Genomic DNA, 62,436 nt, shown 5'->3' with positions numbered 1-62,436 from the left:
ATGAATTGGCAATACAATCTCATTCACACCAGTGTGAATGCCTCTAGAAGATTCCTGAGGTAGGGGGAAAGAAGATTCAGTGAATAACATATGAGTGGCCCTCACATGGGGGAGGCATTCTTAACATGCTTATGGGTTTGCCTATGACATGGCCCCATGATGACTTGCATGTGAGAAAAGTGAGTATATTTGATGATACAGTGGAACTTCTACAATTTCTTGTGCTTAAAAAGAAGTAATTTCTATCAGTGCTGGAATTCTTGAACTGCACTATCAGAGTTTTCATTAGAAATCAGAGAATGGGTTAAACTGGTGTTAAGGAAAATAACATGTTTCTTGCCGTTCAGTAAGACTGACACAGTTGGTTGTGAGCAGTGTTGCTGATGCAGTGCTAAAACCCTCATCCCCCTTCCTCCCCCAGTTTAACAAGGAAAAATGATTATTTTGAGGAATTTGAAGCATTCAGCTGCATAGATGTACATTTGTAATGTTTTCAATATGTAGGTGACTCAGCAAATGTAAATGGCCTGATATTGTCCAAGATGTCTTGAAATGAGATGGGAATGGAAAAAAAAAAGGGATCAAGTTGTTTCTATAATGTTGCTCATGGACAGAGAAAAATAGCTAGCAGAATGATAGTGACTTTGTTCAACCGTGAAGTAATTTAAGGTATGTATACCACAGAAAAGTGACTTAAATTTGGTGTCTAAGTAATATTTCTGAGACTACCTACTGCTTGCTTTGGCTTTTTAAGTAGATAATGTGGATGATGTCCTGTGGGGTTACAGGTAGGGTGTTGAATCCCTAAATATATTTAGATTGGGTTGATCCTGGCTGGATGCTTAACTCCAGAGCTTTTCCTGATTACTGGTATGGTTCCCCCTGTGTGCTGGAGAGCCATGGGGGAATGAGTGTGAGGAGAAAGGGGAAGCTTGTCTGCCCCCCTGTCAGCAGCAGCCATGGAGAAACTCTCCTCTTGCCAAACCAGCAAAGCAGCAGCAGCTGAGGAGTGGGAGATGCACACTGCGGGTGATGCCTTCTGTGCAGGGTGGCACAGTGACAGCAGAAATGCTGTGTCCTGCTCTGGGGAGACAGGAATTTGAGGTACTTCTCTCTGAAGAGATAGCTGAATGCTTAATTGAATTTGGTGGACTGGCTAATGCTGGAGTTGGCAGGAGATGCTGAAACCGAGCTCTGCCAAGGCTTCCAGAGCAGGGACATCAGTAGGTATATCAGTAGGTGGGTGTTCTGCACTGTGGTTGCTGAGCACTGATAAGCCACCAGCCAACTCTGAGTACAAAGAAGCTTATTTCTTAGGGAGAGGGTGATCAGACAACACCCTCTAGAATGTGTATGCAGTGACTAGTTCAGACAGTTTCCATCTCTTCTCTTGGGCATGCCTTGCCAGACAACAGGTTCCACTGAACTGGTCAGACACCTGAAACTAAGTGGCCCAGCATCAAGTGACTGGACACCTAGATCCTCCTTTGACTCAGTCCCACATCTAGAAATTGTGTAAAGCCACTGTCATATTTTTTCAGTTTCCAAAGGAAGTCTGATTACAAATAAGACATGATCTTGCAGCCCTTGAAAAGTACATATAATTTTGATGCCCTTCAGTCCTTAGGCTCTGCTTCAGTTGACTGATGCCTCTGACAGGTAATTTTGTGGTAGCTCACTCTAAGGATCTTTTTCATCTGAGCATGTAAAAGGACAACAGTGAACCACCCAAGGCTTTGCCAACCTTGCTAAGTCTTCCAATGTAGTAATGACCTCAGCTGTGTTTCAGAAACTAAAATGTCATGGGCTGTATTTGCTGTTTATTTTTTAACCCCATATGAGATGACATGCACTGCATATGCCTTTAAGACAATTTTATTGCAAAAGATATAGCAACTTAATGTTGATAAGCTCAAAATAGCTTGTATATGTTACAGAAGGAGTTCTGCTTTCTTCAAATATACCCCTTTGAACATTTATCTATATATGTAAGGTAACTTGTTTTTTTAATCAAACAGTATTTAGAGACTTTAGTAGGCAGCAAGTGATTTGATTGCTATGAAAAGTAAAGGTGAAGAGGAGTGTGTTCTATGATTGCATGGAAGGGTGTATTCAAAATTTTGAGACTTCCACTTAAGTTTACGGTGCTTATGAATAGGACTTCTATGTTTAGATGAGAGTTGGATTAAACCACTTTCACAGTTTGTGTGTTGGTGATTTCAAGATAGTCCCAAGAAGTAAATAAAAATGCACATTGAGAAACAAGCACCATAGTTGTTCTGTAAACTTAAGATAAACCATTTGAACAACAAACCCTGAAGTCTCCCTTATAAATGCTTAACAAAAGATAGCTGTGCAACTTTCCTGTGAAAAAGCATTTGAAAGCTTAATGTCATTGCTTAAACTTTAAGCTTTAGGAAGAAGTTATATCCCATATGCATATATCCCTTAGCACATCCTAAAGAGCATGTGTGCTCTAGCTGCTCCCAATGTCTCGGCCACCTCTGCACAAGTGAAGCATTGGGAAGTCTCTGCAGGGTACCAATCTTTGGTGCTGCAAGAGTACATTCAGTATGGAGAACAATATGTGGTAGTGAGCTGCTGCATTAAAAATTAAACCCACAGCATTAAGAGTAACTGTAAGTTAGAATTTAGGCCTTTTTCTCAGGCAGCCCCAAATCAAATCCCAAACAAACAGGTTTTTAGACAATAAATATGGTGTCTGAACTGAAGACCCCAGTAAATTCAGTTAATGGGTTTGAGTTTTGTCCAGGCCATGTAAAGTTCCCTGTTGACAGAGAAAGATGTGTTCAGCAGAAGGGTAGTGAGGAGCTGGGTCAGGAGATGGGGGATATCAGGAGTTGCTCAGCTCATGCCTCATCCCTAACTCTCTGTCCTTAATAATTTTTTTCAAGCCAAAAGTTATTGCTGTGAAGTGCAGCAGCAGAGATTAGTGGTAAAAACTCTGCATACAAATATATTTGTGGATGCTGACAGTGTCTTGGGCCTTCAGTCTGGCTAGAATGGTTGAATTGATGATACTCAGTTAAAGCTGGAACTTAATGTTTCTTCTAAGGGGAAGCGATGAACTTTCACTGTGTAAAACCACTGTTTCATCCAAGATTGGCTTTGATAACCTCTTGAGAGGACCCCAGCCTGGCTTATGTTACCCCACCAGGGGGATCAGGAAGAATCTGCTGTTTTCATTAATTTGTGTTATGCTTACTTAGTTGACAGGTTATTAGGTACTTCAGTCATATTTCCAAACATAATGATTTAAAAAAATAGTGCTACTTTTGCTGATAAAATGAGTTTCCCTTATGGCAATTCAATTAGAATTTATGTGGCTAATAAATATCTTGGCTCATGGTTATTAAAACTATAAATGCTGTTAAGAGGTTGATTTGCAAGTAATATGGCAAATTTGAGTTTTAATTTCTTTCCATTTCCTGTTAGTTCCACAAACCTGGCACAGCATGGCTTTGATTGCTGTAAGGAGTGTGAACACTCATGTTTTTATTGGCTCCTTTGATAACTTAGCTTAATGAATGTATTTTCTTTAATGATACTGGATGGAACATAACCAGCAACTGCTGCTTCCTAAATAGACTGGAGTTATTTTGGTCCTAGTAGTGTGTCCCTCCTTCTGCACTGACTAGTGACATGGGTAGTTCTTCACTTAAGAAACCACTGTGTTCTGACAGATCCAGGGCTGTAATAGGTAGATTTTGAAATCAGTCCATAAAAGAAAAGCTGGTCCTAAATTTGAGGGAGAGTATCTAAATGCTTGAAATTCTGCTTTTCCCAGTGTATAACACAGAACTTCAGATAATTCCCTCTTAAATCCTGTTAATGGCTCTTGAATAGCTCTCCTGACACTAGAGACTGCACTTCTGAGTGTTGGTCTAATGACAGAGTGGTGAGTCTTAAATGCTTTAGTGATTGTGAGCAGCTTAAACCCACAGTTTTTCTCAGAGTCTCCTGTGTCCTGGCAACACTCCTGTGGTCCTGCAGGCCTTGAACCATCCAAGAGTGAAGGAGGAAGCTGAGGGGAAAGACACGTCTCAGGTCAAGTAATTAATGCAGTGTTGTGGGAGACTAGATTCCAGTTCCTGCATGTTGGCTGCCTTGTGGATTTGGGGCTTTATTGTGGTTGTAGGGTTGTAAAGGAGGCAGACTTGTAGGGTCCTGGGGTTTGAACCTTTCCTCTCTCTTGCTTTCCAGTTTCTCAGGGTTTGGATAAATCCCAGTGCTTGAGTTGACGCTAGCTGAAGCTTAACTTACTGACAAGACAGCAGTGTGGACAGAATACCTGCTTTTAAGAAGGTACTCAAATTGTGTTCCCCCTCCGTCTGGTATTTGAGCCCTGATCTGTGTGTCATCTGGTGAGCAGTGCCATATGAGGTGTTTCTACCACAGCAGCTCAGCAGCTTGGCCACTCCCTGAAGGGACCTGGTCACTTCAGGGAGCAGGTGGCACTTTTAAGGAACTTGTGTGTGTCCAAAGGTGAGAATTGTGCAAGCTGGGGTTCTATGCTGGAAGCAGCTCTTCAAACAGCTGCAGTTATTTCCTCCATATTCACTGCCTCTTCTGCTGCCCATCTAAATCAGAGTTTCTGATGCCCACAACGAAAAAAAATCATTCATTAAGTCTACACAGAGCATTATCATGCATAGGGACAGAGCTGCAGTCAACCTTGCTGACTGGAAAATGCTGGAGGGAAACACCTCCAGTGTTTCTTGAACTGAGGACTGGCATTATTTCTGTGGCACTTGTCATGCCTTCAGCACAGCACCCAAAGGTCCTGCCTTGCTGGAGTCCATCAGTTCCTTGGCTGGGAATTAAACTCTGTGCAAATGTTTTGGATGAGCTGATTAACATAGTGGTAGAGGTTGTCAAAGTCATCCACAAAGAAGGAATGCTCCTTAGCAGGGTCTGATGCAATGGCTTCCAGTTCATCTGGGGCTGCCCAAGCAACTCCAACGGAGTAAGCGATGACTCCTGAAAAAAACCAAAAGTTTAGAAAAAGCACTAAAATTGTCATTGCAGTAAATCTAATTTAAGATCAATACTGCAAATGTAGTTTGAGATCTCCTAGACATTGCTGCATTTGAGATGATTTATAAGTTTGGGGTTTTTTTCTGAAGTTCCTTATTCAGCTATTAAACAGATGCTGATCTTGTTGGAGCTCAGTGGGAACCCAGAGAAAAGTACTACTCTTGCTTTGTAAGGTTTCATCCAGTGCCTTCAAATTATAGCAAACTGCATTTATCTGACCTGGATAAGTGCTGAGGCACGAGGGGAGAGCAGGCAGTGATAGAAGACCTTACCATTTTGGTGAGCTGCCATGGCTGGCATGCTGACATCGTCGTAAGACCTGCCATCTGTGATGACAATCATGATCTTCCTTTTGTTGGGTTTGGACTTGCTGAACAGCTGCTCTGAGGCGTAGCTGATGGCTGCTCCCGTGCTGGTGCCCCCACTCCAGTAGCTGATCCTTTTGATGGCATTTAGCACGTCCTGCTTCGTGCTATACTTGTCAAAGCTGAACTCCAGCCTCTGCTCGTAGGTGTACTGCACCGCCCCAATGCGTGTGTCGGTGTCCGAAATCTCGAACTCCTTGCTGATGTTGGCCACGAACTGCAGAACCGTGCGGAAGTTGCCGGTGCCGACGCTGCTGGAGCCGTCGATGACGAAGCCGATGTCGGCAGCGTTGAGGCACGTCTTGCTGCAAGCCAGCCTCTCGGTGTCACACACCCGCTTCACCAGGGGCTGCACCACCTTGTGCAGGCTGAACCAGCTGGGCACGTTGATGGAATAGAAACCGCTTGTCCTGCACACTGCCTGCGAGGCAACACAAGGATAAACGCAATGGAAACTCAGTCTGCCTGTTCCTGCTAGGGGATGTAGCTAAAGTGTAAATATAGGCTCCTGGAAAGAGCAGTGCTGGAGTCTGAAATGGCCTCTCCTGCAATCACCATCTGCTTCCCTGGGAAATGATGTCAGTGTAACATCACAGATACTTGTGTAATGTGACAGTTTTTCCTGCCTTTTTTTTTTTAACTGTGGGATGGAGCTGATATTATAGTAGTGAAAAACTGAATAAGCAAGTTTTGCCACCTGTCAGGCTTTTTTATGTGAGTCACACTGTTTTTGGGAAAAACATCCAAATCACAGAGCTGCTCTTAGCGTGGCTCCCATGGACATTACAGCGTGTTTGCCAGGTAGCAACTTCAGCTCCCTTCATTCAGGACAAGAAAGAAAGTTTTGCCTGCTGACAAACCCTACTACTTTGAAGTGAAACCTGGGGCGTAAGCTGAGGATAACTTGGTTCATACCTTTCTAAGCAAAGAAAAACCAGGCTCATTGTGTTGGCTCTGCCAAATAGTAAAAAAACCAAAAGCAAACCCATTAACTTTTATAAGTAAATACTCATAAGGGCCAGATCTGTGGGCAGCTTCTATAGGGTTAGTGGGAGTCAGGTGAGGGTGGGTAGGAAGTAGGGCTGACACAGAAGAGGACATGGGAAAAGTCAAGGGGTGGAGGAAGGGAAGGAGGGGAGTGATGCAAACAGGCTGGATCAAATTGCCTTTGGCTTTAGTGCTTCTTAAAGGCCAATTCCTCAGTTCTCTGGGTGAGAATATTTTGTTAAGCCAGGCTTTATCTATCAGCTTTGTGATGGTGAGTGTATCTGACTATTTTAAAAGACCAAGGCCCTGGTCTTGACTTGCATAAAGGCTAACAGCTCCAAGGGAGTTACAGGTCCCTCCAGTGTGGGTTCCTCATGGTGTCCTGCTCTCATTTGCTCTTCTTACTGTCTTACTTCTATTTTAGTGTTACGATGCAGCAGTATCAAGCCACCATTCCCTCCTTTCTGTTCTGAGCCCACTCTGCTCTCACTTCTGCTGTATCCCTGGCAGGTTTGCAGAGATTTGCTGTAGCTTTGTTCTTTAAAAAACATTAAATGCAAATTAGATACAATCCAATTATATGCTGACCAGAGACAGTGCAGCTCTTTGGAGCAGCTCTAAGACTCATGGGAGATTATTTCATGGCAGAGCAACCCAGCTCAGATGGGAATCTGTTTTCTGAAAATACCAGATAACTTAACCCTGTTTCTTAGGCCCAGCCTGGTCTGCCACTTGGCAGGTATCTCCTGCCCTAACTGGGTACCAGCTTGTTCTGAAGCACTGTTATCAGACAGCTAGTGTTGGTGCCAAATACAAATCAATCAAAGCTTGCATTCTCTTTTCTACATACGGCAGAGATTTACCCTTTTTCCAAGTCCTACCATGAAGTCCATAGCAGCAGAAACAAGTAACTGAAAAATAGCCTTCATCAACAGTGAAAAGAGAATGTTTGAGTTACCCAGTATAGCTGAAAAACTAGGATGTGGTTGTGTTGGGACTGTGCCAACCTTTGCTTGTGTGGGACCTGTTTGTAAATGCAACATTGACATTAGATTGACAGGGCTCCTCACCCTTTCCCTAGTGGGAGATGCACAGCAAGAGGTTTGTGTAAAAAACAATTCCAAATTGCTCAAGCTGTGATTGTACTTTGTCATTTTCCAAATACTGAGTATTTGGAAAGCCTCTTGTCTCAGTACAACTGCAGGTGTGTGCTAAGCTTTAGTCAGTGAAAAGCCATTTGCTTGATGATGTACCTCAAACCAGGACTTTACTGACTTCATTCCCTTTCTGACCTCAGCATTACTGCCTGTTTTTTGTACAGAAAAACTCAAGACAGTATGTACAAGGAGGAAAAGAAAGAACCATAAGTGATAAGAAGGAAAGGGAAATGCCCTGAATGAAGTAGGTTAGAAAGTTTAGTCAGACTCAGCCTGGTCAAATGCTCAGACTCAGTCCTGGTCAGACTCAGCCCACAAATTACCTTGTCCACAAAGTTCGGTTCAATAACGTTCTGCTTTTCACTTTGAGCAGCTGCTTCAACAGTGACAAAGAAAATGTTGATTCCTGATTCTCTGGCCAGCCTGGAGGCCTCTTCCACTCGGTCGGTCGGCCACCCATCCACCATCACTACAACCACGTTGGGTGCTCCACCTCGGTTTCCATTAGCATCCAGAAAGAAGTTTTTGTTAACAAATGAAAGTGCCTTCCCTGCAATAGAAGAGGAGTTGAGGAGTTACGGATCTGGAAGCACTCCATCTGATAATATCCCATGAAATAGCAGGCAGAGAGCTGACCCAAGTGTTGGAGGCTGCAGAGAGCTGGGGAAGGCAGCTCACACAGTGGCTGTGTGAGCAGGAAGGGAGACCACTGCTACTGGTGCCCGTGCTTCCCGAGCCCTCCTGCACTGAACCCCCTCTGTATGCCCCAGAGAGGCTGGGAGTGATGAGCTGGGTTATCAAGGGTTATCCCCAAAGCGTTGATGGGAACTGCTCGTATGTCATGTCAACTTGTGATGGATTTGCAGGGCCTGGGATCAACACATGCAGGTCATGGTGGGAGCAGTGCTCCCTCACCAGCCTGGTGCTAGCACTAAGCACTGTTTGGCCCCAGCCTCTGTGTCCTGTGAGGAGGTGTGGGCTTGCTATAGCCCAGGCTCTGAAGCCCCCCCTGAGTGGAGGAAGCGCAAGCAGCCCCATCACCTACCAACATTGGAAAGTCCCCCTTTCTGTTGAATTTTCTCAATGGCATTCCTTAGATCCTTGGAGTTGGCATAAGTTTTTAAGTTAAATTCTGTGGAAGGGTCATCACTAAAAGGAGAAATTAGAGCAAATGTCAGTGTTTTGCTTCACATACAACACAAAAGCCACAGGGCTGGTCTGTGCTACCTGGATCCTGAGTGCAAGCTGGAGTGAGGCCTTTAGCACGTATCAGCTTAGAGTGGTATTGTATTTGTTGGGAAATGTCCCGAGGAAGGCAGGAATGATGCATCTGACTCCATGTTCTCAGAAGGCTAATTTATTACTTTATGATACTATATTATATTAAAGAATACTATACTATACTAAGGAATACTGAAAGGATACTTACTGAATGCTAAAAAGATAATGATAAAAACTCGTGACTCTTTCCAGAGTCTCGACACAGCTTGGCCCTGATTGGCCAAAGAGTCAAAACAACTCACACCAGAATCCAATGAAACAATATCACCTGTGGGTAAACAATCTCCAAACACATTCCACATGTGAGCACAACACAGGAGAAGCAAATGAGATAAGAATTGTTTTCCTTTTCTCTGAGGCTTCTCAGCTTCCCAGGAGAAAAATGCTGGGCGAAGGGATTTTTTTTCAGAGAATGTGAATGCTACGGAGCTAGAGTGTGCAGTCATGTCCTGTGGCAATGGGAATGTCTGGGAGGCTCTTACCCATACTGAACAATGCCCATCAGAGGACCTGCACTGCCAATGCCAAGGGCTTGAGCCACGTTACCAAGGAACCGCTTCTGGAGCTGAAAGCGGCGTTTGCCAATGCTCCAGCTCCCATCCATTAGGAAGGACAAATCAACCTTGCAATCTGAGGAGAGATAAAGAAACACCAAAAATATTTTTAGTGCTTTCTGATTGCTGTGCTTCTTGCAAGCAGCAAAGGCCTAAAAACTCTGCATCCAGTGACTTATCCTGCTGTGTAAACTCTACAAAAAAGCCTTTTTCAAGGACAAGTCACAGTTGGCAGCTAAAGTCTGTCCTACTGGTTGGTAAACACAGTTCTTGGCATGACTCCGTCCCATAAAACATCTAAGCTTGTCTCTGACAAAAGGGCAAGAATCTTTTCACAGGAGTCAGTCTGGAAGCACTCCATTTTGGGGATGAGGGAGGTCAGCCCCACAGGAGCAGGCTGACTTGTATATCCTGTGCCCTCAGAGCCATGTCTGCTCTCAGCACGCTTTATTTGCAGCCCAGAGGTGATGGGAGTTTGTAAAACCAGCCATGGTGCTTGGATTTTGTGATCTGACCACCTGCAGAGCACAAACTAAGGGGATTTCCTTGGTGACACCCTTGTGGACTTGATTGATGTAATAGACATAACAGGAACAGTTACTGTGTTAATGTGCCTCAGAAGGGAGGGAAATTCCTGAAATGTGTGATGCCTGGGATGTGCCTCAGGGGAAGGACGCTGTGGGGTCTCTTCAAAGCGATTGCAGTCCAGGATTACGGACAACAATCCTGGCAGCTCTGCACTTCTGAATGAGAATTGTTCATCTGTTTCCTTCTGGGCTGGAGCTAACATCAAGGATGGTGATTTTGCTTGGGATGTTCAGACTGAGTGGGGGCTGTTCTTTTGCATGTTGTGGTAGCCTTGTACCCATGTGTGCTGCAGCAGCAGTGTGCTGTTGTGTGTTTCCTCTCTGGGCTGAAAGCAATGTTCTATAAAAGGTATGCCTGTACCCAAACAAACTCTTCCTTTTAATTACACAGATGAACCTCATCTTTGTGCTGCAAATGCTGTCTTCATCTCTGCCAACCTGCTTTCACATTTCTCTAAGTTGGTGGTGAAACATTCACCACTTTGGTCTGCGACCGGAGTGGGATCAAAATTTGGCTTAACTAGAGTGCTAATTAACATTTTCCCCCTCCAGCATCTGGGTCATCCCCATCTCTTGATTTCCCTCTGATGATGCCTCCTACCAATCAGACTGTTCAAACTACTGTGTTTTAATCATTAGGTAGCCCGAAGGCTACAAAGCACCAATTGTTCTTAGTGGCTTATGCAACTGCCTCCCATCTCATTACCTTCAATTTTTTCTTCCATAGCTGTCTCTTTTTTCTAATTCTAATAATGCTGAATTACAGGAGCGTGACTGAGAACCGTGTCCGCTCGCAGCAGATCGTGAGGCAAGGTCGGGAACCCACAACAAATACCTCAATTAACAGCCAAGTTTTCCTGAATTTCTTGTCCTTCAAAGGGAACTAGTTCATGAGATCTGTATGTGGGAAGTGGGCAGTTTGTTAGCCAGCAGGGTCTGGGGAGGCAAGGATTTACATACACTTACAGACAGACTTGGTTTCTGGGGAGGATTCCGATTCAGTGCTGGGACATGAGAGGGACACTGCAAGAGCACAGGCTAGGGTGCTTCACAGGGAGGTGAGCACGTTCTGATTTGCAGGGAGGAGAGATCTGAAACACGACTTTTATGGTCCTAGAGATATCAGTGGGTTGAAAATTTTGTTTCTGGTGTGACTAATTTCAGTTTAACTGCTGGAAACACAGCTGTCCTTGCTGGTGCCTCCACTGCACCAAGCTCTGCTTTTCTGCAGGGCAATGGGGTCTATAGGGCAGAGCCTTCCCTTTTTCTTCTTCTTTCACTTATTTCTGTATCAGTTTCAGGTGTATTTGACATCTTTGATAGGAAAATAATTCTTCAAATATTAAGAGGAATGCCTGGTAATATGTAGACATTTGGTTCAGTAGTTACTGTAAAGAGTCCAGACAGTGTTCAGCTGCCCAAGGATGAGCAGATGCCCAAGAGAGGACCCAGGCACTGTTGGAAGGGTGAACCTTCTCTTTGGGGTGGCTTCTAATGAAGAAGTGGCAGGCAACCCCATCTCTCCACTAAGAACTTGCTTTCTCTTTCTTGTGCTACTTTGGGCCTCAACTGAAGACGGAATAATGGGTAAATCTGACTTTTTAAAGGGCTGTAGAAGATTTCAGAGTAGAGGAACCTGCATTTTCTTCTCTGAACTTGGGTGGTCCTTGATGATCCCTCTGCATCCTCTCCCTCCTGGCTGTGGCAGGCGTTGGGTCCCTTTCTCAGGTGGTTTCCTTCCCTCCCACCCACTGCTGTGAGAAGGGTGCCTGCACACAGCATAGCCATGGGAGCCTGCTCTGCAGCACACTGGATTGCTGTCCTCTGCCACCAAAGCACCTGAGTGAAGAAGCTCTGCTGGCTGCCTGGAGCTGATACTGCCTGGGAAGAGGTGATAGGGAGGAGCCACCATCTCACTGCCCAGGTAAGCTAAATTTTGGCTGTTATTTCCTTCCCTGTAGAAGCAAAAGCTAGTTTTGTGTAAGAGGGGTCAGCAGAGAGTGCTCACTTTTTCTCTGCAAGGGAAAAATGTGCTCCTGGATTTTCTTAGGCTTTCTTGAAAACTTACCTTTTGCTATTTAATTTGAATGCATTCTGGCAATATGTAATTAATAATGTCACTTAATTATGAAGTTAATTCTAAAGTACATACTCTGATTCCCCTGGGAGATGGGTTCCAGTGGCTTTGGATTCAAGTCTTCCTTTGAAGTGAAGCCTAAACAGAGAAAGGAAAGGCTCTATCAGTATGTGCTTGGTAGCTGCCCTTGCTCTTTAAGGAAATGGGGAACAGGGTCACTGCAGAGACCCCCTGGCCTGCGGATTGATGTGGGAGGGAAATGGGGATGGGGAGGACATCCTTGGAGCTTACCTTTTTTCATCTACATCACTGTTGGGGTAAAACAAGAGCAGAGACATTTCTAGGAATGCCACCAAAATCTCTCCTAGCACCTACTTTGAGGTGTTCCCCTTTGGGAGTCAGTTCCCTAACTGCAAGGGCTTGGGAGCATCATGCACAAGTTGTGGCCTCCTCAAGAGCTGAGTGTGGCTGGTGGCCACGGTGTGGGATGGTGACTCCCAGCAATCTTCTCCTGAAAACCAGCACTGCCACCCCACTGGCTCACTGTGCCTTACAATGAGCTGCACAATGTCTGAAGAGGATAAGCCACAGATTTATCATGTTGTTTTCTGTCTGGAGAGGAAAGCACAGGCAGCAGCTGACTCCAGCTCATTACAGCTGGGGAAGCAATGCAAGCCACAGCTCCTCAGGTGCCCCCAGAAGCCTGGGTTATTTTGCAAAGCGCAAAAGAAACAGGGTAACAGAGCTATGGTTAAGTCAAGGGAAAGTCTCATGGGTCACCAGTGGATTCTAGTGAAGTATTTGGGTGGTAGCAGCCTTGAAAAGGTGAGTTGATGTCCTTGTGAAAGGTACTGACTCACAGGACACCATCAGGCTGGCTTTAGGTCTAAAAATGCTGAACTTCACTCATGCCTTGAATGTCTGTCAAGACTCTCCTACAGTCCAGCATCTCCCTTCCAAGCAAGGGCAAAGAACTGTGTCTTTTCAGTAAAGCATGACAAGATTAAGGGGATTTAGCTGGGATAATCCTCAAAAGAGACAGCAATGATCAGACGAGCTACAACTGAACACTCACCAAGAAAGCTGTTAGTCTAAAGAACAGTAGAACAGCTTAATATTTTTGTAAACTGCATGTTAGATTTTTAAAGAAAACTAGGAGGAAGACTTCCTTAAATCTTCATCACCAAGTAAGTTGAGGAAAGATTACTGACTTCAGAGACACAGTGAAAAGGTAATTTTAGAAAGTGTGAGCTCTATAAAGAAAAGTATGAGAAATTACTAGGTACCACAGAGTTTGTCTCTCCACAGCAGCAAGCCAAGCATGAGAGCATCAGTGTTTGTAAAGGGACATCAGGGAAGGTCACCACCTAAATATGATGTAAGATGTGACATACAAAGCTGGTTGCTGAAGGTATTAAGGAGCAAGCCATAATAAGGCAGAGTACTGTGAAGAAAATGGAGGGAAGTACCAGCTCCATCCCCCTCTGTAACCACTCCTATTTCTATTCCAGTTAAGTCTAAAATTTTACCTCTCATAATTGTCAAATACAACATTTTTGAGTCCTTCTAGCTGCATGCTGAAGCTGCACATAGTTTTGGGTCAGGGGCCATGTCTGTATTAAGTCTGAGTGTGCAGGACCTGGTGTAAAGCTGACCTGATTGGTACCTGGTCCCTGCTGGGAGGCTTCAGCACACGGCAGCATCCGTACCAGACAGGGGTGCTTTGGCTTCTCACTTTGGAATTCAGCTGCCAGTGTAGAAAGTTTCTGCTGCAGGGACCAAACAGAGCTGCTAACAGCTGCACCAAAGCAGTGATTTCCATCTGCTTTGCTTGTCCCCAGGCATCTGCTGTTGCCTGTTGCTAGAGCCAGGATGTGGAGCTGGCTGGAGCACTGGGCTTGGCCTTGTATGGGAGCCCACGGGGCTGCCTGTGAGTGAAGCAGGCAAAGAGCACAGAGAGTTGCCCTACTTTGTTTACAGCAAGAGTTGGTGATTGCTTTGTGTGCTTTGTTTGAGGATTTCCCTGCTATGTCTGGCCAGGTTAGGAGAGCCCCAGGGCTGGTGCTTCTTTTGTCACTGTGTATGTGGTGCCTGCAGACCCATGTGCAGCTTCCCTGTGCTCCTGCCCCAACTTTGGACAGGATACTTTCTGGACTGGGAATAGGAGCTCTCCACCCACCCTGGCACTGGCTCTTGTGACAGAAAAGCCTCTCCCACAGTTAGTGGAGCTGGCCCTCTTGTGCCAGGGCAGGCTGGATGCATTCAAAAGCAGGCTGGCAAGCCAGGCTCCGACCGACCTCATCTTTTACGGCTGGAGCTGTTGTCCAGCACTCTGCTGGCTCGTGCCTCTTGTCTTGCACACTGGGGATGAGCTCCCAGGCAGGGAACAGGGAAGAGTGCACCTGGTGTTGTGTGTTTGCCTATGGAAGCCCATTTGGATGGAGGAAACACCAGCAGGCAGAGGTAGAGTGGTGGTGCTAGGGCAGCACTGCCTGAGGCTGGCCACCTGTTCCTGACTGAGGAAAAATAATGTGGAACAGGGGTGACACCAAACAGTTCCATCCAGTGGTATCTGCTGCAGGAAACGTTTCTGACCTCTCTCAGGCCTGAAGTCTTGCTGACACAAACCAAACCTGCCTTTGAAGGAAGGCAAGTCTTATGCAAGTCTATGGTTAGTTTATCTGATGTGGAAGTTAAAGGCAACATGACTTGGTCATGCAAAGCCTCTCTTTGTCAACCACATGGATGAAAATGATTGTTTGGTTTTTTTTTTATCTTAAAATAGTCATCAGCCTGCCTTCCTGACTGTGTATATTCCAGTGCAGGCTTTAATTACACAGACACATAATAGTTTCTCAGCAACAGACCAAAGCCACACTTCATCCTGCAGCCTGCACACTGCATATCTTACATGTGTCAGCTTGGTATCCCATATGTGCATTCCCCCCCCAACCTTGCCTTATTTGCAGAACAGAAAGTAGGTGGATTTAACACTGTAGTGAAATTAGAAATTAACATGTGCCATCCATTTTAGCAACTAAATTGTATATGAAGAATAATTCATAGATAGCTATTTGCCTCATGCACTTATCTATCTATCCTGTAAGATCCATATTCTGTCCCCAGGCATACAGCTGACATTAGCTTTGTCAGCATGGAAAACTCATGTGTAGGCAGTGCTGCTTTTTTTCATTTTTATTTGCCAGTGCAATTATCAGGTCTTGAAGTTTGTGGGTCAGCTGTCTGGTTTGTGCATAGTGGAACAATAAGGTCACCCACCAAATACTCTTCCCCAACTAATTGGGGAGGTGGTCAGTCTCTATGGGCCTCCCTGTTCTGCCAGTCCAGTTTATTGTTGGTATTGCCATGGGAATTTCAACTCGCTGCATGGGCAGTCTACGCCATGCTAATTAGAGTTCCCTTCACTGATTGTCACAGCTGTCCATACTGATTAAACTTCCCATTCATATAAGTAAGACAGCAGTGATTACATCCACGCCAGAAACCACTCCTTTGAAGTGACAATCTGAATCCATCAGACTTTATCACACTAGTCTATGCTGGCTCTTCAGTTGCTGAGAAACTATTAATAAAACATCCCTTCCCCCATGCCCAACCTTTCATTGCATTTAATGCAATCTGTCATTTTCTGCCTCAAAATATCCCTCTGCACCCTGGCCCTCATGTTGTAGCTTTCCTTGAATAAGCACACTAGTGGCTTTGAAGTAAGAAGAATATTGAAGGGAATGGCCTTTACAAGGGCCACCAGCACAGCCCTCTCCAGCATCAAAACCCGTGGTAGGAAAGACCTCTTGTATTGGCGAGGCCCCTGGGAAGAGGCAGAGTGCCACGTCATGAATTGGTCTGGATCTTGTGCAGTCTGCTTTAATGTTCCCGAGGAAAGGGAGCTGTTAAATCTGCAGTTGGAAGCTGCTCCTGATTAAGGGTTGCACAAGTCTTGGTCTTGTTGCTACTACAGCCTGTTACAAATGTAGGGTTTTTTTTCCTTTACCAGCGCTCATAAAATATTCTTATCTCCATATTGTCATTTTTGAAGGATAAAATGTCAGAAAATTTCAACGATGTTCATTATTCTTTACGTTTGACACAAACCCTCCTTTTCTTATCTGAATGTCTTCCCTAAGTACATTGACATCCGGATAATCTGTCATGTTCTTCACTGATTGCAGCTCTAAGCTGTGATCTCAGCTGTGGCATTCCCAAAATACCTTCTCATTTACAAATGGATTTCAGTAGCTAGAATCCCTTTCCTGTAGTGCAGCTGCCAACTCTTTCCAGAGCTCCTCTCTTCCTTTAAGCAGAAATTCAAGAGTGACGAAAGCACAGAATAATCTGCTAAGATGTAAACAACATCCCTTATTTACAATTTAAAATGCTGTAATTACTTCTTAAAACGAGATTGTTATCTCCAGTGTCGTGGGCCTGATGAATAGATTTAGCTTTACCCATGTGTGATGGAAACCACTTATTCCCAGACTAGTTACTAGATGCTTTAAATATTTACCTGTGTCAAAAAGGCTCAGTCCAGGTTTCCATGAGTCTATTTCCATTGCTTTCACACATGAAAGAGAAAAAAAAACTTTTACTGCTAGTAGTGCAAATACTAGAGATCACACAGCTCTGAATCAATGTCGAGAGGTCAGTTTAGACAATTATTAAATACTTAACAACTGAGGAGCTGAGGAAATCAGTAAACCTGGGAGCTTTTACATGCACATTTCAAGCCATAATTAGGAGCCTTGTATCACTGCCCTCAGAGCACTAACCTTTTTTAAGGTTTTAAATACACCTCACTAGATCTGTTTTGATCTTGTTCCTCTAAATTGCATTGATACTGAGGCAGAGACCGCAGTATATTTTTTTTGTTAAAGTCATTTTTCACAGATTTTCACTGAAAATCTGTGAGGACCTCTCACCTACAGATTTCCCTATCCCTTCAGCCCACCAAAACACAAAGAAATTGTCTAAAAATTGCTTTCCACTTATTAGGAATAGATAACTTTATCAAAATTGCTGCCCTTATAAATAAACCCCAAAATGTCTTTGTTTTTGGAACCTGCTGACAGATGTTCCCAAAAGTGATGTTTTGCTCTGGGTTGCAGCCAGATGAATGCCCTTGCATCTGACTAGGACAGAAACAGTTCCTGGGAATCCCAGGAAGCAAAGATTTAACTCTATTGAAGACTCAATAAGCTGCACAGAGCTGGTATGCCCTTGACCGGAGCCAGTGGGTGAACTGCAATATAGGCTTCAACAAAGTTGTGCAGGAGCTTGCCAGTGTCCTCCAGCCTAGAGAGCAGTGAGCTTGTCCTTAGAATGCCTTTCCCATGAGGAGCTGTCAGCTTCTCTTTGGGAGGAAGACTTGTTGGATGAGTCTGATAGCTGAATAAGGTGTGTGGTCTCCCTTAGGGTAGGAATTACACTGCTAGGGTAATTTCCCTCCTTATGCTGAGCACTACTTAAACTTTTAGATCCCCATGAAGGATCTAAAAACTGAGGACAACAAAGGGCTAAGTCAATCATGAAGCACACAGAAGATTTTTTGTGATTTTGCTTAGGAGCAGAAATCGGGTAAAGGAAGGGCAGGCCTGGGTAATGGGAAAAGAAACAAGAGGAAAACCAGGAGGGATATTCTTATATTCTGACAGTGTTGTTTGCCAGTTTTATACATCCTTCAGCAGAGCCATGAGCAAACAGCACCAACAGGAGCTAGGGGTGATGGTTGCAGAGCACGGGACCCTACCCACAGAGAAGGGCTGATGCTCATTTGTTATCAAAGTGGCCAACATGTCTCCTGAATGCTGTCACTGAGAAGAACAAATGTGAATGAAACCAGTTTGTGAGTAGATAATCTCCAAAGGTGTGCTTCCCCCTCCCAGGCTGGAGGAGCACCCAGTGACTGTGGGAAAGGAAGATTCATATGAGGCTGCTTTTCATCCTGACCAGCTGAAAAGAAAAAGCAGACAAAGAGCAAATTATGAAGAAGACCCTGCACTTCTTGAGTCTTCTGTAGAAATATGGTGCTCTGTGAGCTGCAGTGGCAAACTTGTTTAAAGCAGTAGGAACTGTACGGCAAATGGGACCAGCTGAGGAGCTGCACAAAGATTTGCCCTCTTTTCTCTTCTTCATATGTAGGGATGTGAGCTGAAGGATCAGAACAATGGAATGTGGTCATCTCACGTGTCACAGGTTTGTTTCTGCTGCCACCTCATTGTCAGGGAGCACCCTCAGAAACCAGGCTTCTTTAACATCTGAAAAGCAGATGCTTTTCAGATAGACAGGCAGATGCTGAAAAAGACTGATTTCTATCAGTAGGAGCAATGGTGAGGTTTTTCTAGATTTACAATTAACAACTTCTTCAGCTCAGATGTCCACAGGTACTCTAGTCTGTCCAAATCCCTGTGGGTAGCTGTCTGATATTTCTTCAGCCAGTCTTCTCAGTTCACCCATTTAGAACTTTCTGTGGCAGTTTACTATCCTAATGACTAAGATAAGTACCAATAACACAAGATAAGTACCAAGGATTGGGAGTAGCTGGCTGCAAATATGCAGAACATACAGCTTTTTGAGAGACCTGTTTATCTGGGATAAAGCTCTATTTCTTGCATATTGTCCTAGGCACATAATGAAGAAAGCTGTCCATGAAATATATATCTGAAAGTAAAATTATTATTTTTATAACTAGGGCTCGCTTGAAGATGCCTATTAAAAAAAAAGTGTTGATTTTTAGGATACTCCAAGACTGATCTCCTTAAAAAAAAAGAAAGGCACCACCAAAACTTTTCAGTATAATTGCCTTGAAAAACATTCTTGAAAACTCAAGACTAAGTGAGTATGGGATTTCAAGGGAGTTAATGTGCATTGTACAAGTAACTGCTGTGTTGGGGAAGGCAGTTTCCTAGCACGCTTTCTCTGGCAGCCTGAGCTGATGAGAGGAAGTCCCTCAACATCATGGCCAAGCTCTCAGAATTGATCTCTGCTGTTTGCACATTCTTGGTGGGATCAAGAAGATCAACCTGCCTTTCCAAGAAAGCAAGGACTTGTTCAGGAATTTTCCTTTGATTGTTAGAAAAGTTTGCTGCTAGAAAGCAACACATCTGAGGTGCCACATTCTAGACTGAAAAAAGGATCAGGACTTTCTGGGAATACAGCAAATATGTGTTTGTATTTTTTTTCCTTCTTGTTCTGTGGTAAAGAAAGCAGAATAATTTATGATGGAAAATTTGAGCCTTTTAATCACTTTAAGGTGACCTTAATGTGCCTTAAGCAATTAGGTAAGGTCAAATACTGACTTTGATTTAAGTAAGACTCAGCAGTATTCTCCTGTTTTTCTGGCAAAGATTTGGCTAGCCTGAGAGTTAGCCAGCACATCATTTGGTATGGACAAAAAGGTATGAAAAAGACAAGCACAGATGGAAAACAGAAAGAAGAGAAAGAGATTGAAATGAAAGGAGTAGAAAAGTGAGGGAATAAAGTACGTCTTAGGACAAGTGCATTTTAAATATGCTGCAACCAGGCCAACTACAAATTGTCATTTTGACCAGGAGACTGCTGGGTGAGATTACCTGGCTGGAATCATTTGGAAAAATAATAACATATCCTGCATAATAACATCCTCTAACCTCAATGTGAATGACCACTTGGCTCTTCCCTGCCACAGTACTCCTCCTGTGATTCCCAGTTCTCACCAAAGCCCTCGGGGCCCAGGGACACCTTCATCTGCTGCAGTCTCTCCCTCCCAGTGGGTTTGGCTGCCCATGCCAGAGGTCAGCACTGGTACAGGGCAGCACTTGCCTTGGCCAGGGCTGTGTGTGAGAAAGGGCTGTGGGAAGCATTCATGGAACAGCACAGAGGTGCACACCCTCTCCTTTGCTCCTTGTACCTGTGCCAATTTTAGTGCCATGCTATCTCAACTCAGACCTTGCCTCCCTTACCTGGTGCCCTGCCTCAGCTGGTCAGACCTGCTCCATGGCTGGGGACTTGCCTGGCAGCCTGGGCTGTTGGGTCATCCTGGGAACCACCCCTGGACCTGATCTGCTGCTCTTGTGGGGCTTTGTGCAGCCCTGCATGCCTTGCTGCAACCCAGCTCCCATCCTGCACCCCACCCTGGGTGCTCCCAGACAAAATCTGTCTCTGAGAAACTCTGCTGTCCTTCATGGGAGAGTTAGTGTTTGGTGTGTGCTGAGAGCTCTGGAGCCCCTGGGAGGTTGTTGTAAAGTGCCTGCTCACTGAGCTGCTTGCTGGGGAAGGGTCAATTGCCCTTCCAGGAAGAGAGAACAGTACAGGTGATGTTTCAACTCTCAGCCTCTAATTTCACTGTCAGCCTAGAGGTTTCTGGGAACTGCAGGAACAATCTCTATTGAAGACCTGAAAAGCTGCACAGAGCTGGTTGTTTGTTTCCTGTTTTGACTAACAAATAAGAAAAATTGAAAACAATTTGCAGATGTTGATTCTCACGGCCTGAAACACCAGGTCACCTGTGACTGAGCTTTGCTTTGCCTTTCCCTTTCAGGAAGCTGCTAGTTGGTGTTCAGCGCATGAGTCTTGCCCTGGTCCTCCTCCAGGATGCAGGAAAACAACGTGCAGTACAAGTGCTAATTTGTGGTTGCTAAAACTGTTAAAGAGAGTGGAAAACCTGCTGCTAGCAGTCTTGCTCACCCAGGTGGACTGGAGAGCTGGCAGCCCTCTGGAAGGTGGCAACAGGCTCTTGGTGCTGAGCACCTGTGTGATGGGACAAAGAGGCAAGAGGTTAAATGGATGCCAGTGGGAGAGGAGAGAGAAGCATCATCACAGGGGATGCAGTGGCCCCACATTGTCCTTCTGCACATTTTCAAACCATACAGAAAAGGAAGATGGAAACTATGAATTAATGTAAAAGGGCTGAAAGAGGCTGGCAAGAGAGTTTAAGTGTTAGTAGGTGCTGCACAGTGCAGCTGCTGGCTGGTCCTCTGGAGCAAATGGCAGTGGGTCCTGGGATGCTGACAGTGCTTGGGGCCTGTGAGCTGGGTCAGGCCTTAATCCTGCACACTTACACACACACAACACTCTCCTCTCATTTTGCAGCAGCAAATGTTATAAAAGCCCTCTATAAGTTATTTTAGACTACTTTTTTGAGAACAATTCCATGTTTAATCAATCTTGTTTGCTTTTTCCTTTAAAGTTACACTATTGTCACACAACGACCACTGTGATATCTCCTCTCACTGCGGCCTGCTATGAACATGGTTAGGAGGGAAAACCAGTGAGTTACTGCATGACTTGGAATATGTAAGTGCTAAAAATATCTGTGGGGAGGAAATAGAGGAGGATTGTAATGCCTTTACCTGTATTGTGTAGTAAAATATTCCTGTTACTTGCAGAGGTGGAAGTGCCCCTGAATGCTTTGAAAATATTATATTGGTTAGCATATGGAACTTAAATACAAGGTTTTCTAGTATTTGAGCAGTATAAATCTACTGGTTGTTGTTAAATTTAAACATACCTGTATTCTGTCCTCTTCCTTGTGCAGCCTGAACCTGTCCTAAGTAGACATCAAAGTGGGAAAGTGTGATTTATTACACCATGTTTGGTTCAGCACTACTGCTACCTAGCTTTTTCACTGAGTCTCACTTCATAGCTCTCAGAATTAAAGGTTCACATATAGAGTTGTCATTAATAGACTTTCTTAGATATATTTTGAGCCTCCTTAAAAAAGGACTGTCTTGCTCTGTCTGTCATACAGATCTGTCTGTTCCCTTTAGTTATGGATATTACTTCTACAAGTCTCTGGTCTGCATTTAAAAGATCTGCAGTTACCTCTGTGATTTGCTCTCCTTTGTAATTTTCTTTCTCCCGCTCCCACTGGTGATCTGTGTTTATCTCTATTTCAGTACCATCCAATTGTCCTGGTTGTGTGAGGAAGGTTTTAACCCCAAAACCAACCCCCAGACCAGATAGTAGCCTTTCTGCAGAGATTAAGTGGATATGAGCAAGCAGGCAGACCGTAAGTAATGAGACAATGGGAAAATAATGTGGGAGAATTCATGTGTCTGACATGTCTTCTCCACAAAGGGTTTTTTTAAAGGTGATTGGGTTATTAAATTCCCATTGTTCAAAAATACTAAAGGCTCAAATCATTTGCAGATGAAAACCATGTCTTTAGTCATGCCGTTCATTTCATTAATTATTCTTAAGAACCCTGTTAACAAACTTATCCTTTAACAAGCCTTTATTCATTAGTTTTCCCAGAAAGATTAATTTGAAAGCCTGATGAAATCAGTGGGAATGTTCTACTGGACTCTGTGAACACTGGCAGGGGCCTGGGAGGTTATTTTATCAATAAGATGTTGTCAATGAGACCATTTTGAATGGTTGTCTCAGAAAACAGGAATTGCTGCTCCTTGGGAGCTCGACATTGCAAAATTAGGTGACAGTGAGCAGCTTGTGTTTGACCCAAACTTGAACCTTCCAGGTCACTAGAAGCCATTTGATGGGATTTCTAGGAGCTGTCCTGAGAGACCTTGTAAACTCCAGATGCCAAAGAGATCCTGTTATGGAAGTAATGGGCTCATCTGCCAAAACTGGCAAGGCTTTTAAATTCTAAGCTTGTAAGGCTCCATATGGGCCACAGCTACACCAGGCTGACTATTCAGATTTCGGAGGGGAAAATCTGTGTGTGCAGCAGTCAGTGTTGTATGGGATAGTGCAGGGCAGGCTTTGCACACAGGAGATCAGTATGTGCCAAAGTGGTGGTAGAAAATTAACTCTGGGTCTCAGAGCTGCCCTTGTCTCATGTTTGCCATGACTGAGCCCCAGTGTATATCTAACACTCTTTACAAGGTCAGAGGAAACAGAGTACAAGAGGGTAAAGGAGAGATTACCTCAGTATCCAAGTATTTTATGCCACTTTTAAATTTTAATTTGATGTTAGCAATGTGGATTTTTCTCTATGCACCTTTTGACTGTGCTGGGCCACAGAGCTGATCCCTCCTGTACCTCCAAAGGCACATTACCCCATCCCTGCAGTGAACTGCTTCCTGCCATGCTTCTGTTGGCTGGGGCAAGCATGGTGGTGGTAGAGGAGCAAAAGTTGGAATTGCACTTCCAGGTTGCAAGGCTTGTTCTTCCTTCAAATCTGAGATGCCAGTGAGGCTGTGGCATGGGAATATGTGTTCATTAGAACAGAGCTCTGTGCAAGCTGGAGGCCAAGCAGGACTAGGAGAAGTATGTAACAAACTGGGGATGGACAGTCTCAGGCAAATTCCAAGAACCATGTCAAAAATCAAAGTAGTGAAGAAGAGAAATCTTGGTTGGCAAGTTCTGTGGTGAGCAAGGAGGCATGGAGACAGAAAATGATGAGAACAGTGGTTTAAGTGCAGGTTAGAGTGAACCTTGTGAATAATGAGAACTGATTTGACAAGAAAAGGAGCTACTCTGTGCACAAAATATGCCTGGCCATCTGCACCTTGGTCAGCACCCTTGATAGGTTAAGTAGTCAGGGATAACTTGGGCAGAAAGGCAGCATCCAAAAATAAACACCAGCTGTTCTCCCTGGTGCCGGGATGGAATGTTTGTCCAGTGCTTCCTGAAGGCATGAGCCCTACTGGTGTTCCTGCTGGAGAACAGCTTCCAGTGCCCTCTCCAGCACTTACACTACCACTGTCTCATGTCCTTTCAATACTTTTCTGTTTACTGCCCTATTAACTCACAGCTGGGAATGAAATCTGTGTAGTGCACCATGGTAGGCAGTGCCCAGCTTGGAGTCCCTGTTTGAAAATGGAAAATAGATGCAGCCATTGACCCCACCTGGATACAGAGGGCAGGAAAGCACCTCACCTGACAATGCCCAGGAAATTGCTGCCTGATGCTTACTTGCAAGCTCAGTGCTTCGACATGGCACCAAGGATCATGACACGATTTAAGATTGCAGTGTTCACAGAAGCACTGGATTTAGACCCAAGCCTCATCTAGGGTCCAATCTGCTGTGCAAGAGAGGATTGCTTGAAGAGCTGGGATGGGAGAGAACAAGTGAGCCTGTGGCCCTTGGGAGTGTGCTGGGTTAGCTGCTGTTGGACAGAGGCAGAAGCCCTGGTAGGGCAGGCAGGAACCAGCTGTCATAGGGCACACTAACACATCAGTGTTTTTTCATTTAGCAGTTTTGGCACATCAAATCTTTGAAGCAGAGGTCTGGTAATGGAGCAGAATCTCCATTATTTTTTATGTTACTCTGTCTTTGACAAGCAGAAGATAAAGGGGAAAGAACAGCAAGAACTAGGGCAGCAGTTTTGCCCCTGCTCTCATGCTCTAATCTAAATCTCATGCTCTAAAAATCCTGCCTTTCTTTTGTTCCTGTGAACTACTGCCAGTGCCAGTGGCTGGAAATGGAAAGGGTGTGTTCATTCTGACTGTGCTCTGTTTCATAGCTGTTGACTTTTGAGGTGTCTTTTGCAGGCAAACTACCAATGCACAGAGAGAGGTAGATCTGTGAGTCTCTGTGAGGCAGAATGGACAGGAGAACATCTGATTCTGTTCAGTCAAGCCAAACTCTGGTTAATATCAACAATCAGAAACTCTGGCCTGAATAATAGCAGTGGGTGCTAAAGGCTCCTCAGACAGAGAAAACTGCTTTTTGGTGGTCATGTCATCAAAACTGTATTTGTACGTTCTATATTTTTTAATTTATCCAGCTCTTGTCTTTTGGAATCAGGAATATCAGGTACTGACATGCTGGACATAATCCTAGAAATGAAGTCTGTGAAATCAGAAGTGGGTCTCTACCACTCCAGCTCACAATAACCCATTCTTAGCTGTGATCACTTTAATATTTTGGGAATTAATTTATGCTTAGAACTTTAGTAAAGAAAATTGTGAAGAAAGATGGATCCAAATTACAATTAGGTGACCACTGAAAACATTGGAAAATTAGTGAAGATTTTGTTTTGGGGTCATTGATTGGTTTTTAGGTTTTGTTTTGTTTGGAGTTTGTTTTCAATTTTTTTACTAAATTACTTGTCTTATTAAAGCAAATACAACCTTCCCACTGATTTCAGTGTTGCCAAAACTTTACTCTCAACACACATATCTTCCTCACTGGGGAACCTCAAAGAGGGTTTCCTAATTGCTAGTAAAGACAATAAAGGCCTCCTCTGTGCTCAGTCTGTGGGAATAGGAAATAGAAAAGAAAGCAACAAGCAGAACCAAGTTAGCAGGCACATTAGGTACTGAATGATGCAGATTTCTACAGAATTTAAACACTTTTGAATAGTGTGTTCACTTCTGTAAATCCTGCCATGCACATACCTACCTGCACATTTGACTTGATAAGATTAACCCCTCCAGCCCCTGCCTTTATTCTGCACTCACAACTAAATTTTACTTAATTGTGCTTCCCTTCAAGACCTGAATTACCCAAAAGATACTTGTCCTGCCATGTTCTTGGCTGTGGATTACTTGGCACTGGCGATGACTGCAGTAATGTGAGAGGAAAGCTGAGTTGAAAGCACTCAGAAATAGCTTTGGAGCATGAAAGCTAATGATAGCCCAGCTCCCTTTTCACTCAAAAGCAATCATATCCCCATGCTCAGAACCTTTCAAACAGTTGAAAATATTCTCCTTTTCTTGACTGCACAGCTGAGCAATTGCACAGTGTATGGAAAAACACCTCTATATACTTGCATTGCAGGCTGTGGGCTGGACTGGGAGCAGGCTCCTGGACTGAGATGCAGAGCTCTGAGCAGCTGCCATTCTGCTGTCAATAACAAGTGGCAGGCCAGGAATAACATCACATGTATGCCAGGCTCAGGGCCACAGCCTGGGATTTTTGAGAGAAGAGTGCTTTAACGTATGTCAGCATTTCAGAGCTTTCAGCCCTAAGCTTAGGTGGCTCTGCAGCCCTCTGCATTGTGTATTCTACAGCTAAACCAAGCCTCCCTTTGAAAGAGTATGAGAGAAGGAAGTAATAGGAAAATATGATTCAAACAGCAAAATCTTTGTCTCAAGTTTTGCAAACCCCAGCTTTTGTCACAGCTGAAATGGGCAGATACTCACTAGAAACACCTCCTCAGAACTGTGGGTGATCAGCATCTTTGACATTGAGGACAAGCATCTGTGTTTTCAGTTTAAATTCAGGCTTGGATTCAGTCATTGAGTTTGCTGAGGCTTGAAAGTTTATTGAATCATTGTTGCCCTAAAACCCACTGTGCTGCATGCCTTGTGGCTTACTTACTTACTTCACCATACTTACTTGCTGCTGCAGCTACCACAGATGCATATGCTGGGTGGACACTGCTAGAACCTAAAAATAAGAGATTTTAATTTTCAGCTATTGAAGCAAATCCCCACAATGCTAATGAATAACAATAAATGAAGAAGGAAAGATTAAGGAAAATCAAGTGTGCAAAAAAAAAGGATGAGAATTCCTTCACAGTGTTTTAATCTCAAAAATTCAAAAGCTGTTACAAAAAATATATTGCACCTTTAATCTATTGAAAGTTATCACAAAATTAATTCTAAAATGAGTCTTCACCTATCTGTTGATCTCTCAGTCTAGATGTGAGAATCAAAGAACTATTTATTGACTTCTATATCTGAAAATCATCACAGCATTTGCGAATGGAGAGCTTACTCTCACATGAATTGGTCTGCTGGACTTAATTTTTTTTTTCCACTCCTAGTATTTCTCCATTGAATTACTGAACTCATGATCCTCTAAATCATGGTATATCCAGCTGTATCTCTTGTTCCTTAAACTTTAGGAGAGCTGTCAGTCTGGAGGAAAGCAATGCAAACATCCATGCTACTGACCCATATCTCTGCCCCTGTGCAGTCCAGGTCTGGCCTTGGCTGGAGCTGCTGTGGTTCTGGGTGCTGCAGGTGTTGTGGTTGGCTGTGGCACTGTGGTGGAAGGCTCTGTCGTTGTGGTGGTCGGTGTGGGGGTTGTGGTGGCCATTTCTGCGGCTGGGGTCGGCTCCGGAGTTGTCTGATGCTCTTTGCGGGCTGTGTCCCCTGTAGGAACATTGACATGTCGCTGTGGCTGGATGTGTGACATGGATGGAAGTGGCAGCAGCTGCAGCACTCCATGCTTAAGGCAACCCAGAAACTGGCATTCTCTTCAGGATGCCTACAAGCACCCTCATCTGTGGAGCCATTAGTGCCTTCATTGTGGATGTGTAGTGCAGGTGCCTGTGTGACACTCTGCTCTCAGAGGGTGCTGACAGCAGCCTGTTGCAGCATTAATCCTCCCCCTACACTTTTCTGCTTTGGCCAGGAACACTCATCAAACTGACAGATGTCTCAGACCTATGAAATGGTTCAACCAGCCAGTTGCAGATTCTGTTTTGGCATCATCCTTTCTCAGTGTAATTAAGCACTTAGAAGGTCCATATAAATGGAAATCAGCTGGCATCTGGTAGTAAAGATGGCCAATCTGAGTCATAGACCAGAAAAAAAATTGCAGCACTGAAATGTTTTTGACAGAAAGACAACTTTTAGATAAAGATGATTTGGGGGAGAGGGTCAGAGCCAGAACAGGGAACGTCAGGGCTTTGGCTGAGGAGAGTGGGGGAGATCACCACCTGGAAGGTGCCAATCTCATCTAAGATTGACTCATCTCACAGTTGCTACTACTTTTAAAATGTATCATCTGTTGTGAGAACAGTGACAATTCTAGTGGCAAAATATACATCCTAAATATCCTTATAAAAATAGTCAACAAGCTTAGATTCTTCCAAGTCATTTTCTCAAAAAAGGTTCTTCACTATTTTCTTTTCCAGCTAGCTACAAGAAACTGCCCTAAAATATATTCCATGTTAACCTTGGTCTTGTTCCTTTCCTCTCTGCTGATAGCCCTGGGGATGGCCTGGGACAGTGTTTACATTGAAATGGAATGGTGCACACTCCATTCACTGCTGCACAACATAAGCTTGTGTTCTATTGCTATTTCTGGATGTTCTCCTCTTGGAAGGCATCGTTGTGAAACTGTCTGGTGGATTAATTATCACCTAATGCTAGGCAGTGAAAAACTCAGATCTCAGACAGTTTTAATGGAATAATACTGAAAGAGGGCTCAGAAGAAAAACAAAACAACTCAGCTGAAAAAATCAGCATGAATGGCTCTTTTTGGGCTGAACAGTGCACTGCTCCATGAAACTGTGCTAAAAGAAAGAAAACAGAGGGCACAGTGAGTCTTCCCCTGTGATCCTGTGCTACTGGAGTTGGGAGCAGGCACACTGGCCAGCTTTATACCCCAGCCTGTGAGGAGCTAGGAAGCTGGAAGCTAACAGTATTATCAGAAAAGCTGAGGAAGCAGCATAGTAAGAGCAAAGAAAAGCTGTTGCCTTGGTGCATGTTGGCTGGGTTTCTCATGGATCCTTTAACACAAGAGGAAGCTGTTCCCAGTGCTCCTGCAGGCAGGGTACCCATCTCTTTCACTGTATCTTCAAAGGGTTTGCAGGGCACATGCCCTGCATAGGAGATTGCCAAGAACCATAATGCAAGATTTTCAAGTTCACAAAACCTGAACTCATCCAAAGCACAGGCAGAAATTCAACTCTGTGAGTGCCCTCTTCTCTGAATTAGCAGAAGCCCTTCAAGCTCCATTTCAGTTTGGTTTGGTGGGAAAGGGGCTGTGGAGAGGAGGTTTGATGGGGGAGGCAAAGCTGTCTGTGTAACCAGTGTCAGAATGCTCCCTCTAAGCACCTGCAGGCAGATTGGGTGGGTTGGGTACTGTAAAGAGCACCAAGATCCCCAGCCCTTACCTTGATCTGATGTTTTTTCTGATGTGTTAGCAGTGTCTGCACTCTTCATACCTTTTAGGTCTTGCTCTGGTTTTTTGGGCTCTGAAGCAAAATTGAGTACATTAGAAAAGGCAGCTGTGTAAAGAAAATCATTTCAAGTCTCCCATTTAGAGATTATCAGTCCCCAAAGGAAGGCATCCTGCCACATGCCATTGGGAAGGTTTGGCAGTCCAATCAGAGCTTTATTACCTACTGGGAAAGAGTGATGACTAGGGAGTAGTCATCCCCTATCTTTCATGCCAAACTTTGGCATTCTTGCAGCCCAAAACCTCCTGTCAGTATTCACAGAATTTCTGAAGTGAGCAAGAAGAATGGGGGTTTGCCACCAACAAGCCAATACTCATAAGATTTAATGCATGATATTTTTTTTCCTCTGAGCAGTAGCATGTTCTGAGAACCAGGGTCATGATGTGTGTACATTGTTTGGGAAATACTTGCTAATGTGCAATCTTTCAGTCACTAATTCATGTTCAGATGTATTTCTTTCTTGCCTGACATTCTGAGATCATTATGGGGCCAAATCCTGAATGCCATGGACTGGCTTAGAAGGAAAAGGGAGATTTTTTTTTTGTTCTTTTTTTATTTCTAAGACCTAGAGACACCAAAATACTTTGAATACTCATTTTAGTTTATTTACTACTACCTCACAAAATAATCTGCTTCTGCTTTTTTGCACTGGAGAATTTTCTTCTTCCCTTTTTTGTTGTTGTTGTTGTTTTGTTTTGTTTTGTTTTGTTATTCTCTAGCTCTTTTGGCAGCATCAAGCTGTTAGAGAATTTACTGCAGTGTTAATGTTTTCCTAAAATTTTGTACTGTTTTTTCTAAACATCTTTTAATAGTTTTGAGCAGCTGTGAAGAGTTACAATTTTGGGAAGGCTGTGCCCAGAATTTGAGAAGCACTGTAACCACCAGGAGCATTTAAAGAAATGTCAGGGACTGTGAATCTCTGGCATCTCTGGGATGAGGACTAAAATTGCATCTCTGACAGCTGATCAGGTATGAAGCTGGATTTTTTGTTAATCTGACAGCAGTGAGCGTAATACTCAAAGAACTGCTTTTGCCTCCTACAGATAATGGATTTAAGTATCAAAGTGAACAGTGCGGTCTCTGTAATTAAATTAAAATAAAAAAGTAGCATTTTTTAATATTAAAAAGTAAGTAGGAAATTCTCTTTCACAAAATGGCCCTGGCTGCATATTACAGAGACTTTTATCTTAAAGACAAGCTGTTTGTAACAGAGAACAGCTGAGATGGTTGAGCTGAGGTGGCAGATCTAAGGAGGGCTGATAGGGACAAGGAGGGCCTGAGGAAGATAGATTGTGAACAATGGATCTCTATGCTACCTGTGGGACAAGGATGGGCAAAATCAGGCAGTGACATTGGGTTTGATAGAACAGTTGCTTGCTCTTCTGATAATCCTGGCCTTTCTCTGCATGAATGTACTGTCTGTGTTGTTAGAATCCTGGCATTTCATTCACACTATTTCATTCAGGAACAAAGTGAAGACTTGTGTCTTTGCTTTGCTGCAGGAAAAAGCTCCTGGTATTTTGTGTGACAGAACCCTGACTGATGATGTTCCCCATTTCTACACTGATTCTTACATTACATGGCTTTTGGCACTGGTGGAAGAGACCATTCTTTCAGCCTGCTAAGCTCAGTCCTGGCTGTGATTGTCTCTGGTCTGCTCTGAAATGTTTGGGCTGATATTTCAGGTGTGGCTACAGTTGGGAATAATGAGCTGTGATTTAAGGAACATTTCTCAGAAAAAGTCAAGATTCCCAAGGTATTGCCCTCCCTTCTAGCAGAGCATAATGTTTGGGTCAAGTAATTTCTGCATATGTGGTCAAGAAATATATAAATCTGTACATGTTTGATTGCAAATGCAAAGGTATTACAAATTAAAGGCATGGAATTCAGCTGCACATATTTGGTCTGAACAACTACAGCTTTGAGATTTAAATTTGCTTTTGTTTAAGTGAAAATATAAAGATGAAGGGCAATGAAGCTGGTGAAGGGGCTGGAGCACAAGTCTTACTAGGAGCAGCTGAGGGAACTCAGTTGTTCTAGCCTGGAAAAAAAAATCCCAAGGCTCAGAGGGGACTTAATTGCTCCCTACAAGTACCTGAAAGGAGGTTGTAGGTAGGGGATGGGGCAGTTAAGAGGAAGTGGCTTCAGGTTGCTCCAAAGGAGGTTTAGACTGGATATTAGAAAGAATTTCTTCACAGAAAGTGTTGCCAAGCTTTGGAGCAGGCTTTCCAGGGAAGTGATGAAGTTACCATCCCTGGAAATATTTGAAAGACATGAAAATGTGGCACTTAAGGACATGGTTATGATGGACTTGGCAGTGCTGAGTTGTACTTGATGACCCTTTCTGACCATAATGATTCTATGATTCTGTGAGAAAAGAGCTCTGTACTTTTCTTCCAAGGACCAAACAATAACCTACAGGAGAAGAAGAGGTCTCCAAGTAACCTCTCTGTAGCTTGGATGAATGCACCTAATCCCAGGCATTTGAGTTCATGGAGAAGATACAGCACATTTCCTTATAGCACAGCTGACTGTGGATATGCCCAAGAAGGCTCAGGCTCAGCAATCAGCAAAAGGACTGTGTAAGGGAAGTGCACTGTAGTATGGGACATTATTTTCTTTTTGTTTGCATCCCCAAGGGAGAGTCTGAGCCTTACATAGCTGTAACAGGGAGAAAAACCAAGTGTCATTTCAGTAACAGAGGTAATCCATGTGCACAAGAATGTCAGCTACCAGTGTGAAACTTGGTCAAAGACCTCTTCAAACAACTAAATTATTTAAACTGAGTTGAGTCTTACGGAGTAGGATGCTGACTAAAATGATTATACAGCGTGTTTCTTTTTTGTGGCATTCTTAGTTAAGCTGCTGTGCAGTACCATCTCTTTCATTTGTATTATATTACTATTTAATATTATACTGTCAGCACTGAGTATCCCAAGAGATAACATGAGTAGCATTAGGAGAAAACAACATGTGTAACCTCAAATGCTTGCATATAACCAGCACACCATCATATTCAGAAACAGATCTAAAGCAAGGGGGAAACTATTTGGAACCAGAAGTCTGTGGAACATGGTGTGACCAAAAAATAGAAATTGTCTGAGATGATTTCCGTATGCTTAAGAAAAAAAAAATACCATGAATGATTTGGATGACATACTAATGGATGCATGAACTTCTGCCTCTGAATAGTTATGTCTTTGTATTATACAACTGAGAAGTTATGACACATAGTTGTGAATGGATGTAAGGAATAGTCAGTCACAAATACTTGCCTGATTTAACAGCTGTACTTTTTGAAGAAGAATATTCAAGGGTCGATGGATATGTCACACCTTTTCTTGGCTTGCCCTCTACAAAAAATATATATTAGAAGGCATCACAAAATATTCTGTTTTCTTCATAAATTTCTCATCTAACATAAGCATTCAGAATCAGATCCCTCTTCTTTACTGCCCAACTCATTTTCGTAAAGATTTCTTTCATCTGATGGTAGAATGTCAAAACCATACCACTAAAAATATTGGTGCTTAAATCCAGAATCATAAAAAAGGAGTTAGAAACCATGAAAACACAGTACTGGGGAGGATTTGCAGAGGCCAGTTAGTTCATTCCTTTGCTCTCAAATGATATTAAGCACAAGGGGACCATTCCTGAAAGACATCTGTACAACTTTTAATTAAACCCACAGCTTCCCTAGGCAGCCTTCTCCAATGCCTGACTATGCAGTTGACTTGGAAAGCATATTTGATGTGGGATTCATTTCATCACGCACACAGCATTCTTCTCTGACCTCACTTCTGCAAGATGCCATTTCTGGCAACAGTCTTTTGCAGTAATCACAGTGAGAGAAGGCTGTGCTTGTGTGTGGGAACATATGGTACCTATATTTAGATCTAAAATGAGAGTCCTGTCTTGAAACAATGGAGTATGTTTCCCAGTTAAGCTTTAAACCACAAGTCTCTTTTGTGCCAGAGCAGACGCCATCTCTGTTAGCACTTGTGCCCATGCAATTCCATTTCTTGGGACAGTTTTTACAGTCACATACATCACTGAATGAGAAGTGTTGCAGAAAAGCCCAGCAGGGAATACTGCTTTGGCCTCTAGGAGCTGAGGGATGTAGGTGTTCCGGACCCTGGTGACTGTCTACGAGATGCTGTGCTGTGTCATGTGTCTGGACCACCTCTGGTGAGAGCTGCCTCCTTCTCCTGATGATCTCTCCTCTATTCCTTTGGGGGATTCTTTCAGGAGGTACATAGGGCTCTGCAAGCATGTCAGTTGTCATCCTGGGTAATTCATACAGAGACCAACAGCACCGAACAGAATGAATTCCTACAGACTGAGCCACTTCTGGGGACTGGGGACTGTTTCTCCTGTGATGGTGATGCCTGAAGTTTTTAGGTTTTATATTTTTCAGATCCGGTATTGAATTAATGTATAACTCTGAACTCCATATAGATCATCAGTAAGCTCCCTTCACATTTTTGTCAGGTAAAACAATCCTTCCATGCCTCAGACCCCAAAAAGTATAAACAAAAAGTGAATCAGGGGAGGAAACAAACCCAGGGAATATGACTTCATTACCTGAAGCTATAATTGGACAATTAACCTCTGATATGCAAATAGACCAAACTTATATCTGTCTTAGAAACTGGGGAATGTCATCCATCTGGCGTGTAGCCTCTGTGAGGCTTTTGCCCAAGGTGTATCTATTGAAGGCCTTTAATAAACACCTACTTTATTCTCTTAACTCTGTCTAGCCTCTAGGTGGCCACTCCAAGGCATCAATGGCACACAAAGAAAAGTACATGCTAGAGGAACTCTAATGAGCAGGGAAGTCCATGGAGCTGGAGAGTCCCTGTCTTTTGTCCATTTTCATGTCTCCATCTCCTTTGTTTTGCTCCTCTTTGAAATTTCAGATGTCATTACAAAACCACAGATAAAGAAGTTAGAGTTACTAATGACGAAAAAAGCTATTCCATTTCTCATTTACAGTGATGTAAGCTGAGAGCAGCTCCACTAAATTCAACACTGATCCACCAGAAACCAGAGCTGGTAAGTTAGCATGAGTGGACAAACTGGAAAGAGCTTCCTTCTGGGCTTCTCTCTCAGAAGCTGGTTGAAGTGAAGGGCAGCAGGTTTTCACATCCGCTTCCCTCTGAGTTAAAACTGGGATCAAGAGCCAAGAAAGACTAGGGAGATCTGCTAATTTATTAGAAAGACAGAAAAATTACAGGATCATAGACAATTTTGGAATGCTTTCCTTTATCCCAAACAGAGAATGAGCTTTCAGTATGAGCAGTTGATGCATGGATGCAACAATAGCATGATAATCTGATCTTAATTTGGTATATTTCTGTGCTAAACTGATTTCTAATGCAAACCTGGAGGGTGGGGAGGCTGGATTCTGGGATTTTTGATTGACAGCAATTTGCATCCCATTTGTGACTAAGAGGTAGGCCTGATGCCTGACCTGAATGTGGTCCTGCTCTCTGGGGCAATGCTAAGATGTCTTTTTCACTGTTGGGAAAAAGTTACATCTAGGTTGGAGTTTGCTTAATATACTTAAAAATGTGTTTTCATGTGGGCTGAAAATGTGATGAAAACATCAGCTGTGGCCATTGAAATACAAGTGTTTTCATGTTTTCATGTGATGAAAACATCAGCTGTGGCCATTGAAATGCAAGCTATGGCATGGTGGCTGCTATAGTGCAGTGGCTGTTCACCCTCTCACACTTATTTGTGGCTAGCAAACCCAGAAGTTCAGGATTATTTTCTTAACCCACTAGCTGCAAAACTCCCACTAAACCGAATGGAATCATTCAGCTGAGTGCCAAGGCATTTCAGTGCTTGAAAGTGAACACCAAAGGGTTTGCATACCTCCTGGTGTGCTGGCTGCAGAGGACAGACCTCCTCCACTGCCCCCAAATCATGCCACTTTATTCCCTGGGTCCCCCAAAGATTCCTCTTCCGTGCTCTTTTGTGTGGATGTTCATTCACAATTTAAACATCACAAACTAGGTGACAATATCCTAACTAGGAATAAGCTGTTGGCACATTTCCAGGGTGCAGTATTGCACATAGGTCTGCTCTGATGAAAGAGAATTCAGCTGGAGAATAGGGTACTCAGTTCTAAAGCTGTCCTGAAATTAATGCCTTAGGTGACTTTATATTTTTATTGGGCAATGCTTTATGCAGCTCTGGCTTCTTATGACTCATAATCATAAAAAATCCATCCCCAACTCCTCTTTTTCTGAGAAGATCTGTATGCATTCAGCCTCAGGCTGCTGAGATGAGTAGCACAGCCTCCCTGGTTTTAGTAGTCTAAATTTCTCTAAAATTCTAAATTTCTCACATTTTCTGTAGGCATAGTGGAAGTTTTCTTCCTGTTCCTATATAAAATACGGAATGTACGTTATATGATATGTGAGATTTACATTTGAGCTAGTTTATAAATTAAGAGTTCTACTGTCATGAATGAGAGCACTCAGTGTGCATAGAATTAAGTGCACAAGGCACAAATCTCATCCTGCCTACACATACCCAGGTTTGTCATAATCTCCTTTGATATGCTCTTGTAACTTTCTCTTGTATCTTCTTTTATAGTGTCTCATTAATTAAGAATAAAGACTTATTATCATAAATAAAAAATTCCTACAGTTTCATGGAAGAATTTCTACAGTTTTACGGGATGACAACTGAGCAGCTGCTGAGGTAAAAAAAAAAAAATCCTATTTCCCACTTATGTGCCAGAATTACAATGTGCTGTTTGTTGGAGAAAAAAACTGTAACAAGTACAAGTAGCAATTCAGCTATTCCAGGAAATTCCTACTCATCCAAAATAAATCCTTCTCATAATATGGTATACCCATGGCAGACTACTGTAAAAAAGTGCATCCAAATACATGAATGCAAAATTAAGATGACAGTTTGTTTTGGTCAGTTTCTGAGACCTCTTTTGCTGTCTACAGATTTTCACATGAAAAGGACATTATTTTTAGTAGGTGTTCAGTTGCTTGAGCTGTTGATTTTTCCAGGAATGATGTAGTTAACTAACATCAATTGGTTGTACCTGTCTTAAACCTCCAAAAGTGCAGACCAGCAAGAGCTGGCCCAATGTATCAAGAAGTTAGATTTAGAATTTTTATGGAAAGCAAGGTCAAGCAAACCCTCTTTCACAAAGGTAGAGTGAGTGCAAGTAGGTTTAAGATAATCTGAAGCTGGTGTAAAGGGGATCTAATTTGCAAAAAAAAAAAACTTTTAAAATCTGTGAATTTTGTTGGTAAATGCAAGTGAGCTCCTGTATATACTATGGGGAGGAAAAAGGAATGAGAATTAAAGCAAGATGGATTTACCTTCACTGATTAGATATCAAAACTATCTGGCTAACAGAGGTGGAGAGAGTTCTTGACATACTTGGGATGCACCAGTCAAATTGCTTCATATGGGGTTTGCATACATACAGCAGGGCTATATGGGATTTGACATAGGTCTGAAGTCATTTCAGGAGATACAAATTCAGGTTCAGGCTGAGGATGTTTCAAATGGCCAAAAGGCCTTTCAGTTCCCTCAGCAGCACTGCTTTCCAGGGTGAAGAGCAGGAGACTTTATGCATCAATAGCTGGAGTTAAGGTGCCTTCCAAGGCTCAGTCCAGAGCAGCCATCACCTCCTGCAGTGGGCTCAGACCTGGGCTGGGCTGGGCACACCCCTGGCAGGGTGCAGGTCTCCTTGCAGGCTACAGGGGAAGCCCAGGACGAGAAGTGTCTCAAATGCACGATTCCTGCCAAAGATGGGGGGTGGGCCTGTGGTGATTAACCAGGTGTGTAAAACGAGAGGCTGCCTCCCCCTCTGCCCACTGCTGCTCAGCACTCAGTGGTGGGGAGCAGGAGGGCAGTGCCCCAGCCCAGAACTGTACCTGACACCAGGAAGGATTCCCTCCAGCGCGGCAGCGACAGGGACCGGACACCATTGGAGAAGCTCCCGCGGTAACCAGAGTGCCCGGCGACTTTCTGGACAAGAACTTTCCCACCTGTGTTGTCAATTATACCACTGCAAGGAGGAAACAAAGTGTCTGAGGGGAGAAACGCCACAAAAACCTTTCTACAGTGCAAGAGGTATGAAGTGATTCCTTTCACCTTGAAACCAGGGGTGGTGGTGGGACTGGGATGTCACTACTAAGCCTGCTGCTGAGAAATATTTGTGCTCCTTCCACATAAAGAAGAGCAGTTTGTTGCAAAGTGCTGTCAGGATCTGTTTGCTCTTCCCACTGATCTGCTGGTCCTCTGTTTAAGCTTGACCTAGTTGCACACAAGGAAAAGCTACTGCCTTCTTTACAATTCCTGCAAGCTTGATTGAATGACTCAAGATACAAGCAGAGGTTCTCAGAGGAGCTTTCAAGCCAAACACGTGACAAAATGTGTTTTCTTTGACTCTCAGTATGTGTTTTCTGCAAAAGTCCAAGCACGTTTCTGACCCCAGCCTGGAGTAAACTGGACACAGTATTTGTGGAAACTGTAGAAAACCTGGCAGACTCCAGGTGTGGTGCACATCAAATGGTGTTTAACACACACTGTAACATGTACCTCCAGACAAACAGAAATCCTGCAGTGTATGCAGCCTGCTCTGGCATCACCAGGACAGCAGGTCAACTGGGAACCAGCTGCAACTGCAGGGGAGTTGTAGGGCTGGCAGTAATGAGCAGGCAGGAAAATAAGTACTGGGCAGCAAACAGGATTGAAGAGTGTGTTAGAAGTGTACTTTGCTGTGGTAATTGTGAGAAGCTGCTGTTGAAATAAATGTATGGAGAAGAAATTCACTGTCTGTGGAATTGCAAGCTAACAAAGCCTAAGCCAGCTGTCAAATAAGAAAAAGTGAAGTCCTCACTGTAACAATACAGCCAGCCGGGCTGCAGGGAGATTGCAGTATTGCTACCAGTATTTTTTAACTTCCCTTTGGGACTAATTCTGCACGCCGAGAGACAATTCCCACTGCGCACCAGTACGTGAGGGAGGAACTGGCGGCTGGAAAGCCGTCCCCTGGCAGTCATGCCCGCAGCGAGGGCAGAGCTGCAGCCAGGAGGTGGCAGCGCTGTGCACACACAGCTCCTCAGCCTAGGCTAGGGGGGAAGTCCCAAAGCCTTGACTATCCCACTTTGCCCGAGATCCCAGGCATTTCACAGAATCGGAAGCACAGCATAGCTCAAATAACTCCAAACTAAGTCAATCAGTCAATCAGCCTGCATCCTTTTTGGCTGGATGCATCCTGCCTGTGCATCCCAGGTCCAGCTGCAGTGTGTTTTGGTTGTGCAGTTATTCTCCGTTAGAATTTTATGCACATTTTTGCACGGCTAATAAAACTCTGAAAAACTTTTGCTCCAAAATTTATGTTACTAATTTCTTTGTGCAGTGTCCTTTTATGTAGCAGGAAAGCACATTACTCAGTCTTTGAAGTCAAGGACAATTAAATTCAAACCCAGAGAACCAAGCCAATTCCTGAAGTATGTGAGTTATATGTATTCATCACTGGTGATATGCCTATTTTTTTCTGAAGATTTATTAGTTGTAGCAGCTCCATCTCTATCTTCCACTTGAATAATAATAGTACAATAGTAATTTGTTATGCATGAATGAGAGATCTGGAAATCTCAAGACACTTCTCCAAAGGTTGAGAAACTTCTTCAAACACAACTAATTTCTATAGGACTATGGGATTGACAGCACTTTGTAAGAATAGATCCATGCCATCGCACATGGAATTTCTCTCAGGTTTTCTACAGCAGCCTGCAATCAAACCTACAAGTGGGAACTGTAAAGAATTTGAAAAGTCAGAATCTCCCTGCACTGAAATGACAATTTTGCCTGAGTGCCTCACTCATTTCAACTCACCCACCTGTGAATTGCAGCATTGCAGACACTGGAGAAAGAAGCATAAATGTCTGTGCCATAAACACGGTGTTTTACATCCTGACATCCCGGAGGGCATTTTGCAATGAATTCTGGATTGATTATCTTCCCCGCCTTGACATCACAATCAATCTGGGGTACATCTGTGAGTGCAAAATCTTGGTCAAGTCAGACTGAATGCTTTCATAGCTGAGAGATCTTGTCATGAAACAGTAAGTAACTGAGTGACAGGGATGCCCTCCTCCCAAGCCTTCATATCAACGGTTTTGGGATACAAGACATCTGTGTCTTCTCCATCTACAACATAACACATTAATAACCCCTATACCAAGGGACGTGGCAGTAACTAAGGACGGAGTAAGGAGGCCTGTGGGTATTTCTGACCTTCAGTGTTTGCTTCTCTGAAGGAAATATCTGTTATGACACTTGGCTGGAGAGAGAAGGAAGTGTAGTCACCCAGCCTGTGGTTAACACGTGGGAAGGAGGGGGTGGGGATGCTTCCCAAGCCTCCCACTGTGCTCATGTAGCTCCATTCCATCTTTATGTCAGGCTGAAGTCACAGCCCATTATCTTGCCCTTAATTTTTAAAACTTTCTGCTGGGTACAATTTACTTTGAACAAGGGATTTAAGTGTGTGTTTACAACCTCGCAGCAGGCTTGTTTGTCAGCTACATGAGCAAAATAATCTGTGGACAGAACTGCTCCTGCAGCAGAATAGCTGAAAGTTAAACATGCTAGTGCACAGAGATGCACCACTTGTCTCACACCAATCAGCTACTTGTGCTTTGTGTTACAGCTGGTCCATTTCACATATTTATTTCTCTCTCTCTCTGTGAAAACCTTAGTGCTTGCTTTGATCCTTGTGTGGTACCTAATGACCTATGAAGACACATTTTAGCAGTGAATTACAAAATTTTCCCTTTATAAATGTTAAGTGGCAAACACGATAGTCAATAATTTGTTTTCCATTAAAGATTCTTTTAGCTAATATATAATGCCATTGACTCTAGACAATCGTGGAAAATTTCCAGAATATAATCTCACTTTGCACCATTCTTATGCACTGGACATGTCTGCTGTAAAACAGCCAAAAATTCTACTGAGACCACTTACATAGCTTAGCCTTTTTTGTCTTCTTTGTGGCTTCCTTTGCTGTGTATGTACATGTAAGAAACACACCTAGAACAAATAAACATAGTATCAGGAAAAAGATGGACTATCAACATCAGTCACCACAAGCTCCTCTGCATAAGATTTTGCAAATTTGAATCAACAGGGTGAAAACGTAAAATAGGAATATTTTCAGCCATGTTTAGGTTTCTACTTGGTGGTTAACTTTGCAGTCAAGATGTCATCTGCTGTGGGGAAGTTCTCTGAAGGGGAACAGTTCACACATTCATTCTATGCAACTCACTATCTAAAGATGCCATGGAGTCCATGTGGTCCAGAAAACCACAAAAATATTTCCACAGGCAGTGGGAACTCTTTGTAATTGGTGCAATATGGATGCTAATGAAACAATGTGTTCTGTGCATAAAGCAACTGGGACTTTTGGGAGCCAAAAATTCTTCTTAATAACCATTTGGGAAGGTTTTTCTGTTATTTTGTGTTGTGACATTTCACTCACTGGTGGCAGCAGGTGAGGGATACTGGGCAGCATTACAGACTGTGTGAGGTTCTTGGGTGGCATGTCCCAGCAAGAGCACCCATTTTCTTCAGTAAGCAGGTTTATGATTTGAAAAGTGTAAAATATGCTGTTAATTAAAAGACACATCCCAATATATGCCTGTAGTTTACCATGTTATGTTTACTTGCTAAGTGATGACATATAAAATCTCTTTATTCTCTGTGCTTATCTTATAAGCATTGTATTATGGGAAATTGATAACTTCATTACAAATAGCTTGACTTTCCTATTCACCTTTCCCTTCTCTGAGCTTTCAGAGGGAATTGAAACTCTCCGTGATGTGTCAGCTGATCCTTTTATCCTGTGTTAAACTAATCTTACTAGAATATGCAACAGAAGTCATTTCTTTCTTTTATGCCCTTCTCCCCCTAGACTTATTGCAGAGAGTTTGTAGACTTAATCACACCTAGAACTTGCTCAAAAGCTAAAGCAGCCTCACACTGTCTGAAGTGACAGTGCAGAGGGGCAGTATTTGGGCCTTTTGTCACTGGTGCAGTTGTGTAACCATGGCAAGATTGTAGTTAGTTAAAAAAAAGGAATGCATAAGTGGAAAATAAAGTGCAATATCTCAACTACTTGGAATGTTGCAGCACAATCTAATGTGGGGAAAGTAATCTGGTAATTTATGTAGAAGAACTACATAGATTGCTGTAATGTGAACTAAGAACAACTGTCCTGACAGACTTGAGGATAACAGCTAGAGGGAATATTGCCTAGGAATGTCACAACCAGAGTGTTCATGTAAGATGAATTGCAAGTTCTGGAGTTTCTGCATGTTCTCAAAAAGTGAGATCCTGTCTGACTGCCAGGGGAAAGAAAAAAGACACATTTATAACCTTTTGGTACCATCTTGTTCATGGAAAGAACAAGAACAGGGAGAATTGAAAGAGATGATTTTTCTTTAGAGGGAATCTTTACATTACAGGCACTTTTCAGGCCCACCTGATATGGACTGCATGTAACTGGTCATGTACTTGGAGATCTCTGCAAGGAATTAATATTTTTTTCTATGCCAAAGTCAAGAAGTTTGTGTAGCCTGTTTCTGAAAAGCTGTGCCAAGGCTTACATCTGCCACTGAGAGCTTCATCAGCCCTGGAGTCCAAAGGGAAGAGAAACAGTCAGTAGCCACTGGGCATCCAGGATGAGAGAATACAGACCCTACAAACTGCAGCACAACAACTGTACTTACCAAAGAAGGCTGCAATGACTGTGGCCCTCATGGTGAGTGAAGCAAAATCTGGATGAGCACTAAGGAGCACTGAAAAGGAAAAGAAGAGTACATCAGGCTGCATTTGGAGGTAAGGCAGATGATACTGGCATGCTGGGGGCAGAGGGACTGTGTGCTCTTCTTTAACCTTTTACAGTCCTCACATGCTGCATCCTCTTATGACACTTTCTAGAACAACTGATATCCCCAGGGGAGGTGGTATTTGGGCTATCACACTCCCATGGACTAATTTTACTTCTCTCCAAAATTTGTCTTTTGCTCCAGAAACCAAGATTTCACATACTTATTGCAGAAGCCAGGGTCAGGAGAGGGCATGGTGGGCATGGACATGTTCTGACATCTATTCAAATCTGTTCACTGCTCTTCTAAGAAATAATCAAAGAATCGTCCTTTCTGCACATCAAAGCACACCAGGTAATCTCACATAGATAAGGGGAACATAAATTCATTTACTCCTGAAAGATGTTGCATGAAGTATTTTGCAATTGTTCCATCATTTTTGCAATTGTTCCATCATTTGTGAGCCAAATTGCTGATTTCTTTCATTTTCTGAGGATGTGTATGTGTGTACTTACATGTGAGCACTTGAGATTAAGAGGATTCTGTCAGAACATCTGGAAAACATTTTTTCTGGGTCTGCATACATGGTTTATGACCCCTGCCATCCCTGAAGATTTTGGCCAGGCTACAGGAATTCAAACTTATCAGAGATAACCCCTCTCAGCCCCTCCTGAGCATCACCTGCTGCTTTTGCTACTATTTCATGATTGTTGAGGGAATCCTGTGTTGGGCACTCATAGTTAATCGTAGTCATTAAAGTACTACATAATGTTTGACAAACAGAGTAAAAAGTCTGAAAGGGAGAATATATTTGTCTGTTGTACAGGGAGAATATCAAGGATCAAAATAAACTTGATCTTCAGAGAAACTTATTACAAGAGGAAATGTTTGTTTAAAGAAAAAGAACTAGCTATCCAGAAAGAAAATAAGAATGTTAAATAAGAATGATAAAGCAAGAATGGGAAAGCAAGATATCTGCTTCCTGGAAAAAAGGCAGATTTCATCTGATTTCACATAACAATTCATATACTCAGAAGCAGGGCTGTGGTAACCCCAGAAAGAAATTTAGAGAACAAGGAAGATAGAGGAGAGTAAGAAAAAAAATATCTGCATTCTGTCTTCATATAAAATGTTTCCATATTTTTACTTTAATTACTCTTCTTTTTCAAGCAAGCCACATGCTATGAATGAGGATGACTAAAATAGTATGCTAATCTAAACTGAGTTCAGCCATTTCTGGGTCTATATAATTTATAACTCTTTTTACATAGAGCAGATCCACTTCTGATTTTTACTTCTATGCTACAGTTGGAGAACTTCAAGTGCCAGGACATACCAACAGTGTCAGTTCCTTAGAGCACAATGTCTTTCCTTGGTGATCTCCCTGAAAAAGGTTCCTGCTAGGCTGCTAAAGCTGAAAGTGGCAGAGGTTTCTCAGAAGCCACTGAACTGAATCTGGGGGACACGGAAAGTGGCTCAACACAGTCACTGTGTCCTTCTGAAGGACGATGGGCAGTGCAGTGGGGGTGACCCCAGGCTGTGCAAGCCATATCAGCAAGAGCAGTTAAGTGGTGATATTCTGCTCTCATGGTTAGTTTCTATTAAAAAGAGTTGCCCACCTTTTGGAACAAAAATCCACTTTAAGCATTTACTGAAGTTTATTTCTACTGTGAAACTGTTAAAAGAAATAGCACCAAGATGTAGAAGAGTGCTCAGAGAAACAGCTCAGATGCTTTTCTCCTCCCTTTTATGTTTCAATGCACTAACACATCAGAGGTATCAAACAATTGCTCCCCTTCAATGAATTCTCACTTTAGGTCAATCACAGAAAAAGAAGAGGCAGAATAAGAGTTGCAATTCATTTGCAGAACTACCATGCATCATTAAAGATTGTACTGACACTGGCTTAGACTTTGCAAAAGACATCTTAATATGAGCATTCCCAAAATTTGCAGTGAATAAATTCAGCATTGGCATTTTTATTTAAAGAGATCTGTGTGGATTTTTCCTGGCAGTATTTGGCTTGGTGCTGAGATGTTTTTCTCCACCAGTTTAATTACAGTAGAAGAGGTCTGATATGGTAAAGCATCCATGTAAAATCTGGCTTCATGGGTGGGCTGCTGTGTGTTGTGTGGGGAGAGTCCAACGCTGCCTAACTTTTCCTGTCTTAGAAAACATGTAACCACTTGTATCACCAGGGCTGCACAAGACTTCCCACTGCTTCCTGAAGACCCTGCTGTCCCCAGCCCTGCTGTCCCCAGGGCATGGCCAGCCGCCCCTGGAGCCACCCCAATCCCCTTGGGTGTCAGAACCCTAGGCTTGGCTGCAGTTGCATTCTCTGCCTAGTTGGCTGGTGGGAATTTCTCTTCAAGGCAACAGAAAGTGGGCTTTTGTTCCTAAATTATTATGAATTCACTGTGGAAAGAAGCCAGTAAATCTAAAAGGATTTAAGACTTAAAGCCTGTCAGGGGCTCAGCAGAGTTCAGCAGATCCCTTAGCCTGCAATAACAGATGTTTATCAATAAGAAAGATACTGGAAGCATTTAGACAAGGGGGTTAGATTTGCCTAACAGCTTTGTTGTCACAGCTAAACAGAAAAACATCTTATTGTGGACTCTGTATCTGCGTTAGTGCTAGTATCCTCATGGAAATAAATTATATTAGTAAAGAAACTTGGTTTTGCCACTATAATAATTTCTGCATATCAGGAGAAATGCACAGACATCCTGTGACACAGCCCTGGTGACAGTACTCCAAGGGGTGGTCCTGGCCTTCAGACCGTGGGCTGTCACATGGGGAAATGCACAGGAGGATTTACATTGCTGCCTATTAAGTATCAGGCACAGAAGCTCCAGGCTTTCTGTAGTGGAAGTCTGTGTGCATTCATTGTTTTTGGGGCCTAGGGTGTCACCTGATTTAAGCTGTGTGAGATCTCCTATACTGTGCACTAGCATGGCATCTGCTCCTTCACACTGCTAAAGGGAGCAACAGCTTGGAAAAAAGCAGTGGGTTTTTTGCTCCTCTGGGAAGGAAAGGGAAAGCAGGGCTCCAATCCATGCTTACAACAGACTTTTTTAGTCAGTGTAGATCCACTGAGAGGTCTGGGGATGTTTTATCTGTAGGTCAAAAACGGCACTTTGCTATTAAATACAAAGTTGCACTTCCTTTGTTCCTTTACAAAATGAATAGATCCCATTAAAACAAACTGAAAAGTTTCTACTTTTTATTATTATGGAGCATGAGTTTTGCTGAGACTTCTAATCAGATTTCTGTTAAGGCAGTACTTACAGTCCCAGTCAGAACTGGGAAGTAGTGACTACACACTATTAAATCTCCCAAACTGTATGCTGGATCTCTGTTTATCTGAGTACCTTTTACCATCTGAATCTTTCAGACTGTCATAACAGAAGTTACCTTTATGCCAGAGAAGCTATTACATATGCATTACATTAACATGTGCTTCAATTCCTTCTAAGTACAAACGTACTAAGAAGTATCTCCTTCAGTGTTTCCCAGAGCTGCTGATATTTTACCTTTTAAAATCAGAATCCTTTTTGAAAGAATTCTGATTACTTTTTCCTGACCACAAACACTTGAAAACTCTTGAATGTTAGTGAAGAGACAGAATTAGCAATCTATTCTTTCTGTGTATAAAGATTTTTTTATATTGACCTTTTATTAGCAACTTGACTTCTATAAAGATCTGAGAGAGCTGCTACGTATTACAAACAAACAGATGGTTTAAATGCACATCATTGTCACTGTATGGCAAAGTGCAATATTTTCTGGAGGAAGTGCAGATTATAAGTCCTTGATTTTTGGTGTCTGGCACTGCTGTTCGTTCCATGTGCAAGCTGAAATTCTTTGCTAGTGCCATGTGCTCTGCCTCTGCAGGAGTAAGCAGTTTATCTCCTGTAATCTCCTGTGCTACAGAAATTAATTTGTATACTCTCTTTGTACCACAATAGTGTGTGTCATTGTTTCCCTTTTCAAGGGGTTCTAATATCTCAGCAACACTGGCACCATAAAGAAAAATAGGAGTGGACTTTGTCTGAAATCTATTTGAGCAAGGAGCATGGAATTAGCAGCAGGATCTCTAAGCACTGTGGGTTGAGTTAAATATGTGCCCTTTATGGGAAAATCAAGTGGGTTTGGTGTAGGTGTCAGTAAATTGGTTCCGATAAACAAGAGCTGATCATCATCTTCTAGAGGAAAATATTTTAGATTTTGTTGTTGTTGTTGTTGTTGTCACTTTTAATTTTTTTTTATTATTGTTTAACCCTTTCTTTGTTTCATGCTCATATTCCGTACCCATGGCATTGTACCTTGTTTGGCAGTGCAAGAGCTGTTTGTTTTGGAGCATGCAGGGTGATATGACTAGCACTTGCCACATGTGATTTAGTTTCACCCTGTTTCTTGTCAGAGGGATGAAGTTATGTACCCTCAGTGCACTGTGTTGCTCTGAAAGTCTGTACATCAAAAAAAAAGTATCTAAAAGTGGCTGTTTTTTGAAAAACTGCAGGTACTGAGTTTTGTTGAGACAGAAAGGTTGAATTGATAGCTATAGCTCATTATGGAGGCTTAGGCTGACCTGTAGGTGTACCAGGCTAGGTCACAAAATGCAAGATCCAAGGTGCTATTTTGTGAGGTGAGCTTGTCTTTGTGGGAGGATAGACTTTACTCTTTGTGTGGTCTGAAATAGAATATATGCATCCAGGAATTAAAAATATCATAGACTTCATCACCTGCTGCTATAAGAAAAGGTGAATGAATGCTCACCTTTCATATTTCTTCTGTGATGAGGAAAACATGGGTCCAAATTCCCTGAGGCCGTGGCAGTTATCCCTGATTAAGTGTTCTCACCACTTGCTTCTTATGACAAGACTTTGATGGCTGCCACATAATGTTTTAAATGGTGCCTGCTTTGCTTAGTGAGGCTCCTGACTCTCAAAAGGGCTGTGGGGACTGCTGGTAGCCAGTACCTCTTGTGGGGGTCAAGTCACTCTCAAGTCATTGAAGTAAGGCATGGGTGGATTCAGAGGTCTAAATACTACCTAAGTTGCACCTTGGGCACAGGAGCAATTTTTTTTCTGAGGTGGTTGAACAAATGTTTATATGCAGGTTGGCAAGAGGAATTTAGTTCAAAATAGCTCTCATTCAGGTAGGTATAATGAAGAGATGATATACCTAAAAATTTAGAGACAAATAGAAACATGTAAGCAGCCCTGCAGTACTCATTTTGTGTTCATGCAATGCCCTGAGATTAAAACATAAGTTTGAAGTAACAGTGATGATGACTTCTCTGCTTTCCACAGAGCTCTTTCAGAAGAAGGTAATTTATTTAAGACTAGAGTGTGATTTAACTTGCCAGACCTTTCTCAGAGTTTAAATAAAACCGCAATGATTATACATTTTCATCTGTCTCAGCAAGAAAACCATCAATTATGTTGGTCTGGCCTGCCCCTTCCAGCAAAGGAAGAGATACATTTAGAATATGTCACCCACCCACAGAGAAAATATAATTTGGACTGTCTGGATTATGATTTCTTTGGGGGCCATTACACTGTACTTTCCTGGTTTCTGCTAATGTATTATGCTTTAATTTTTCATTTTGATGCACAGCTTTCATGCCTCATTGGGAATTGCTGTTTGCTTAAACCTGTGAATCCCTGTCCAGAAAACTTCCTCCCTCTGTTCTCCTCCCCACCATGGCTTTTGTCTGCCCCACTCACTCTCAGGCAAACTTTTTCTACTTTTCTAGTTTGACTATTACTTCTGCTTAACATCATTCAGACCCCAGCCAGGTGCCATCAATCTCTGGCACTGCAATTTTCCCAAGAAATAGAGGGCAGAGGAAAGTACTTGCAATTCAGCAGTGCCGGAGGGCTGTGCTAGCTTTGTAGCATGAGATTTGTGGCCACAATTCTTTTTTTTTTTTAGAAAATGTGCCATTTTCTATTTCCAACAAATGGTTTAAACAAGTCAAAGTGACTTTTTAAAGTGCAATACATGGTTTCTCAGATTGGATGCACAATAAAGAGCACTGAATAACCATGCTATTGTGCTGCCTGCAAACTAAGTGTTGTGTGTCAGAATTCCCCTGAAGGTACATATTTAGTCTAAAAGCAAGGAATTTCTGTTAAAGGCACTGAAAAAACTGCACATAACCCTGGGGATGGTTTTGGAATTTCTGTAGCATGTTCAAACAAAACAACATTTTTTTTTAGGTGGAAACTTAGAAGCAGAAATTTAGAGAAACTGTAGGATGTTTACTCTCTCCTTAAAGCTACACATAACCCTTTACTAAAAAAGTGAATTATATGTCCAGACCAAAAGCCAAACTCATCCTTAAGCATGCTAGTAAATTTATATAACAGAAAACTTTTATTGATCCAGTATCTCCTACAGTTTGTATTACTAGTGATATCCCATGCCAAAGCCAAGGACTGGTTGGATAAGGATTTAGAAAATATTTGTAATTAAAAAAAAAAAAAAAAAAAAAATCTGGAGCTACCCTGGCATTTGGCACTTTTTGAAGTAAGGCAGGAAGTGATGGAATTAATTTATGTCTAGTAATGACAACTTGATCAAGGAAACATCTTTCACAAAAGGTCTTCAACAAGTCAGGAAGTATGGGAATGCTGTAGAAAGCATTTTGTAAAGCTAAGCTGAAATTCAGTTTTCTGAACTTCAGTAAATTGAAGTTAAGAAATTAACTTTGCAATCTCTTAAAAATGATAGTCTTGTGCTCCTTGCACTGCATAATATTTTCCTTTTTATATTTTGTACTTTCAAAAAATATTATTTCTTCCTAATTACTTCTGTTTGGAAATGTTTTCTCCAAACCTTCTCAGTTAAATATCTTTCTGATACCTTTAGTTTAGAAAAAACCAACCTGCGCAACAAGGGAGGTTGCTACCAAAGGCAAAGCAGAAAACAACCCCAAGTCACCTTCTGCCCCTCAGTCATCTTGTAGTGCTGCTTTGTTGGGACCTCCCAATGGCTTGCCTGCTTGCAGGGTCAGCTGCTGAGGGCCAGGATGCCCAGCCCCACATCCCAGGATGTTCTGCATGGCCACGCTGCCCATGGCCCTCCCCAGGCAGTGGTCATTGCTGCTTTGGCTTTGCTACAGACTGCTCCAGCTGTATCCTCCAGCTCCTCTGCAGCCCACCTGCAACCCAACAGGGCACTCAGGCTGATATCTCCCACCTGATGGGGCTGTTCTGGGGAGCAGTTTGAAAACCTGTGAGTAGTGTTTCCATTTTTTGATGACTGAAGAAGACATCTCAGGGCTCCAAGCTGCTTTTGGGAGGAAAGTGAGCTAGGGATTGGAATGAGTGCCAGCATCATAAATGAGGCTATTAGGGGTTGTGCTGGCTTCCTGGAGACATGCTGTTGGTGGAGGTGCTGGTGAGAGACATGACACAGTGAGGGCCAAGCTGTGCAGCCTTATGGCATATGTGTGCTGGCAGCCCTTGGCAACTGGCAGCACTGGTCTCTCTAACATATGGGGCGTGTGGACAACATGAGGAATAGCTAAGCTTCCAAAACTACATTCCTCAGTATCTGAGTGCCCTGGAGGGGAAATGAAAAGCTAGAAAACATGGTGGCAGAGCAAGTGGCCTTCAGAGCCCAGTCTTGGATACTGTGACAGTGTAGGTACAGCCAGAAATTGCTGAGAAATGTGTCTCAGAACCAGGCTAACACTGTTTTACTAATTTTGCATATTAGAGTATTTTAAAACCTGCTATTTTGCATAGAGGTGGATCACAGCATTCTGTTTCTGAGAGACCAAGATTAAAAAGGGAAACTACTTGGACTGGGAGCAGGAACTTACAATTTGTGGGCTTTTGTTTTGAAAACAAATGAAGCCTACAGTCCTGAGTATTGCATAATCTACTTCCATGCTCAGGAAATTTGAACTATGGCTTTAGGAGATTACCATATGAGCTTCTACTTCAAATCTAATTATTGCCTAACCTATGTATTTCTTTCTACATACAGATTTCACCAACAGGAATAGAAGATGTAGACCATGGAAGACTGAGTTTCTGTCCCAAATTACCACCTATTTTGAGATGCAGTTTGGTGGAAAGGCTTTCTCCAAAACAGGGTGCAAGCAGGCTTTTATGACTTATGTGGTGTCAATATTTGCCCTTATAACATTAGTACAAAGTTGCTCCGTTGGATCTACTCTAAACTTCTCTAACCTCTCACCCCCTCATCTGGACCCTCCTCTCCTTCCCATGCAGCCTCATTTCCAAACAGCCTCTTTCTTTCTGTGCTTCATGTCCTAAAACTTCTTCAACCAAGCCCAGAAGGACAAAATTCTCAAATGTTGAAGATGCATTGCAGAAGAGGTGAGAAGGATGGGCTCACACCAAGGCAAGCAGGATGGATTCCCATCATCCTCAGCTGGCTGGCGGCTGTGAAAATACCCCTGGAGTCAGGGAGTTCTTACCCTTTTGTAGCTCTGACTCACTGAAGTTGTCCACAGCCAGAATACACAGCCCTGCTGCCAGCTTTCCTCTATGTCTCACCCCTGTTCGATGGGCTGAAGGGTAAATGATGTATTTGGAGGAAACAAGAAAGAATGGAGCCTTCTGAGTCCCTAAAGGAACCTGGCAAGGAGATCGAGAGGCACAGACATGGCTGTGTCCAAACTTCCCTGTAAATGAGTGATTTTTGAGAGGTAAAAATTTCCACAGTTTTGTGTACAAGCCTGAAGGTGTTGGAAATCCCCAGATCATCCTGCTGGGGACATTAAAGGACTGCATGAAGCTACACAAGAACATTCAGAATCTTCCCGAAAATTTTGGCGCATGTGTACCTGTCACTTGGCAATTCTGTGCCTTTTTCATATGAAACAAGCTGCCAGCTGAAGCACTACTGCTGGCTGCTGTGTTACATGTGTTCTATTTACAAAAATATTTTATAAGGTGATAGGCTGAGCAACAGTTTGCAAATGCAAGCTGAATGTATTTTTTATATCTGTGTCTGTGGGATGCTCAGTAGAATGAGGCACATTACTGACACAGATTGTGTTCTTAATGTGCCACTGACCTCTTAATGCACTCTGAAGTTCTGGAGATAAAGCAAAGATGGGATGGACTTCATGGGCACTAGAAAGTCAGTTCTGCCACTACAGCAAGACTGATGTTAAGAACTGTTTAAATCTAGATAATTTGAATGAACCAGATATGGTTATAAACACTCTTCTGAATGGGAATGTGTTTCCAGTTCGGGAAATGAGATATAGACTTGGGTGTACTGCTAAAAAAGGGAAGAAAAACCTGCAGATAGTGGGGGTTTTTTACCTTTTTGTTTGTTTGTTTGTTTGTGGGTTTTTGTGGTTTTTTTTGTTTTGTTTTTGGGTTTTGGTTTTGTTTATTTTTTGTTTGGTTGGTTTTTTAAATTAAAATGATTTTTCATGAGAAATATTGGTGCTTCCAAGCTGTTGGGAAATTTTCTTTCTGATCAACACTTTCTGTTTGTTTGGTTTTTTTTTCCAGGCCTCATTCGCTGAAAAATGAGCCCAAAGAGGAAAGACAGCCCAAGGCAACCCAGCTAAGTCCTGCTGGAGAGGAGAACAGAGAAGATGGCAAGAGATGAGGGTGAGCTGGCTGCAGAACGAGGGAATGGGCTCTGTTCTCTGCTGGCAGGGCAGCTGTAGAGGATGTGGTAGCAGCCCTCAGACAGCACTAAAGCTGCCCCAGAAGAGAGTTAGGTGCAGAATGTTTGCAGAGCCAGAGCAAATACTTGGGTAGCTAGCCCATGAGTGCCATGCTGCCAGGACTGCCCAAACCTGGCAGCCCCCGGTGTTTGCAAGGGGCAGCTACACCCACACAGGCTGCAATCACAGCTGGCCAGTACAGCTACCCCACAGGTGCCTTTGGAGCCTACAGAATTTCAGTAGATCCTGACTTCTCTATGGGCCACAGTGCTGGAAGAAAAGTTCATCAGTTCATGCTCCGGTTGTATCTGAACAAGCCCCTTCACATCCCTCTTTTTGCATCAGCTTGCTTTCCACCGGGCATCATCACAAAGCACTTTTACTCCTGCCCGGGCTCACAGCACTGCCTGCAGCCCCTTTGGGCTGGGGGCTTACAGAGTTCACAAGGGTGATGCAGGCTCTGGCAAGACAGACAGGCAGAGTTTAATTTCCTAACAGATACAATCTAAACAGCCACAGATTTTCTGGGCATTTCTGCGCCTTTCTGAGCCTCTCGTGTGGCAGCGGGAAGCTGTGCTGCCTGTGCAGCCTTTACCCCGGTTTTCCAAGAGGGAAAAATGTGCAGCAAATAAAGGAACTGGGATGCAAAAGAGTGGCAGCTGCTTTAGGACTGTTAGAGAGGCTCTTTCACGGACGAATGAACCGTCAATTTGTAGTAAGACATTGTTTTCTAAACATAGCATGAAAACTGTTATCTTGCCTGGCTGGTCATTAGAAGAGAGATAATTATAGTCCCTGTGCGACAGCCGGGCCCAGAACAGGGGCTGCATTGTCCCGGGTCCCAGCTGAGCTCCAGCACAGCCTCCCCAGGCAGCGCTGGGACAAGGGGGCTCCTTGTGACCCGGCAAGTTCAAAAGAGGAATTGAAGTGCTCTAAGTAGGTGTTAAGCACCTATTTCTCTCTCCGACTCTGGACTTAAAAATCTACTCCACAAGATGTGGAGGAAGGGCAGATCTGCGACTACTGTAGCTGCATCCTCCCTGCTTTTTGTACAATACATGCTATGATTATTATTTTTCTTTTATTAAATGAAGAAATCAGCCCCCAAACCACCAGTTTTGCGGTTCTGTGTTTCTGTTTTTCAACACAGATTAATGGAATCTGTATGGTGGACAGGTTTTCAGAAGGAAAGGCATATTATATGTTCAGTGTCCACTTCCTGAGGCCTGAATGAGAAACCTAAACCTCAGCTGATGCTGCAGCAGGCTGGAGGAGTCCTGGTGTACCCAGAGCTTCAGGGGGCCAGAACATCCCTCCAGGACTGCCAGGAAATACCAGACTTTTGTTTTTCATTACCCATGCAGAAAAGACCCCGCCACCCCAGCCAATTGCAATGGGCCAGCACACACCTTGCTGCTCTGGCCCCTGCCTGTGCCAGTCCCACTACACAGGCAGTTCATGTCTACAAGTGCCACAGCACTGTTTTTTTCAGGAATACAGTCAGAGTTGCAGGTAGTAAACTGAGTTATCACTTTTTTTTTACTCATTTCAACCAGGTGCCTTAAATGACTTACCTATCAACACTTAAACTGAAAGAGAGTAGGTTTAGATTAGATATTAGGAAGAAATTCTTCACTGTGAGGGTGCTGAGGCACTGCCACAGCTTGGCCAGAGAAGTTGTGGATGTCATGTGAAGGGTTTTCTGACCAGAGCTTTATTTGTGGTTCAGAGAGGGAAAGAAAAAAATTCTCCAGGCAGACCAGATACAGTCAAGTTTTTGATGCCATTGTTACATAAACATTGGTTTTATTTTTAGCAATGTTTTCTAAGAAGCAATGGCCAGAAATAATAAATAATTCCAACATTTCACATGAAGTAATTGGCCTGGTTTTCAGCTTCAGTGTTCGCTCTGTGGCTCAGGTAGTGCCCTTTTAGAAATACTCCAAATAATTTTGACCAAAAAGAGTTTAATAATTAATTTCTTACTACTTCTGTGAAAGTCAGTAACTAGGTGAAAAAAGAACACCTTGTTAATGCCTCATTTAAAGGAAAGGCTTGTGTAGGATCTTATCCTTATTAGACAAAAGAGAATCCAAGAGGAGTATCTTTCTAGTATTCCAAGTGTGAGGAAACCTGGTGTAGCTAGTAAAACTGCTTGGTTCAACCAGTCAGTGGTAAGTGCTGTAATTATACCACTGGGGAAAGTAGTGTCTTACATTAAGTAATGGTAGGAGCAATTAAAGACCAAGTTAAGAACATAATATTACTACTACAGGTGGAAACACAGTATTGGCAGTACATTCAAAATTTCTTCTTAAAAAAATACTTTTTATGTACTGAATAACTGAAAGACAGGAAGTCCTTTTTGTCATCCCAGTGAGAACAACCCCAGCAACTCAAAGGATTGAGTAAAATATGCAGGCAAAGTAAGTCTGTTTAATATAAGACACTAACTTAGTATTTGAAAATCAATATGTTTGTAATGCAGTTATTTTTGCTTGAGTTCTCTTTGCATCTCTGAAGGAGATCAGTCTTACAGCCACGACTGTCATTCAAGTGATGAACTGAGTAAAGTGTGAAGAATATGGTAACACAGAAAAACATAGATTTTCTTTGAGTGATTGCAAGGTGTTTTTAACTTCAGTATGTATATAGGAAAACACAAGTTATAAACATATACAACTCCGTGGCTTTTCTCAGTAAAACGTATTTTAAAAGACATCTAAACAAAATTTCCTCTGTGTGTGTTTTCTTGTTTTGATGTTTTGTTTAAATTTTGGAGAGGTTAGAGAAAAACCAGTGTGCTCTAAGGAGGACTTGCCTCTGTAATGTGTAATTTTGCTTTTTGCTCTGAATGTGGTGTAGTTCCCATAAACTCTAGGAACAGAATATTAACTAGAGTTGATATTTAGCTTGGGGCATTTGGTTCGTGTTTGTACTGGTTGGAGAGAAATCACATTTTGAAGAGACTTACCAAGACTCTAATCTCTCTGCAGAGAGCTGAGTGGCTGTGGCAGGCTTGACAATGCTATTCATTTTTGGAGCCTCACCACCAAAACAAGCACTCAGCACAAAAGGATGTATGGAGTCTAGGCTACTGTACTGTTCATACATCTGTATCTATCCATTACCAAAGAGTTCACAACACAGAAACACACATCCCTGGAATAATACCATTTTCCACTCTGTGCCTTGGAGATTAGTATTCCCCAGTGTCAGGTAGTGTTTATTAATGACACACCTTCCTATGGATCAAAAAGAGTTTGTGAAAAAGTCTTGAAACCAAAACAGTTTTAAACTGAGGAACAAATTGCATTGTCTACCACAAACTATTTGAACAGAAGGCTTGGATAAATGTCTGTTGGTGTGTGGCTTATATACATCATTCTTTATCACATTGTTAAGCCCTTGCTGTTTAGGCAGTGAGTATATGTGTCCACTTTAACAGCAGGGGCTTAATGCTTTCATAAATACTTTATGAAGTATATATGAGTAAAGTACAGTTTCATTCTACATTTATGTCTTCATCTTCTTAGGTCTTTGATCCTAAGCACACAGCTGGAATGCTAAATAAAACATCATCATCAGTTTCTCAGCACTGAAAACATTTAACTATTATCAACAGGCAAAAAGCACAACTTCCCCCTCTCCCCCCTAAATAAATATAGCAGAAAAACAACATCAGAATTACCTTGCTTGAGGTGTGCAACTTTTTATTCCTTTTCTCCACACAGTATGAAAGTGGGTTTTTTTCCAAGCTTTTCTGTATCCCAAACTCCAGCCAACATTATTCTAGAGAAGGAGAGGCAGGCAGCAGAGGGAGGCCTGGACACCTTTTTTCTTTCAGAGAGGAGCTAATCAAACATTCCCATCAAGCTCCGAGCTCTGTGAAAGGCACATTGCTCTCTCTCCCCCCTCCCTCCCTCTGCTCCTCTCTCCCTCTCTGTCTCTCTGTCTCTCTCTCTCTCTGTCTTTCCCTCCCGCACACACAGACTGCAGAGCTCCTTACACTGATTTAGCAGCTGAATTAGGCGGTCCTATTTTAAATATATGTTCCCTCCCACATATTTTTGGTAGGGATTTCTATGCTCCTTTTGCACTAGCCTGTCAGATTTGTCAAGTTTTTCTCTTTTGGGAAGTGAAGCTTTACTCAGCTGATGTTGTGGCTCATTTTTTTCAGTCTCCTCGTGCAGTTCAGCACTGTGGTGAAATGACTAGAGCTAGTAGATGAGAGTAAACCACACACAGCCTTAAAGATTATAGCTACCAGATTAGTTAGATGCAGATCAGGTTTAAAGAGAAAAGGTATCTTTTGAAGAGCCAGACTGTGATGTCTTTACTTACATGAATAGCATCGTATTCCCCCAGCAGTTTCCCTGAAGACAGAGGATTAGTGACAGAATAACTCTGCGAGTCTGGGCACAGAGAAGTAGAAGTATGGCATGAGGGTTCTTTCTGATGAAGTTGGATGTGAGGATTTAATAAAATGCTCTTAAAGGCTAATAAACTGGTATTTTTTAAGTGTGACTTGGCCAAATGAGGTATACGAAAGGACTAGCTTCTTTAACTATCTATATGCACATCTCCTAAATTTCTTGGGTAACTTTAAGAAGAAAAATGTATTAAGATAATCAAGATCATAGCATTTATGGGATTATCACAGAAAGTGCTGGTATCTTATTCCAGGATACTAGAATGTAAACTATAATTTGCAATTCCATTTAGGTATTTGGAAGTGTATAGAAACATCCATGGGTGAACATACACTGTTTAATCTAAGATCATTATGGATGAAAAAAAAAAATCTAGTATAAATACAGGAGATCGACTTCAAAACACACATTAGAAAGACATATAATTCCTGATTTAACAGTCTCCTAAATGCCTTTAGTTCAAAGGGAAGGTGATTACCTGGTACTTGTAAATATCTACTCCAGTACCTTCAGAAACTGTGTAACAGCTCAGCATATTAATAAACAGTACAATATCAAAAGTTTTCAACAAGTTCCAACTGTGTTACTAAGATATAATGATCCATAATTCATTTGATACTCTTAATACAGGAGCTCTGGCTTGCCATGGTGAGTCCATGCAAGGCAGGATGCACTAGACTGGCAAAAAAGCCTCTTCAGACCGCAAATCTGTTAGCAGTTCTACCTAGAAGATCAACAGAAAAAACCTGACAAACCACCCCCCACTGCCCCATATATTATTAATTCAAGTTAACAATTTCAGAATATCATCACCTTTTTTATAAGGCTTTGTGAGGTTTAATTATTCAGATAATGAGGGACAAAAAGACCAAGACCTTAGGACTACAGGTTTAGAGGTACATAGGTACAAGGGGACAAATATCTAACTACTGGGGTCCTGTAGCTAAGTGGCTATGTGCCACTTCCCAGGGCTGGTGAAAGACTGAAGTCTCCATGACAACTCCTTACCTGCAGATGGTGATAGATCAAAAATCTTTGGGCACAGACCTTCACTGGTCTTTAGCCACTTACTTTCCATTCAAGCAGCTTATTTTTAGAAATCCATGGGAATCTATGTAGACGATTTGCTTGTATTGCTTTACAGTCTCAGGTCAGTGGGTTACCAAGGAATCTTGATCTCAAACCAGTGCAAGTGAGAGGACTGAAGACTGAGCTTCTGGCAAACCAAACCATGGTTGGGTGGCAAAGGCATTTGCAGAGCATGCAACAGGACTGCATCAAACTAGCTGGACTGGTGTTGAGTGATGGAACTGAGAAGCCAGACACAGCAGATGACTGGGATGATGGTACAGGCAAAAAGTCCTCCTGAGGTTCAGCTCCTGCTGCCCGTGTCAGCTCACTGAGGGTTGTAGCTGTTGGCATGCGGAACGTTGTCGACAAGGCGTCAAAGCAAGAGCAACAGGGCATTACCAAGGTCATGCTTCTTTGTTGTTGTTGCAGAGTGGCAGTTTTACAAAAGAAACAGCTGATAGATCCACTTTTCATTTTCCATGGATGAATTATCTTATTTGTGGGTAAATTATACCATGGGCAAAGAGCCAGTGTGGTCCTGGCAGGACTTTGCTTAAATGCAGTGGTGTGAGAGCACAGTTTTGTTGCTTCCAGAAACATAGGAATGGTGCAGCCCTGTCCACTCTGCACCCACCTTACTCTCCCAGCCTTGCTGGCTCCACTCCTGGCTCAGGGTCAAGAATGTTGCCAGCTGGGTGGCACATTTCTGCACTGCTGTCCAAGAGCTAACCTGGCATCCTGGAAATGAGCATCCCAGGAACTGTGGAGCTGAAATACTGAGTAGGCAGAAAAAGAAAACTATCTGGTTTGTTATTATTCAGGGTATTCAGCCTCTCATTATCAATTGTAATGGAGAACTGAGGAGTATCAAAACAAAAGAATGAGGAGGGCACTGACTGTCTCTTTTTATCACAACATTTCTGAGTGCTGTCGCCTGTGCTCTTTCCTGACAGAGGCAATTTCCAGCCACCCAGGAGCTGACAACACAAAGAGCAGAAACAAGAGGTAGACCACGTTGAATGGCTCTACTTTGGTACTGGGATTTGCCACAGGGAAAGATTTGTTTGCAAAAGAGATGGCTGTGCAGTCAGGAAGCCACAAATTTGAAGACAAAAGGTATTGAACATGATTGTCTAGGGGATGGACAAGTGCTCCCTATCTGTATGTGTCCATGTGTTCCACCATTGCTTCTAGTCTGAGGCCTCCACCTCAGTTAGTTTTCTGCTAACTCTTAGGAGTATTTGTGGTAGTAGTTTTTAAGTTTTACTGTGCTCTATTTTCATGTGCATGTTAGTTAAAGCAGGATTTATCATGATCCATTGAAACAAAGTCTGAAAGCAAAAGAATGCAGACCTCTTATCTGTCCCCTGAAGCAGCCAGTGAGTAAGACCAGGGAGTCAAAGAAAGTTGAGAAGGTTCTTTAGTTTTTGAAGAAAATTTAGTGACCTGTTCAGATTACCTTCACTCTGGAAGATAAAACAGCAGAAAGACAGATAAGATGTATGTACGCAGTGTTATTATCTCCTCTGACAGAGGAGATAATCTGGCCAAGACTCAGTAAGGAAGTTTGGTATTTTCAAACAGAGGTAGCAGCAACCTGGAAGACTAGACACTTGCTGATAGACCTTAGTCACAGACCTTTAAATAAATCTGCATTTTGAGATCATCTGTCATGCAGAATTTTCAAGGCACACAGTGTTTGTTACCCATTGCTTTGGTTAAGAGCTAGGTGGTGGCAGCTGAAAATCCGACTTCACTGAAGGGAAGCTTACTGGACTTAATCTAATCCTCATTAAAATCTGACTTCAATAATTTTTAACAAAACATTTTTTAATAACATAACTAGTGGACTTACATATTTCAGCCAGCACAAAAATGTAGGATTCCTCATACTTCTCTCTCTCTGCATGCAGTCATTCACAGGTAAATGAAATAGGGGAAACCTGCCCTATTTTGAAATGCAATTAAACTCACATGTTCTGGGTTTGATGCTCACCAACTGGTATGGCCCCTGATCTGAGAAGAGGCTACTGTGAGGGAACCATTAGATAAATCTGTAGTTTTGCATTTCTTGTGCTTACATGTCTAAATTCAGTCTGAGTTCATTACTGACTTGGTCCATTATCTTTTGATCATAGCTGGCCTTTCTGTAGTGATTCACATGCATAGGTCAAACTTTTGTTGAAAGAGAAAGAGAGAAGGGTTTTAGTGTGTAGTAGGTTCACAGAGTAGGTCAAAATCTAAGTGAGAGTAGAGGATGGTGATTTCAAAGGCCATAAATTGCTTCCAAGAGGTCTGTGCAAAGGGCTGACAGGCATATAGGTCCTGTGGAGCAGGTGTGTGCACCAGTCCAACTCATTCTGTTCATCTCCCCAACACTAAGGAGGAATTTCTGGCTCTGCTGGTTACAGGCAAAGAAAATACTCTTCAGGTATGTTATAAAGCAAGATATGCCTGCAGAATTTTTAGAGAAATCCAAACTTTGTCTGGGAATTTTTTTCCCACTGGAAGGTAGAGAGTTTCTCACATACTAGATTTTTGTCCCACTTGTGGGACCCAAGGTGCACACTGCTCATCTGGCACAAGGCTGTGGCCACTCTTCTAAAACCATGAAATCATTTGCTCTCCAGGTTATGAACAGGAAACATATGAGACCCAAGACTGAACTACCTGGCTTGTGATCATTACACAGAAAGTGCTGAATGTACCTACTCAGCTGATCAGTGTGGGCTTAGTAAGGAAGTCCTGACTCTGCATACAAGGACAGAAAACAGACAAATTAAATGATTTCTGCAAGACAACATGTAGCTATGTCACATCTAATCCCATCCAGGTGCTTAAACAGAAAGGAAAAGGTTTTCTGCTCTCAAGCAATTACCCTCGAGCCTTTTCAAGCAAATACTACCACAGGAATCAGAGAGCAGAATCTTACAACACCCCAAGATGTCACGCACAGCCTGGCAGTGCTGGCTCTGTTCAAAGAGAACATGGTTGCACATGTTAGAGTTAACTCCTAACAAGTGGAGTTCAAATTCTGCAGTTTTTCCACATTTCTCAAACTCCATTAAATAAAATCTTAACTTATGCATTATTACACTTAAGGCAAATTCTTCTTAAAAGCCATTTATGCCTGAAAAAAAAAGTCAGAGAGAACAGAGTGGGAAGTTAAAAGTTTCATTGGGATGGCAAGGCAACTAGGGGGTTAACATTGTTTGGCTTTAGCTGCTAAAGCACTTATATTGAAATGGGCCTGAGGTAAATAAAACAACCAATCTCCTGTAAGGCTTATATAAAGTACATTGATGTGTTTGTCTAGTTTTTGAGAAAGGTAGGGAGGCTAAATTATGTGTGCTGTAGCCCTTGCCAGCATCAGAAACATCTTTAAATAATTAGAGCAATTGGATAGCCAGGGCTCTGTTTTCACTTTTTTATGAATGAGGAGACCCCATGGGCCAAATGAATGCATAATGTTGGCATGCTTGGCTAAATGGATGTATACCAAACTTACAGTGTGTAAATATGAAAACCGCACTGTGTTTCTCAGAGAGGATGGCAAAGGCCATGTTTCCTGAGACTGTGGAAAAGCTGGGCTCTGTCATTAAGTCCCAAGTCCCCAAGTCTTTGCGTGCCTCAGACTGAAAAAAAAGTGACCAAAGGTGACAAAATCAGCCCTTTTAGGTTTGCCAGGGCAATGTTCAAGAGAGAGCTGATAAACCCCTTACCCTGGATCTTCTGCAGTGTACAGCTGGGCCAATGGGGTCCTGGGAGCCTGCTATCCCTATCCCAACTGGGCAGGCTCACAGGCTTCAAGGATGAAGATTTGTTGTGGGGAATGGGAAAGGGACCCTTTTTCTGTGATTGATATGTGAAGAGCTTGAGTCATTCCAGTTGAACAATGACCATTTTAGCTGTCATGGATTTTAGTTGTTGGGTTTTTTTTAAAGCTCCGGGTGATCACTTTTGACCTTGCCAGCCTCTACAGTTATCAAAAGACATTAAAAAAAAGTGAACTTAGTCTTGGAAGGCATTTGAGCAAACTCAGAAGTTACCACTTTCTGTTCAATGTCTGTACACTCTGAGAGCATATATAATGTACTCTGAGAGCATAAACATGTACTGTGTTTACTGTGAAGATGCAGACAATACCAGTTAGGACCAACAAGTCTGGTGCATGCATTTGCTTATAGTTCTTGGATGTAGCAGAAAGAAGCAATTCTCAGATATTGCTTTCCTTTAATTATTTCAAGATATATCTCTACAGGAAAAAAGAAAACAGGTGGAGGATGCATTTGCACTTGAAGTGCAACACAGAGCTATCACAGGCATCAAGAAATCTTCATTAATTTCACCATGCAGCTGAATCTACTCATACTTCCCATGCCCCATATTCCCAATGCCTGATTTAGAACAGAGGTTGCCACAAATGCTATGTAGAAACATAAACAAAATGAACAGTAAATGCAGGGGCTGGAAAAGCCTCCACAACATTTAGGATCAGGAAATGCCAAGGGTCATACTGAAGAGTAGCTTGCCTTGATTGTGTCCACAGTCCTTTGGAGCTGAAGAGGTGTAACCAGTTTTAAAAGCTGTGGCATTATGAAGGTGGACTGTGATGTTTGTATCTCTCCAGTCTGCTTTCAGACACCAAAATGCTGCCACAATGGAAATCAATTTAGGTAGGATATTTTGAGGAGAACTTGAAGTTATTGCAGACAGAAGTGTACCATGACTGAACAGAACTGGGTCTGTAGGAAGTGCAGCATATGGATTTTGTTCATCTGGAATCCAGTGTAGGTAGGGACTGAGTCTTCCCAGGTTAAGTGAGATACATATCATTGCTTGACTATAAAACCTGATTCATCACCATAAGACTTCTTTTATGAGGAGTAAAATCATCTGTTCAGGAGAGTGCTTGTTTTAATCAAAAGCCTCAGCACTGATGGATTCAGTGTTGAAATTTGCAGCTGAGGACCAGAGCCCTCAGAAAATACAAATTACTTTTTCAGCATGCTTTCCCTGTCTGCCCTCTTCCAGTGCAAGCCACGTGCTATCATTGCCACTGTTAATTCTGTTTGCCAAGAATACCAGGTCTCACTCTGGATCCCAGTGCCACTTACCTGGGCACTAAAACTCAATTATTCACTGCAAATCAAGCCTGGAAAATGTAAACCCAGTAACAGTCTTCTGTCTGTTTTCCTGACTATTTTCCCAATGCGTTTTCTGTTTATGCTCATCAGGTGTCAGAGTAAATAGGTGATGCCAGTAAAAGCCACTTCACAGTAGAGAGATCATGGCTGCCTCCCAGCAACTGAATGCATCTCCTCTGTGGTGCCCTTATCCTTGTCTCCTCCAGCTTTGGCTCTTGGCACTGAAGACTACTCAAAATGCAGGTTGTTTGTGGAGGCAACATGCAGAAATTAGAGTGCCTCCCTGGCAGGCAGAAGTGTCCAAACATGCAGCAGGGCCAGAACTGCCAGGGTGTTTAGTGGGTGGAT

General features: G+C 42.7%; 1 protein-coding gene across 1 annotated transcript; it reads right to left on the bottom strand.

Moving 5' to 3' along the window:
- Nucleotides 1–1,859: 1,859 nt before the first annotated feature.
- On the bottom strand, nucleotides 1,860–55,365 carry VIT (vitrin). Its single transcript, XM_066546641.1, has 19 exons — nucleotides 55,129–55,365; nucleotides 41,666–41,734; nucleotides 39,903–39,968; nucleotides 38,776–38,932; nucleotides 36,803–36,936; nucleotides 32,162–32,239; nucleotides 28,821–28,901; nucleotides 26,869–27,069; nucleotides 26,309–26,359; nucleotides 21,569–21,607; nucleotides 21,411–21,467; nucleotides 20,746–20,808; nucleotides 16,592–16,639; nucleotides 12,142–12,204; nucleotides 9,331–9,478; nucleotides 8,613–8,716; nucleotides 7,891–8,117; nucleotides 5,331–5,844; nucleotides 1,860–5,001 (listed from the first exon to the last, which is right to left on the bottom strand). Exons 2-19 carry the CDS (start codon nucleotides 41,694–41,696, stop codon nucleotides 4,823–4,825), a joined length of 2,241 nt encoding a protein of 746 aa, XP_066402738.1. The 5' UTR covers nucleotides 41,697–41,734; nucleotides 55,129–55,365; the 3' UTR covers nucleotides 1,860–4,822.
- Nucleotides 55,366–62,436: the final 7,071 nt, after the last annotated feature.

This window comes from Molothrus aeneus, chromosome 3 (genome assembly GCF_037042795.1).
Source record: "Molothrus aeneus isolate 106 chromosome 3, BPBGC_Maene_1.0, whole genome shotgun sequence".
Lineage (NCBI taxonomy): Eukaryota > Metazoa > Chordata > Aves > Passeriformes > Icteridae > Molothrus > Molothrus aeneus.
The sequence above is the reverse complement of the archived record's forward strand: the minus strand, read 5'-3'. Positions and strand labels throughout refer to the sequence as shown.

Bases quoted from the DNA above. Each gene is read 5' to 3' on its own strand.
- VIT (XM_066546641.1), bottom strand. From the start codon at position 41,696: ATGAGGGCCACAGTCATTGCAGCCTTCTTTG. The intron at 21,468-21,568 runs GTATGTTTAAAT...ATATTTTCAAAG, and splicing joins AGGAAGAGGACAGAATACAG to CATTCAGGGGCACTTCCACC. The intron at 20,809-21,410 runs GTAAAGGCATTA...CCCATCACACAG, and splicing joins TATTTTACTACACAATACAG to GTGCTCAGCACCAAGAGCCT.